This window comes from Pseudochaenichthys georgianus, chromosome 7, assembly GCF_902827115.2.
Source record: "Pseudochaenichthys georgianus chromosome 7, fPseGeo1.2, whole genome shotgun sequence".
Classification (NCBI taxonomy): domain Eukaryota; kingdom Metazoa; phylum Chordata; class Actinopteri; order Perciformes; family Channichthyidae; genus Pseudochaenichthys; species Pseudochaenichthys georgianus.
Window position 1 is genome coordinate 1,524,245 of NC_047509.1, and position 62,570 is coordinate 1,586,814.

At 41.8% G+C, this 62,570-nt stretch overlaps 1 protein-coding gene across 1 annotated transcript; it reads right to left on the reverse strand.

The window, feature by feature from the left end:
* Positions 1-4,637: 4,637 nt before the first annotated feature.
* bcap31 (B cell receptor associated protein 31) lies at positions 4,638-37,871 on the reverse strand. Its single transcript, XM_034087708.2, has 8 exons — positions 37,736-37,871; positions 33,995-34,087; positions 24,217-24,317; positions 23,767-23,911; positions 15,955-16,090; positions 7,038-7,164; positions 6,208-6,308; positions 4,638-5,374 (listed from the first exon to the last, which is right to left on the reverse strand). The coding sequence occupies exons 2-8, from the start codon at positions 34,084-34,086 to the stop codon at positions 5,348-5,350; spliced, it is 729 nt and encodes a 242-aa protein (XP_033943599.1). The 5' UTR covers position 34,087; positions 37,736-37,871; the 3' UTR covers positions 4,638-5,347.
* Between the last annotated feature and the right edge of the window lie 24,699 nt (positions 37,872-62,570).

The window sequence follows — 62,570 nt, forward strand, 5'->3', positions numbered from 1 at the left end:
AAATAGAGGGTGTTTCTCAATGTCAAGGAAGGATGCTCCAGAGCCACTATTTCAAGGATGCTACGTCATCGAGTCCCGCCGAAGGACTGTTCCAATGTCAAGGATGCTTGGAATTCTACCGAGGCCGGCGTCCTTCGTTGCGGGTAATTTCGAGGATACACATGTGTATCCTCCGTGGTCTTAAAATCCCCACAATGCTTTGCGCACGGACCAATTTCCAAAATCTTTGGCGGAAATCGCGCTCCATTTAAGGCGGGGCCTCGCATTGGACGCACACCCGTTAGCCTGTTCCACAATTCTTCGTGTTTCGAGGCTAGGAAGGATTCTTGCCTCGCTTCTGAAGGACTTGACTCGGAGGGACATGTCCTACCAAGGAAGCGTCCTCGACATTGAGAAACACCCTTAGACTCGAAATCTGATCTGGGGAGAGCGAGCTCAAACCGGTTCCTAATGCCAAACGGCCACTCCGTCGACAGCTGCCATATTAAGAGATACTAAGTTTAGACTCGAGACGGAACGCCATGTGTGTTATGTGGACCGAAAAAAGGCCTCCAGACACCAGAGGAAGTATTCATATCCTGCACTGCTGTAAAAGTACATGTAAAAACACCTCTAAAGATACACAGGAAATGAGGTCAAGGTAGTAAAAGTTGAAAAATGGCCGGTGTGGCTCGGATATACAAATTGAATTATTGCATTATTATTTAACATAATGATAAAGAAGCGGCTGTAGTTAGTTGAGGTGGAACACATTTTTAACTATAATGACTAGACTCAAACCTGTGGACGTTATTCGAATATTTACCGTCTGCTTTTATTTCTACCTCTAAATGTGTGTATATGAACTTTGGTAACACTTAAAGAGCCTGTGACAGCATCCCAACAACTGTTGTGCAATGAAATATTGGGCTACTAGTAATCTCGAACCGTCAGTTTAAAAAAGAAAAAGCGATACCGTTCCGTTAAATATCAATAATTTCGAACATCGCGGGGAAATTCCTTCGACTCATTTTGAAGTTTTGGGGGAAGTCGGAAGTGACGTCAATGCGGGAACGCTTCGAGAGCCAAACACGGACAAAGTGTGTTGTCATGCGTAGAAATGGTGAATTACTGAGATTAGGCACGTTGATAACGTTTTAATGAAGTTGACTACAGTATATTCATATTTGTCAGTGCTTTCATGTCAATCCGGCGACATAAACATAGATGATCGTGGTGAAGATGATGATTACATTAGGATTACAAATCGGGAGTGAGAGCTGCTGAATTTCCTCCCGTCGGATGTGATATCAAAACATATCGATTATTTTTGTGGTTGTAAACTCAAGTGGATGAAACTACATTTATTAGTGCTTTCATGTCAATTCGGCGAACATATGATACATTAAATGATCGTTTGTTTGAGCCGGTCTGCATTTCCTGATGAGAAAACAAACCGATGCTTTTTGTAGTTGTAGTACACCAACAACATGGATTAAACGTGTGGTTTTTTTACCACAATGTTGGGGAAATTAATGGATAAAATGCACGGATTATTATTATTATTCCCACTCCGATCGGGACACTAGGTCCACCGTTTCCCCGCAGCGAGGCTCCCCCCGTTGACAGTTTACGTGGGCTGGGTGCAGTGGCGGACTGGCCATCGGGACGAATCCCGATGGGCCGGTACCGAAGTGGGCCGGTCGGATAAGTAACTAGCACATCCCCCATAGGCGGCGCGTGAGGCTCAGGTTTGAGAAGGCTAAATAACTTCTTTTACCTGACGCTGCCCGCCTCCGGCGTCTATAGAAAAGAGATCCACTCAGTGTGCGGAGTTTAAATCTCTCAAGTCATATTACAGGATAAAGAAAATACAGTTTAAACTGCCGTATGCAGAGAAGACGCCGACGTGTCGCACTTATCATTCATATTACATCATCAATCAGATCATCGATCATATAATATCATAATATATCATATCTCCTTATCTGAGTCAGCTTCTCCAGCCTCATCTGGCCGTGCAACACTCACAGTGTCACAGACTGGATGCAGAAGTATTATTTAACACATTATGTTGACGAAACACTCGAGACACATGTAATTAAAGTCAGATCCACTCGTGTCTTAGACGTGAACGCGCTCTCAGCTGGAGAGAGAAACCCTGGCTTGATTTACCGAGTTGATAACCAGCGTCGTCGGACCGCTTAGCGAGATCTCGTTTGTTAGTTTGTTGTTGTTAGTTTGTTTGTTACTCAAACATATCCAGGGTCTGTTGAACTGGCTTCGTAGTACAGGGCACAGGTGGCTAGCAGCGCTAATGTCAAAGACACAGACATTATACATTATATTTGTATTTTACCAGGATGCAGTGACACAAATATTTACATATTTACTATCTACAGCACCCGCCACCCCTGACATCCCCACTCCCCCCGTTGACAATTTACTAGCGGTACCGAAGTGGGCCGGTCGAGAGTCCCGGGATGATTTTTAGTCCCAGTCCCACTGGCTACATGACCATATGATCGCCCATATTGACACACCTCATTCCTAAACTTCTAACAGACACAACATAAACCGATCCTTCAGCCTCATACGAGCTCTCAGACACGTTCAACATTAACCTGTCATCGCTGTCTGAGCTTGCTGCTGTGTGCGCCGTCGTGCGTTTACATCTGACTGTATATATATAAAGGTTTTCATGCAGAAGCTGGGATCCTGACGGTGCAGCTGGAGCGCTGTGCCCGCAATGACGTCACACATCATTTGGCGGGATCCAGAAAATGGTCAACATTGAAGGCAGATTAATGGTTATCAAAGTACAAATATCCAAAATCAGTTCAGTAACGGTTTTCAAGGGGACAATATTTACTCAAATTGATGGGTTTGGATGATGGGGGAAAACCGTGTCACAGGCTCTTTAAAGGTGAATTTCTCTCAGCATCATCACACTTTCTTAAAGATGTAACAAGTAAATGAAACCAAAATACAGAACACATTCAGCAGCAAATAAACGTGACAGACTATCAAAATACAAGTCCCACAAGTCTTTATATAACTAGAAAACATATATTTTGCTCATGCAAGAAAGTAGACATAGGGTGAGTTGCCCTAATGTGGGACACTCTTTTTGCTTTAAGCCTAATGTGGGACACTTGTTTGAAGGTTGCTCCATCCTCATCTGTGATTGGACATTTGAGAGGTCATGTGATTTTGATCGCAGTTTGTGTTAACCCAGAGTTTCATTAGGCGCTTTCACACCGCAGTACTTTTCCCACTAAGGTTACACACCGGAATAAAGTCCCTGGGGAGGATTAGGCAAATGAAGCCGCTGACGTCACTTCTTCTTCTTCTGCTTTGGGTTTACTGGCAGGCCGAAAACAACTTCACGGCGTATACTGCCGCCGGAAGTCCCCGGAGTTGGGTTATGGGACTCCCAGCAGCTTCTACTGAAGCCTTCCGAGTAAATCGCCAGACCGCCGACACCTCCTCATCTCCACCGCTCCCATGTTTTCTTTTGTGTTGCCATAATAACGGCCGGTCCACACTACAGCTTCAAAAAAAGCTTGGAGCTGGGCGTGTCTGAAGCTCGACCAACAAAGCTTCAGCCAATCAAATCATATGCCAGTACAGGCTCTAGCCAATCAAACCGCTGCTTGTGTGTCAGGGGCGGGAGATTCATGTGATTGGTTGTTGGTCGAGCTTCAGACACGCCCAGCTCCAAGCTTTTTTTGAAGCTGTAGTGTGGACGGGCCGTTAGTCTCTCTCCGTTGATGCGCTGGGCTAATGCTAATGCTAATAATGCTAATGCGGGATAATAAAATGGCGGCTTCACAAAACTTTTTGGGAGTTTTACGGGGCGTGGTTTGCCAAATGTCCTTTCTCTTCAGTATTTCTTATGGTAAACATTACTAAACACATAGCAGTTATTTAATTCAACACTAGCTGATTTGAACACAATGATTCAGGGCCCTTTGCATAACTGGTCATGCAGATATTCTTATCAAGAGGAAAAGTCATTTAGACGAATTGTTAATGTCAGTGTCTCTAAGTGAAGAGGAGTCAATGGAAAACTGCCCATTTATTTTGTTCTGCAGCAGTAGATGTCAATTTACACGTCATTAAGTATCTAATCCTTTTCTAATTCAGAGCGCTTTGTGGTGTTTTTTTACCCCAATTGTCATCTGCTCACAAATTCCTACCCAATGTCGCCGTAAAGCGTCGAACACAGACTGATGACCAGCGCCGCTAAACGTGATGACAACTGAGACAGTGAACATGATTTTGTGCATGCGACTGCACAGAAGAGGAATGACAGTTTTTACAGTTAATTAAAACATGTATTAATCCTTTAGAGCTGCACCATCTATCACATAAGTGCCTTTTTGCCATCAAAACAACACATCTTTAAGAGTGACTTAAGAGGCGTTCAGACGGAGATATTAAATTGAAAACAAACAATTCAAACGTTATCCTTATCCTGCAAATAATTTAGAATATAGTGTTTGATGGTTTAAAGCTGAAACGGGTCCAAAAACGTGTGATATCTTTCACCAGAGAGAAAATCTTAGTCTGAAAGCCACAACACAAGAAAAATACCTAAAAAACACAAAGAAATAACTGCAAACCGATTAACTTAATGACAAGCCTACAACATCTTCAAACCAACCAAGTTTATTACCACAAAGAAAAAAGACGCATCACTTTGTACGAGCAAAACAAACGTCTGGTCATTTATTTATCCTAAATATGTCTCTAGGCGAGCGCAGAAACTTCAGGATATTAAAGAACCAGTGTAGAAAACATAAGGATTTGGGCATTATTTTAAAGAGGAGACTCGGGTGTTTCGTTTGGCTCATACAACGTGATTCACAGACTGGAGATCCAAGTTTCAACAGTACATTCAACAGTTTAGGGTAAATCCACAACCCGAATCCAATAAACAAATAAAACATTAGGTTAAAGGTCATTTCTGAAGGATTGCGTTTGGCCACGTTCAATTTGAATTCTTAAATGTGCAATATTTTAGTTGTCAATACAGGAGATTATATTGAATTCTTTGGACCTCAATTTTTTTGGAATATTCTGTTTCTTGCAACAAAAGAAAAAGGCAGAACATTATGAAATTCAGGTTGTTTTTTTAGTTTCTCTCGAGCTGCAGGAAACAGGGAATGCTCAGATGTTCCTCAAACAAACAAAAAACAAACGGCCCACTTTTTTTTTTTGACAGTCAGATGTTTTTTAACCCAGATGAAATAGACCAATCACAGCGAGCCGTCGTCCAAATAAGGAAGTGCCATCACTGATGCAGAAGCTGCAGGCTGTTGTTTGTAGACGATGATGACGATGAAGAAGCTGGAAATCCTTCTCAGTCTGACTTCTTGTCGCTTGTTGCCTGCAGACAGAGAACAGGGCGGAAAAAACAGTCAGTTTGGCCGATTTTAAAGAAAAGTAAATATTGGGATAATTTTAATCGATTTAAACTCTTATATGTTCAAAATTCAGAATCTATATAAATGTTACGTGCCGTTTGAGTAGTCCCCCCCCACTGCTATACAAATAATGATGTTATCAGTCAACTTTTATAAAGCACTACGGTGTAACACGATGTTAAAAAAAGGTTTGGGGGTTTTCTCTTGGCTGCAACGACAACATTTGTTTTGCTTCCGTCAGCCTGAGTGTGCACCTGTTTGTGTGTGTGTGTGTGTGTGTGTGTGTGTGTGTGTGGAGTCTGGTAAGCTATAAATCAAGTTGTGTGTGTTGGGGGATTTTAAAACAGCTATGACATCATCTCTCAGTGCAACTAACTTCGAGGTATGTTACATAACTTTATGTTCGGTGTATTTGTATAAGCAGCAGCTGGTCCACCTCTAACCTGGCTGTTCGGACACACACACACACACACACACACTATCTCTGTCATTATTTTGCATATCAAGATGTAATACCTTTAAACTAGAATATAATAAACACATAGTGTAACCTGATCGAGTTGTTTGGGGGACGCGTAATGTTCAACTATAAATAAGAAACTTACAAATAGCTTTCTACAGGGATTCTGGTTACATATAAATCAAGTTTTAACACACACACGTAAGTTTTAGTGTGTGTGTGTGTGTGTGTGTGTGTGTGTGTGTGTGTGTGTGTGTGTGTGTGTGTGTGTGTGTGTGTGTGTGTTTGACTGTGTGAGAGTGACTGTGTGACCGTGTGACTGTGTGTGTGTGTTACCAGCAGTTTGCTGTGTTCGTCCAGCAGTCGGTCGTACTCCACCGTCAGATTCTTCGCCTGACTCTTCATCGCACGAACGTCACTGTCCGACTTCTGCAGAGCTGCAGAACATAAACACAGAAGGGGGATTAAATAAGTACTATTACTGCAGTACGTTATTTAAGTACAGCTTTGAGGTACTTTATCTGGATATTTTAATTGTCTGATACTTTATACTCCTACCCCGCTTTATACTCCTACCCCGCTACATCTCACGGAGGAATATTGTATTTTTTTACACCAGAACATTTATCTGGCAGATGATTTTAATACATCAAACATAATCAGTATTGTTATACAACTCCCTTTCATTAATTTTACAAATTTATCTTCCAATGTATTCCTTCTTCCATTTGCCTCCTTTTCCTTTATTATATTCCTATAGATGAGAGCAACGGCGACGTCACTTCCGGGAGAAAACACGGCCCGCCCACTTCCGGGAGAAAACACGGCCCCGCCCACTTCCGGGAGAAAACACGGCCCCGCCCACTTCCGGGAGAAAACACGGCCCCGCCCACAAAGCATCACCACGAAGCTGAGAACTAAAGTTGCTTCATGCTCAAACATCAAATCAAAAGTAACATTTTTCTGTACTTCCTGTAAGACAAAAGGACAGTAAAAGAAGCAATCTGTGGCTGGTAGGTATCGTTTTCAGGATATGACACCTCTGGACATCGATCCCTTACTGATTTCACTTTGACCGTATATCGAGACGATCTCCAATGATGTCATGTATCCATAATTCTACTCTCTTTATCCATATACACTTATTTTTCTCCCATCTTCCTCACATTTCTTGTTGTTATCCAGCTCCTCCTTCAGAGTCTTCACCTCCTCCTTCAGGTTCTTGTTCTCCTCCACCGGTCCGGCTCCCTTCTTCCCGACCTCCGGCAGATCGAGACCAGCGTCACGGAGTTTCTGTTGAAAGAGAAAAAACACCAGAAAAATGTTTTAAAATAACAAAACGTAACCCATGATAAAATGTAAGGGAATTCATTTCAGTGGATTTTTCAGAAGATTGAATGAATTATTACATCTTTTAACAGATCACAACTTTAGATATTTTAAAACTGTATTTACTGGGAGCGGATGCAGCTTTTAAATTGAGATATAAGCACCTTCCAATCCTTACTGGAAGTGACAGTTCTAAACTGGTTTAGCTCCTACTTAAAGGACAGAAAAAACATGCCTCAATAGGCAACTACACATCAACCCTGATAAATATGTCATGCGGGGTTCCTCAAGGCTCCATCTTAGGACCGTTGCTTTTTAATATCTACATGCTACCTCTGGCTCAAATGATTACAAACAACATCTAAGCTATCACATCTATGCAGACGACACCCAGATTTATTTTAAAATTACACCGGGAGACTATTCTCCGATTAGAACTCTGAGCACATCACTGACTGGATGACTCAGAACTTTCTGCAATTGAACAAACAAAAAACTGAGGTCATCGTTTTTGGAGCAAAGAAGGACCGATTAAAAGTAATCGCAGAGCTTCAGTCGGCAGACTACAAAGTAACTCACAAAGCAAGAAATCTAGGTGTAGTGATGGACTCAGACCTGGATTTCAACAGTCACATTACAATAGTTACTAAGTCTGCTTACTATCACCTGAAGAATATATCAAGGATTAAAAGACTAATGTCACGGCAGGATTTAGAAAAACTTGTCCACGCTTTTATCTTCAGTAGACTCGACTGCTGCAATAGTGTCTTCACAGGGCTCACAAAAACATCCATCAGAACGCTGCTGCTCGAGTCCTCACTGACACTAAAACAGTGGATCACATCAGTCCGGTTCTGAAGTCTTTACACTGGCTTCCAGTCGGCCAAAGAATTGATTTTAAAGTACTATTGCTAGTTTTTAAATCATTACATGGTTTAGGACCAACGTATATTAACGATCTCTTGCATAATTATGAACCATCAAGGTGCCTCAGCAGCCCCGACCCAGAAGACCCATCGGTTCCGAGAGTAAAAACAAAACATGGAGAAGCAGCGTTTATCTATTATGCCCCGACAATCTGGAACAAACTGCCCGAATCGTGCACGTCTGCAGAAACTCTTACTATTTTCAAATCGAGACTGACATATATTTTTGCTGCTGCTTTTAATTGAACTGATCATATTCGCACTGCAGTATGCCTTTTATTCATGTGTGTTATACCCGTTTCGTTTATTATCTTTAATTTTGAATGCCTGTTGTAAAATGTGTTTTTACTGTATTTATTCTTAAAATGTCTTTTAATTTATTTTGTTAAGCACTTTAAATTGTCGCGTGCTGAAAAGTGCTATATAAATAAACTTACTGCGTGTTGTGGATATGAGTTTGTTGTTATTATCCTTACACTTTTAATTAAATCTTATCTTCAGACTTTCACAACTGCTGCACGACAATTACCCTCATGATAAAATGTCCAATATGCTCTCTTGTCTTACAGACAACACATGATAAAGTAAAATCTACAGTAAAACCGACGAGGTCATAAACCTGTTGAATCAGATGTGAAGGAATTTAAACTGCTGCGGACATGTGTTTCGGTTTTGACTCCACCCACTCAGACGAACAGCTGGTCATACCAAACGCTCCTCACCTCAGCGCTGACATCAGATCAGCAGCTGCTCTCGGAGTTTACACCGCGAGAAACAAAACCCTGCTCTCTGATTGGCTGTAAATACAGTGTTCAAGTTACAATTAAATAAACAAGTGTTTGTTTGTAGTGGGGGTCAGCAGAAGTCCACAGGTATGAAACTGTCATTATCTGTGGCGGTTTATAATAATAGAACACATACTAATATACGTTTTAAAAATATAATAAGAATGGTGTTATATACAGTACACCCACATAATTGAAGTATATCAAAACTCGAATACACAAAATGTCTAAATACCCTACTCACGCTCCTATTGGCTAGCCAACCAACACATTGTACGTGATAGAGATGTCCCGCCCCTTTAGCCTAAGAGGTTGACCAATCACAACAGAGCCGGCCAGCTAACCAATCAGAGCAGACTGGGCTCTGGTTTCAGACAGAGGGTGAAAAGAGGTGCGGCAGCACAGGCAGCATGAGAACAATAAAGAGCTTTTGAACGTGTTGGTACCAGAGGTCGCGTTAACCGAATATTTTCCGTCAGACAGATTTTTTCTAACAATGACGGAAAAATCTGAAAGCAGTCCGTCATTAGAACACAACTCGGAACAGCGCCAAAATGTCCACCAGCGACCCACATTATATTACATCCTTACTGCCCAGGTCGACTGAGGGCAATCCACTCTACTGTCGTCTGTAACTATTATTTAGTCATTCACACCCCTGTCCAGTTGGTGGCGAGTGTGTGCATATCAAGTAGCTATTGTCTAGTCTTGTAATTGTGATGGTGTGGATAAACGAGGTGAAAAGAGGGATTGATGCGGTGGAGGATGAAGGACAAGCCAGTAAGACTAAAACTGACAGCGTTCAGCCAGCGGCAGAGGGGCAAGCAAGTGGCAAGGAGTTCAAGCGGGAGTGCCGGGTTCAGTGGGAGCAAGCGTTTAAGTGGCGGAGGAGCAAGATGGCAAAATGTTCTGCGACATCTGTAGAGAAGATGAGTAACGGATTTGTCCGAGGGTGCACGACGATGCAGAAATCAGCGTTCAGGCGACAGCAGGTCAATTGAGTTGTTCTTGTACATTTCTTGTTCATATTCTGATTGTAATCGTCTCATTTAAAAACGATGGCATTGTCTCTTTGCCTGTTGAGGCCCAGTGGTCGTGGTGTTGTTAGCGGCCTCTGCTGTCTGTCAGTGCAGGAACAAATAAATCATTCATGTTCGTGTTGATATGAAAAGTCACCACACGGTCGGTGTCTCTGTTCAACTTTTTGTTTCTCCATGCCCTTAAAAGTTCTGTATGAATCATTAAAACATGAATGGACATTTGCTGCTCAGTACCCAAACATACATATTAAATACGTCTCATCATTAAAACTCTAACGCAACCACTGGTTGGTCCTGTAGTTATTTTTAGGGTATTTAGTTAGGGGTTTTTAAGCTTGTAATTGTTTCTGTAAATACGTGACAACGCTCTAATTCTATAAGATATATTTTACATACTTTCTGTTTCGTGTCTGGTCCATGATTCTGAAGCTTCACAAAGCTTATAAGGGTGTCCCACTTCACATATAACTATTTCAAACTTACACACACACACATTTAGTCTGATCACGACATGTCAGGGGCATCATGGGTAAGCAAAGAGCTGTATTGTTCAGAAGTTTTGAAACACATCCTTATTTTCACGGTGTTACTTCTTCTTTTCTGCTCTTCATTCACGTCTGTTTTATTTTATTTTTACAGCAGTGACATTAAAACTTCTCCATGTCGGGACTTCCAGAGCTTTGAGGTTTTGGAATTTTCCAAAACACTTTTCTTCCTCTCTTGTTATTGGTCACCTATTATAATGAGCATGGTGTGTGTGTGTGTGTGTGTGTGTGTGTGTGTGTGTGTGTGTGGATGAAGGAGTGTTTGGTATTTACACCTGTCTATGTCAGTGTCTCCATGACTACGCATAAGCATTTGTTTTAGTGTCACTCCAGGTCTGTCATTTATTGCCATGTAATTATATATTTTAATAATACACCGATATGAACATAAGTAAAAACAATCCAATGTGTTGCCAATTCTTTTGTCTAACAACTAAACAATTAAGAGAAGTATTAATTACCTTAAACACACTTTCAAATGTGCTTACTGCCGTCCACCAGAGGCTCAAACACCACATAAATGATTATTAAATATTCAACAACAACATGAGACTGGGTAAACTCATGGTGTGAGTGACGGGGGGGGAACAGGTGCTGAGCGTCCGCCCTATGATTGACGAGGCTGGGATAATAAATCCACATTTAATGGCGCTCTCTGGCTGAATAAAGTGTCTCGGGTCGGATCAGAAAGGCCACGAGACCCCCCGAGCAAACTGCCGCACCACGAGCACCATCAACACCTTTTAGAAACATCAGATAAATATAGACGACTTTGTGAACCCGGTAAACCTTCAGGAAACCATTCCAAACCGATACCACTTAACCACTAACGGAGCCATTTAGAGAATACCTTACATATGTCTTTAGAGTTCTGGTCAGAAGCAGTGGAATACGTACATTTTAACTTAATTGTACTTTACTTACTTCTCATCCACATTTATTATATAATATTCATAGTTGCTTTGTACAAACATGATATGAAATGGTACTTTAAGACTCATTTTCTCCATTCTGTATAACGTACAATAGCCGCTTTCAAGTACTTTGCTGCACTTAGTGCCCCAGGGAACCAAGTACCGATCGCGTTCACACTGGAGTACTTTTCCCTGAGGGAAGATTACGCAAATGAGCCGCTGACGTCACTTCGTCTTCTTCTGCTTTGGGTTTACTGGCAGGCCGCAAACCACTTCACGCCGTATACTGCCGCCCGGAGTCCCCGTCCGGAAGTCCCCGGAGTTGGGGAAGGCTTCAGTAGAAGCTGCTGGGACTCCCAGCAGCTTCTACTGAAGCCTTCCGAGTAAATCGCCAGAACGCCGACACCTCCTCATCTCCACCATGTTTTCCCCATGTGTTGCCATAAGTTAGTTTCTGCGTTGGTGCGCGGGGCAAATGCTAATGCTAATAATGCTAATGCTAATGCTAATAATGCTAATGCTAATGCCAGCAAATGGCGGCTTCAAAAAACTTTTCAGAGTTTTACGGGGCGTGGTTTGCAATCCGCCCAGACAATCAGAAATTGGAACTTTTTTGGTACCACCTCTCAGCAGGCAAAAGTTCCCGGCACTAAGTTCTCTTTTTGGTGTGAACGCGACATAACGGAACTAAACGGGAAAAGTACTCCGGTGTGAACTAAAGGTGTTCACAGTTTCCAGCTATAGTGTTATATTAAAAAGTTTAATTCAGCGTACTTCTACATTCATTTAGAGAGATCACATGAGATTCCATAAATGATGTGTTCATTGCAGAGGCTATATGCTGTATGACTGTTGCTACCGTTTGGCTGCTGGGGTAGTGGGCGATGTAACTTCTCATTGTTGTACAACGAAATAATAATTGATCAACTACCCGTTATGTGCAACATAGTGACACAGCTGTTATGGAAACTGTGAGATCAAATGCATTAACATCGCTGACTGTAAGCTGTATTCTGAACGCGTCGTGTGGTGTGATTGATTAGGTCAAATCCCCGGAGTGACCTTGAATGTGTGCGAGTGATCAACGGATGTTTTTGCGAGGGGTTTGAGGACACAACAGGAAGTTAGGATACGGTGTTATCTGTTTGCAAGGGGGTCTCAGCTGACCTAATCAAATGTTGTAATGTAACCAAGCTTTGATAAGAGAGACGGTTTCACTCAGAACAGGACGTGCTCTCCTAAGAGACATCATACTTGCACACACTGTGTAAAGAGCGGGGACGGACCAGAGGAAATCAACACCAGCTGACCCACTGCTTGGGGGTCGCCCAGGAGTGAACGACGCATGAGAAGATATGAAGGGAGGAGCAACCGACACAACACATACTGTAACGTTTAAATTCTGGACACTCTGGTTCTGACTGGCTGTAGTGATGCGTATATCGCACGGCAGTAGAACTTGAGTACGAGGTACAGCTTATCTCATATCTCGGAGTCCGAGTCCTTCTTCGTATAGCAGACCACTCCTCAAGGGACGGCGCGGAGCGGAGGTGAACCTTCCACCACCGCCATTGGGTGGTGCTCCAACAATCGCGCCTTTTGTTCCTTTATTAAGCTTACAATACTATTTTGAAATTAAGCCTTTGTGCAGAATGAGTACTTTTTAGTTGCCAAGACATTGCTTCAGTACAATTTTAAATTCAGGACTTTTACTTGAATGGATTTCAAGACCAACGTATTTCTGCTTTTAACACTAGAACCCCCCAACGGGTAAAATGTACCCCGCTATTGATTTTCAAGGTACAATGTTCTTTTATTCATCATACAGAACAGTGGGTTTTGATCGCACAGGGATGAAACTTATACCAATAGAATCTGTGGACTCTCAGCTTTTCATAGGACATAGTTTGTGCAGATAGCATGAAGTATAACATATCGCTAAGAGTGCTGATTTAAACGCTTGGTGTTAGACTTGTGTTTTGTTTAGGTACAAATCTCTCTATCTATCTATCTGTAATGTTCTGTTCTATGGACATATAATTGTCTACCTAAACAGACGACGCGGACTACTTCTCTCATTCCGAGGTGTCCATCTTTATTCAACTGGAACGTAACCTGCACACATGCATTACGTCCTCAACGTGAGCTCAGTCATCCAAGATCTTGTATTCTCCAAGATGTTACACTATCTATAAATCTCTCTCTCTCTCTCTATCCACCTATCAATATATCTATCTCTCTATCTATAAGGAATCACAGTAGACAAAAGGCGTTGCTATAGCAACACATCATGTTTACGCTGCATTTTCTATGAGGTAAATATTACCCGCTGGCGGATATAGGTATAAATGGCATTTTCTTTGGCGATTTTTTCAATCTGACAATTGTTAACAACAGAGGGTGCTACATAACACACTTTCAGGAAAAGGCACGGACTGGGAGACTTTAATATGTTATTGAAAAAAGTTACAATCAAAAAACTGCTACGGGTAAAATGTACCCGTTGGCGGTTCTAGTGTTAAGGATCAATGAAATGTGTCAATATGAAATGTTAATTTATTCCATGTTGTTACGCGGTGTATTGGTTACGTGCTCTCATTTTTGTGAATGGGTTATTACATATGGAAGAGGATGAGGACCGCACGTCAATTCGGACTTTTCAGAAACAAGTCAGAATTTTTTTATTAAAGTCAGAATTCTGAGATTTACACAAAATCAATTAATAAATCTCAACAATGTATTTCATGTGAAGGATGTCAGAGGGAGGATCGAGTCAGTGTCCTCGACAGAAACATGTTGCACTGATTACATGTGAACGTGCACACACACAAGTTGTGTCACCATTCTGTCAGATATAGTGTCATCTGTGAGTGATTGAGTGTGTGTGTGTAGCACTGCACACATAACTGACCTTCGAGGCTCAGACAGATATATCTCTGTGTGTGTGTGTGTGTGATGTGTGTGTGTTGACAACACGGCGTTATTAAAAGGTTTGATCTGCGCTCGGATGCGTTCCCTGCAGGAATTCAGATCCCGAGAAAAAGCAGTAACTGAAACTAAACTGAAGATAAATCACATTACCTTCGCCAGCCAGTACCTCCGATAGGAAACTGATCTGCACGTGACCACCGTGTCCTTTTCTTTTTAAACGTACTAACATTAAATAAGCTTTAAGCTACATATATTTTCCTGACCATAACGATTCATAAAATGTGGAAATACTCGATGAAATGGGATTATACAGTCGGACCAAAGAGTATGTATCCTTTGGCATTTTTATTTACATACATTTATAATACTGAAGGTGGACTCCCCCTCTGTGTTCGTAGCTTTTGATTATATTATAATATTTCATAATCAACCACAGAGTTATGCGATGCCTTCAAGTGCATCGTTTCCTATTTCCTTTAAATCTTAATGTTGACTTGCAAAAATAAATTATCCAACACGTCCTCCGTTTTAACCCCCGACTGTCCATTTAATTTAATTAATGGGTATAACAAAAGTGCTGTTTATATCTTCCTTTAGTATATTTACATTTGTTATATTATTCTACAAATCAACCTCCTTTTATTAGAACATTCTGGTGCATTGCTACAATTAATTATTTTTAATTTCATGTAAAAAAAGGACATTTTATTGCATCTTGCATCGTTTATTTAAACCGCGGCAAATTGTGTTGCTGAGAACAGAAATGTCTTTTCATAGGGAACTTCCTTTCTGTTTCTGTGGTGGAGGATATTAAACTGTGGTCTGTCTGTCTGTCTGTCTGTCTGTCTGTCTGTCTGTCTGTCTGTCTCTGTGTGTGTGTGTGTGTGTGTGACTGTCACATGCAGATGAAGCAACTTCTCCTTTTAGCAGCAGAGTGCTGGGTGATCTCCTCACCCCGGACAAACACAGGTCACATTACCACAGTGTGTGTGTGTGTGTGTGTGTGTGTGTGTGTGTGTGTGTGTGTGTGTGTGTGTGTGTGTGTGTGTTGAGTCCACATTGTGAATGAGACAAAGATAGTGTGTGTTATGTTTTTCCCTCTGAATATCTCCAGTGTTTATTTTGGAGCAGCTGCCCCCTGCTGGTGAGTTGAAGGAACAGCAGCTTTTTCCCTGACATTAATTATTAAATTAATGTTTTATGTTGTCGTACAATGTACACGTTTAAATATGTGTACTCTTTTGTATTTAGAAATTTCGTTTGAACTAATAGAAATATTATTTGTATTTGATCTTTTATAGAACATTGTATTTTAACCTTTGTAGCAAAAAAAAATATTCGAATCGTTTTTAAATATATATTTCTTTGCCCATTTTTACTTTTTATAATAGTTTTATTCCATTTAAATGTATCTTTTATAAAATGGAGCAAGGAAACCCAGCTGCCCCCGGGATAAATTAAGCATTCAGATTCTAAGTGATGAAATCGACGCAATGGGAGATTTATCAATGAACCAGAACAGTGCAGTTGAGTCGGACAAATAAATAATTCCTTATAAAGATCGATAAATAATAAATTGTGTGTGTGTGTGTGTGAGTGTGTGTGAGAGTCACCTCTTGCAGCAGCTCGTTCTCCTCCATGTATTTCTTGGCGGCGTTGCTGGCGCCCTCCGCCTGCTTCTTGAAGGCTTCGTTGGAGGCCATGAAGGTGGCCTGCTGGGAGAGCAGTGTGGCCAGGCGACGCAGCAACCTGCACACACACACACACACACACACACACACACACACACACACACACGGTCAAAAAAGACCGAACGCGTAACCTTCAATGTCAAAGTCTGAAATCATATGGGATCCAATGTATAGGTTTGTGTAACTCTTCCAGTGCTTGAATACAACACTTGGTTAACTGTCATGACATAGTGACATCACAACACCTGAGCCCCAAAACAACCTGCTGTTTGACGTGTGTGTGTGTGTGTGTGTGTGTGTGTGTGTTAAAGTGTACTAGGCCATCCATAATGTAAAGCCTAATATAGCCATTGACAACTTCACACACGCATACATACAGTAACGACTAACACACACATTGAGTTTCCCCTGACAGTTCCCAGCTGTGTGTGTGTGTGTGTGTGTGTGTGTGTGATGGTGACACAAAACAGGGGGGAACCTATAGAAGACACCCTCCCACAAATTCCTGTACATCTCTACAGACGGTGATTGAAAGGAGCAGTCTGCTGTGGAAGCAAAATATTTAGGTTGTGGTATTATTTTTAGTTTGCACTGCACATGTATGTGGAATCATAACATCGAGCAATTGTCGCCCGGGTATCACTGTAAGACGTTGGTTTCACTTTGAGGCTTTTGAGAGGATTACTTTTGTTCTTCTGTCGAGTTTCAGCTCCGACTTCAGAGAGTATTTGCATTCATTTCTTTATTTAACATCATGAAACGTATGAAGTTCAGCATGGACTCTTTCTGAACGGGACCCGGCTAAGATTCTCATTTAGCCTCAGCAGGACGTGAACATGGATTTTAATTAGAGATGTCCGGATCCGATCACGTGATCGGGGATCGGAGCCGATCACGTGAAAAATATAAAAATAAAATAAATTTATAAAAAATAAATTAAAAAAAAATCCCGATCCCAGATTTTTTTCTTCCGATCTTTTGAAAATCACGTGATCGGCTCCGATCCCCGATCACGTGATTTTCAAAAGATCGGAAGAAAAAAATCTGGGATCGGGATTTTTTTAATTTATTTTTTATAAATTTATTTTATTATTTTATGTAAATTTACAAAACAAAAATGACCATGTTCACGTCTTAAAGTCATCCTGAGGCCTTAGTTTTGGTTTAAAATTAAGTTACCTTTTTTCTCTCTTAATGCATTGCATAAAGATCGGATCGGGAAAAGTCAGTATCGGCAGATTGTCAAAATCAAATGATCGGAATTGGATCAGTTGAAAACAAGGTGATCGGGACATCCCTAATTTTAATAATATTTAACATAATTTATTACGACGCAGACTGAACACACCTGCTGAGGGAAGTCGTTGTGAGATGGTCAGGTAGAAATCCAGACTATAATCCAACAAAGATAGCTACATGTTTTAAAAAGTTCTTATGTAACAAAGCCATTCAGTCGTTTTGATTGAAAAGGAAAAAGGTGATTTTGTTGGGGTTATTTTTAGCGGCAGGTTAATCCCCATTTGGTGCTCCAGTGAGCATCTGGGGCAGCAGGACAGCGAACGTGGGGGGTTTAGAATAACGGTGTGGATCTTAAAGGTGGGGTAGGTAATTCACTTCAGAAACACTCGTTATATTCCATGGAATGCTCTTAACGTCCCGATAGCAATGAATACATTAAATGCTTTGACAATAAATACACAACAAAAATATCATCTGTGGAAGCCGTGGCGCTGTGAAAAGCTCGACCAATCATCTGAGCCGGCTAAAGTAACTGGACGGCCTACCTGCCTGTCAGCCTTCCATCTGGGCACAGACTTATCTCGTGCCCTCATTGGTCATGTGCAAATTCGTGTGTGTTGGAGGAGGGGCTCTGTGAGGAAGTGGCAGATTTTCTCCGGCTGTGTATTTTCAAATTCTAGCCACTCGAGCGGCTTTCTCCAAAATTACCGACCCCACCTTTAATGTTCAAAATATCCAACTTTTTAAATTGTGTTCGATGTTATTTTACCCTTCGTAAGGTTTATTTGAGTCTTTTGACAATCAACTTGTATATATATTTAACTTAATAATTCTGTTTTAATTTCTTTTTTGAGATATTTATATTTCGTTTATTTTCTACTTTTTATTTTTCCAATGCCTTGTTTGAACATGCTGCTGCAACGTAATATGTTTATCAATAAGGAATATCTCGTCTTGATTAGAAAGACAGACGATAAGTCACGCTGGAAGTTCCATCAGAGGCTGAACTGGGAATTAAAACACTTGGTGCATGAACAAATCCGTTTCTTTCCGATTCGTCTGCAGAAGAAGATCCTCTCAGAGCTCTGAAAATAGTCTCATCAGCTGCCGGCGCTTCAGCCTTTCCAGAAACGTATGCTCCAGATATACGAGTTTCTTTTCTCTGAGTCACGGCAGACGGTCGGTGAGCGGCTCGGGCTAAACGCTGGAGTCTGTGTTTCAGCAGCTGCTGCATCACATGCTGCGTGACCCACCAGCAGCTGCTGGGGGGGGGGGGGGGGGGGGTACTTGAAGGTCACCTATTATGCAAAATCCTCTTCTTCATGTCTCTTCTACATCAACATGTGTCCCCTCTTCTTCATGTCTCTTCTACATCAAGATGTGTCCCCTCTTCTTCATGTCTCTTCTACATCAAGATGTGTCCCCTCTTCTTCATGTCTCTTCTACATCAACATGTGTCCCCTCTTCTTCATGTCTCTTCTACATCAAGATGTGTCCCCTCTTCTTCATGTCTCTTCTACATCAACATGTGTCCCCTCTTCTTCATGTCTCTTCTACATCAACATGTGTCCCCTCTTCTCCATGTCTCTTCTACATCAACATGTGTCCCCTCTTCTCCATGTCTCTTCTACATCAACATGTGTCCCCTCTTCTCCATGTCTCTTCTACATCAACATGTGTCCCCTCATCTTCATGTCTCCCCTCTTCTCCATGTCTCTTCTACTTCAACATGTGTCCCCTCTTCCTCATGTCTCTTCTACATCAACATGTGTCCCCTCTTCTCCATGTCTCTTCTACATCAAGATGTGTCCCCTCTTCTTCATGTCTCTTCTACATCAAGATGTGTCCCCTCTTCTTCATGTCTCTTCTACATCAAGATGTGTCCCCTCTTCTTCATGTCTCTTCTACATCAACATGTGTCCCCTCTTCTCCATGTCTCCTCTACATCAACATGTGTCCCCTCTTCTCCATGTCTCTTCTACATCAACATGTGTCCCCTCTTCTTCACGTCTCTTCTACATCAACATGTGTCCCCTCTTCTCCATGTCTCCTCTACATCAACATGTGTCCCCTCTTCTCCATGTCTCTTCTACATCAACATGTGTCCCCTCTTCTCCATGTCTCTTCTACATCAACATGTGTCCCCTCTTCTTCATGTCTCTTCTACATCAACATGTGTCCCCTCTTCTCCATGTCTCTTCTACATCAACATGTGTCCCCTCTTCTTCATGTCTCTTCTACATCAACATGTGTCCCCTCTTCTCCATGTCTCTTCTACATCAACATGTGTCCCCTCTTCTCCATGTCTCTTCTACATCAACATGTGTCCCCTCTTCTCCATGTCTCTTCTACATCAACATGTGTCCCCTCATCTTCATGTCTCCCCTCTTCTCCATGTCTCTTCTACTTCAACATGTGTCCCCTCTTCCTCATGTCTCTTCTACATCAACATGTGTCCCCTCTTCCTCATGTCTCTTCTACATCAACATGTGTCCCCTCTTCTTCATGTCTCTTCTACATCAACATGTGTCCCCTCTTCTCCATCAACATGTGTCCCCTCTTCTCCATGTCTCTTCTACATCAACATGTGTCCCCTCTTCTACATCAACATGTGTCCCCTCTTCTCCATGTCTCTTCTACATCAACATGTGTCCCCTCTTCTTCATGTCTCTTCTACATCAACATGTGTCCCCTCTTCTCCATGTCTCTTCTACATCAACATGTGTCCCCTCTTCTTCATGTCTCTTCTACATCAACATGTGTCCCCTCTTCTCCATGTCTCTTCTACATCAACATGTGTCCCCTCTTCTCCATGTCTCTTCTACATCAACATGTGTCCCCTCTTCTCCATGTCTCTTCTACATCAACATGTGTCCCCCTCATCTTCATGTCTCCCCTCTTCTCCATGTCTCTTCTACTTCAACATGTGTCCCCTCTTCCTCATGTCTCTTCTACATCAACATGTGTCCCCTCTTCCTCATGTCTCTTCTACATCAACATGTGTCCCCTCTTCTTCATGTCTCTTCTACATCAACATGTGTCCCCTCTTCTCCATCAACATGTGTCCCCTCTTCTCCATGTCTCTTCTACATCAACATGTGTCCCCTCTTCTACATCAACATGTGTCCCCTCTTCTCCATGTCTCTTCTACATCAACATGTGTCCCCTCTTCTACATCAACATGTGTCCCCTCTTCTTCATGTCTCTTCTACATCAACATGTGTCCCCTCTTCTTCATGTCTCTTCTACATCAACATGTGTCCCCTCTTCTTCATGTCTCTTCTACATCAACATGTGTCCCCTCTACATCAACATGTGTCCCCTCTTCTTCATGTCTCTTCTACATCAACATGTGTCCCCTCTTCTTCATGTCTCTTCTACATCAACATGTGTCCCCTCTTCTTCATGTCTCTTCTACATCAACATGTGTCCCCTCTTCTCCATCAACATGTGTCCCCTCTTCTCCTTGTCTCTTCTACATCAACATGTGTCCCCTCTTCTTCATGTCTCTTCTACATCAACATGTGTCCCCTCTGTGGAAAGAGACTCTGAAAGTTTCAGGAACAAAGATTCTCTCTCTTTTTGATCCATTTCTATAAAAACCTGTCTGAAAATGAGCTGATCAGATTTTGGCCACTTTATGATGTCATGACGATGTGTTGTCTTGAGTAACCATTAGCCAATCAGCAACCAAGGTAACCCCCCCCCCTTATCACCTGAATCTCCTCCTAGAGCACCATTGAGTTCTTTGTAACCAAATGTCTCAGAGGGGCGTGGAGAGGGGCTCCTTATTTTCATCTGAATCAGTGCTTCTCAAAGTGTGGTCTGTGGACCACTGGTGGTCCGTGAGCGCCCCCTAGTGGTCGGTGAGTATATTGGTAACATTTCACATTTGAAATAAATAAATAAAAGTTTTCCGCACTCTCGAGGGAATATCTCTGCAATGGAGCGAGCTGAAGTTTCACTTTCGATTGCATGATATAGCCCAGCGCAACACCTTCATCACACATCTTGCCACGTGTTTGTCCCATTTTCAGGCGATTTCTAATCTGTTCTAGAAAAACGATGTGTTTTGGGATATTTGTGGAGTTAAGTGGTCCACGAGTGTTTTTTTATTGGTTACGTGTCCTTGGTATGAAAAAGTTTGAGAAACACTGATCTAAAGTAACAGACGCAGAATCAGCACTTTGGCAACAGGGCTGAAACAGAGGGGATTATGGGTAATGCTGCAATGATCTGTTTGGTGTTTCAGCCAATCAGAGACAGGCTCTGTATATATCTGAGACCTGTGATACATTGATGAAAAACAGTAAAATAGGGCAGCCTTTCCCAAACTCAGGGTCGTGACCCCTTTTGATTGGGTCGCCAGTTAAATACATTGCTACACACACACACACACACACACAGCGTCAGAGCTGATGGCTGCGTTGCAAATACAATTTTTTTATTAAATGAAATTATGCAATATAGCATTGTATATTGAATGAATTAGTTTTCTAAATACAAATAAACAAATAAAAGATTGAATTTGTATCAGCTCTGACGCGTCCCCCGCTAAAGTTTTCGCGCTGTCTGTTTATTGTCTGATTAATCCCGATCGTACACGATGGCAAAAAGACGATACAAGGAGTTTTTAAACGTTGGCTTCACAAAAGCTGTTAGAAATGGAGAGGAGCGGCCTCAGTGTGTGTTATGTGGAGAGGTGCTCAGTAACGAAAGCTTGAAAATTAATAAATTGGACCGACATGTCCAAACAAAACATCCTCTGCATCGGGACAAATCGACGGATTTCTTCATCTGCAAAGAAGAGTCGTTCAAGAAGCAGTGTTTTGACGGCGGAAAAGTAAGTCACTCATTTTAATCATTTGTTTTGTGAGCTTGTGAGCTTGTGAGCAGGGTCTGTTGTGAAATTGTTTCGTTGGATGAAATGCAGACTGAGCCCCGGAGCGGACCGCCAGCTGCGCGCTCCCGCGAGTCCACTCCATTCTGCAGCGGCACAGAGCGGTGTTTCAACTTTTACTTGCCCGAAATGTTTTTAAAACGGCCGGGAGAAAAACAGAGAAACAATAACCACACGGACGTGACTGCTGCAGTGTGATGCACACAGGAATACATATGGGGGTTATTCCCCAACTTTATTCAAGAGCGTGGTCTTTAAATTTGAGAGCATACTTTATTGATTTCACATTCAGAATATGTATTTCTTTCCCTCAAACCCCGTCCTCTTACTCAAATAGTGCCTGCTTGCGCTTAGATCTGCTTCGACTCAAACTGTAGCTTGCACTCAGATATATTGCTGCTTACAGATGTCCTGTGTTCCAGCTTCAAACCTTCTCTCACTCAGGCTGTCTGTGCGCTCGTGAAATGTCTGCCCTCAGATTTCTTCTGTGCGCGCTTGGATCTTTTGTGCAACAACCCTGTCAAAATCCCTCTGTGGGGATTCCCCACAGTACTGAGTATGTAAGTCGCTTTGGATAAAAGCGTCTAACAAGTAACTAATGTAATGCGCTATAAATGCGGTTGCCAGGTCCACATTGGGTATGCAGCGTACGCCGGCTGGTGGAAAAAAATCACCCAATAACCCAGCAATGTTAATGATAATAACTTCTGTTATTTTCAGGCAAAGGGAACAGAGGGGCACAGAGGGGCACAGAGGGGCACACAGGGGCACTGAGGGCATCCTATCAAGTCAGCCTCCACACAAAAAAAGTTAATCAGTTGCCAAGTGTTGGAGTTTCTTTGTCTCTCAGTGTTTGACAACAGCTCTGTTCATTTAAGTGTTTAAAAAATGTGTACATAGTTTTTTGATCTAGTGACAAACTTACATGTTGCACTTCTGATAATTTAAATGTGGTTTTACCTTTATCGTGTGATTTTGGAAATAGAAGTTTCATATTCTGAAAGCCAAGACTTAGTTTATTTAAAATCAAACAAAAAACCCCGAAAAACTATTTTTTTACGTAAATCCACGTTTATTTTTAAATGAGCCGTTGCGACTTCCGACTGATTTCGACAGAGCGGGTCACACACACACGCTAGAATTCTCCTTGTCGTTTAAAGCAGCAACCTAAGAGTCCTATAAGCACTCATGGCATTTTATTAACCACCATTTATTCCCACTGAAGAACACACTCGACGACGTGGTCGATATTTAATTATCCTTCACTTATTATATAACCTGCAGTTAAAGAGTGTTCTAATTTGATCACCACTAAACGTCCCTCAGCCAGACAACCAGCTGCCCTCCAATCACACAACTCTGAGAAGGGTTAGCCAATCAGGGACCATGACAGATTTACACCTCAGAGGCTCGTCCAATCAGAGTCAGGCAGCAGGATTTACACTGTACAGTGAGCGTTTCTCAATGGAAACACACACACACACACACACACAGCTGCACATTCTTTCCATCCTACTGTTACCCTCCTCAGCATTTAGACCTGTGTGTGTGTGTGTCTGTGTTTATGTGTGTGTGTGCGTGTGTGTGTGTCTCACAGGCAGAGCAGCAGGGCGAAGCCGGCGATGTACTCGTTCCTCTGCGCTCTGAACAGTTTCATGTGGATGTGTTCGATGGCCGTGGGGTTGTTGGTCAGATCCACCTTCTCCGGCACGCTGTACTTCCTCACCTCGCGGAAAGCATCTGCACACACGCACACACACACACACACACATTAAAACACACAAAGAAGAACATCGTCAGTGTGTATCCCACTAGTTGAGTAGTGTGCAGTTGCATGATGATGAACTTCAATGTTACACAAAACCAAATGTGCTTCACCGTCTGAGACGTTGATTGAAACTGAATAACTACAAAGAGCCTAATTAAACTTAAAGGATATTTTATCTGCTTTATTGATCACCAGAGGAGTCACTTGGGTGCTGCACAGCACAGACAGAAATAAGGAAGGAGGAGAAGACGAAGGAGGAGGAGGAGAAACAACCTACCGATGAGCAGGAAGACGAGGATGGCGATGGCCACCATGAAGGAGGTGTTTCCATAGAGAGCGATGGTCTGGATGAGCCGAGACTTAAAGATCTTGCTCCACCTGCAGGAGCAGACACTCACGTTACAACACCAGCGTCTACGCAGCGACCCTGAAGTCACAGGTAAGACCTTTTTTAAGACCCTTTCCATACATTTTAAGACCTCATCGCCACTTGGAGTTCTAAACGGTTGCCTTGGCGACACACTTCACCTCACATTGACTATACACAGTATTGATTGTCCTTCCTCCTTATCTTCCAACCATTTGGACGCAGACTTGCATTTCTACTTCTTCATTCTTCTATTATACTTATTGAAAACAAGCTACAAAATGTAAAACCTTGGAAAATGTTTAATACTTTTTAATAGCCTTAATTTTTGCTAAATTGATTTATCAACTTTTAATACTTTTTAAGACCCCGCGGACCCCCTGAACACAGAGTACAGTAAAAGATGGAATACAGTCGGACAGCTGAGGCTAGGGCTCCATCTAGTGGAAACAACACATCCGAGGGAAATGTCCTGATAACCTGATATTAAAAAAGTGGTAGAAATGTTATCTTGAAGGGAAAAATATTACGGTGTTAAAAAGTGACCGACAAAAGGGAGGATTTAAATCTCTCAGGGTTCATACACTTCGTCACCAATGACTTTCAATGACTTCTCCACGACCTTTACCTCATTTTCCATGACCAACAACATTACTCTCTCAGCGTTCCACTGAAAATTGTTTATTTTAACTTGGAACGGGAAAATCAGGTCTGCATCTGAAACATGTCGTGCCTCTAAAACAAATCCAACAGGCTCACTAGATTCCACACGCTAAAGCCACTCAAATCTCTCACCAGCAAAACACCTCGTCAGTTAAATGCCATTTTACATTTCATTACTATACAGTATTTGTTATCGTTATAGCATTACTATTTCGGCGATTATATCAAATATAAATTATATTTGATGCAACTTTAGTTACATTTCCAAAACTTGGTCCAGGGCCTGGAATTAGCATTTTGAATTTCCGTAATAACCCTGACCTCTTTGAATATGCAATACAAAAATATGATATGTTGTATTTGTACATCTTTACTACAATTACAGTATCAAAAAATCATTATTGATAATTAAAAAAAAGACAGAAATGTGATCTTGAATGGGAAACGGCACTTGTGATTATTCAGGAAAGGCTGTTAAAAAGTGAAAGAAAAAGTGGGGAATTATTTGATTAAACTCTTTACATTTGGAATAACCCAATTTGATGTATTTGTACATCTTCACCATACTTACTGCAAGTTCAGTATCAAAAAACAATAAAAATAGGACATCAAACCAAAGAAATGTAGAAATCCCAAACCTATCGAGTCCCTATTTTAGTATTTAAAAAAGGACAAACCTTCAATGTGTTTTTGGGAGATGTAAAATACTAACATTCACCTTCTTATTTCAGGTTGGTCGTTTTTTATATTTTCACAATTCTATAAAACAAACCTTTTCTCTACTTAGTTTTTGAGCTTTATCTGGGAGTTGCAGTCGAGATGAGATTTGAAATAGTGGCTCCTCATTTATTCTAGGAATCCCTTTCATCAAATCAAAAAGTCCTTATATTGCGTTTGAATGGAACCGCTCATTCTCCAGCAGCTTCTAATGAATCCTCAGACTTCGTACAATCGCCGAAAGGCTGAGTCATGGGGTGTTTCTCAATGTCGAGGACGCTTGCTTGGTAGGACATGTCTTCCGAGTCACTTGCTTCAGAAGCGAGGCAAGAATCCTTCCTAGCCTCGGAAAACGAAGAATTGTGGAACAGGCTAACAGGTGTGCGTCCTATGCGAGGCCCCGCCTTAAATGGAGCGCGATTTCCGCCAAAGATTTGGAAATTGGTCTGTGCGCAAAGCATTGTGGGGATTTTAAGACCGGAGGATACACATGTGCAGCCTCGAAATTTCTGGCTACGAAGTACGCCGGCCTTGGTAGAATTCCAAGTATGCTGGACATTGGAACAGTCCTTCGGCGGCACTCGATGACGTAGTATGCTTGAAATAGTGGCTCTGGAAACACCCATGGATGTCTCTTATATATTTACTTTCAATCCGGAACATCCCTCAAGAGTTTCTGGGGATTTTCTGGTGATAAAAACCTGCTGACATCAGATCTGGGATCAGAGAAGCGTCTGTTCTGAGAGTTAATCAGAGGTCGGTTTTAATCTACTTGCGGCTCCGTTTCAGATAACCGTTTGAAATCAATCCAACTGGAACCGTTTGACTCAGCGAACGCTCAAACACCACATTCACAAACTGTCTAGCAGAGCGTCGTAGTTTAGGAACGATTTAGGAAGCTTATGATGACAAGAAAAGGAGACATAAGTCTGAGTGGAGGTGTGGTTGAGGCGGTTGCTAGGTGACAGGGCGATAAAACAACAAGAAATAATTAAATGCACTCGTAATGATAGTGGAATAAAATAAATAGTGACCGAAGAGGAGATTTCTCTTGGACTTCAAACCAAACCGCAGCCGAGGCCCCGGGTAGAACATCCGACACAGAATCAAATCTATTGTCCAGGAAACTATTTCATTTGGGCATTTATTTTCCTTACGTTTAAATGTTGAAGCCGACAAAGAATAAGGGCAGACTTTAACAATGGTCATCCCTTTCCCTCATAAATAAACATATGCCTTTCCGGTGCCAATATCTCCCCCACCCGTCTCTAATGCCAAATCACCCAGAGCCTGAAGATGCCTTCAAAATAAAAAGCATTACCAACTCAAATGTACTCAAAACTGTGCCGCTAGGGTACTCGCACATACAAAGCCGTGGCAGCACATCCCCCCCCCCCCACCCTCATCCACCTCCACTGGCTGCCGGTCAAGCCCCGCATCACCTACAAAGTCCTCCTCCTCACCTATAAGTCCCTCCATGCCCTTTCCCCCCCAGTACCTATTGGACATCCTTCAACCCGCATGCCCCACCCCGGAACCTGCGGTCTTCAGACTCTGGCCTGCTTACCACCCCCTGGAACGCTATCCCTGCAGAGATCGGCAACATCTCCACGCTTGACGCCTTCCAAAGGGCCCTCAAGTCCCATCTGTTTGCCAAGGCCTTTGGCCCCGAATGGATTTGTTGTTGGTGAATTAGACTGTGGGTGATTCTCAATGTCGAGGAAGGCTGCTTCAGAGCCACTAGTATGCTACGTCATCGAGTGCCGCCGAAGGACTGTTCCAATGTCCAGGATCCTCGGAATTCTACCGAGGCCGGCGTCCTTCGTTGCGGGAATTTTTTTTGGCTGCACATGTGTATCCTCCGCGGTCTTAAAATCCCCACAATGCTTTGCACACGGACCAATTTCCAAAATCTTTGGCGGAAATCGCGCTCCATTTAAGGCGGGGCCTCGCATATGACACACACCTGTTAGCCTGTTCCACCATTCTTTGTTTTCCGAGGCTAGGAAGGATTCTTGCATCACTTCTGAAGGACCTGACTCGGAGGGACGTCCTACCAAGGAAGCGTCCTCGACATTGAGAAACACCTCCTTTGTCTGACTGCCTTTTGTTGTGTTTGCTCCTGTTCTTCTCTGTAAAGCGCCCTTGGGTCTCATGAAAGGCGCTTTATAAATCCAAGCTATTATTATTATTATTATGATCAAATGACTACAAAACAGAAAGAAACTAAATGTTTACTTATTAAATATTACCCAACAATGACCAGCTCCAGCAATATGCTTAACCATAGCATTTAGTATCTATATAATAAAAGGAATCGGGTGATAATATTATTTGAGAGACGATCTGTTGAGTCAGAAGCCAAACCTGCTTCCACTCTATTTGCGCTGTAGCCTAATCACATGCCTTTACCGTCAGGGTTTATAGATGTTCTATCTTCACGGTCTACTGTATATTTTTAATGCCGTTTTAATTCTATTTTGAGATGTTTAAAATCCTAGTATTGTTTATTTCTACTCTTTAATCTCTACATATGTGCAATGCCTTGTTTTTTATGCTGCTGCAACGCAAACATTTGGGATCAATAAAGTACCTTTTATCTTATGCCAACAGTTGTTATATTCATGTGCATGTTGATTTCCCAATGCTGGCACTTTTAGTACTTTGAGTTATTGTGGGTGTGATGAGATCAACTGGAACAATCTCCCTGCAAGATCTAATCTGTAGTGTTTCATTAACTCGGCGTAACAAAGCTTTTGGAGATTATCTCTTGAACCCCGTTGTCTTTTGACATTTTCTCCTCTGCTTTGTCAACTCATAAGGCTGTCCAAAGTCTTCACTACTCCTAACATTTATTCACCTTAGGAGCTCACTTCAAGTCTGAAATGTCGGTTATAAAACATTTGTATTGTAACTATTGTAACTATGCAAGGAACAACACTTGAAGTTGTTGCCCGTTACAAATAACTTGGTATCTGGCTTGATGATTGTCTTAGTTTTAAACTTCAGGTAATTAATCTGCTTAAAAAGCTGAGGGTTAGGCTAGGGTTCTTCTACAACAGGGGTGCCCGACCAGTCGATCGCGATCGACCGGTCGATCGCGGGGAGATTCCCAGTCGATCGGGAGATGTGTCTAAAAATAGAACAACAATATTCAGTTGTATCTTTAATGTCCTATAACATAATCTTCCTCTGCCAGAATAATGCACTTGAACGCACCAAAGCTTTGTGATTGGCCGGCGTGACCCCATGTGTGGGGGCGTGGCTTGTGGGCAGTGGGCACTAGTTCGCTGACGTTGTCCGTGTCAACAGGAGATGACAGTCCGCACACACACAAGACCGCAATGGCAGAAGCAAAAAAGCCCCAAATATATAATTTTCACTCCGAGTGGGAGGATGATTATTTTTGTATCTATTCCAATTCAAAGTCCATCTGTCTCATCTGCAATGCGAGCGTGGCTTTATCGAAGAAGGGTCTTTTAGGAGCGGCATTTCAAAACAGTGCACAAACGCTACGAGACGGAAATCCCTCCTAATTCTGCGCTCCCAAAGGGGAGGGGCCTGAGAGGACAGCTAAAGGGGAGGGGCCTGAAAGGACAGCTAAAGGGGAGGGGCCTGAGAGGACAGCTAAAGGGGAGGGGCCTGAAAGGACAGCTAAATGCACAGCAGTCCATTTTCACCAGGCCCAACAACAAGAGCAAGGCTGCTACCAGAGCATCTTGTCGTGTCAGTCACGTTCTTGCGAAACACATGACGTCTTTCAAAGATGGCGAAGTTGTGAAAGAAGCATTCCTGGAGGCTGCCGACGCGCTTTTTGGGGGACAGTAAAAATAACAGAAGCATTTCAACAGGTTTTTGATATGATAAAAACTCAAGTTAGATACCGTTATTAATCAGCTGTAAGTTTTAGTTTGTTTGAACTTATTCATTATAATTATTGTACAAAATGGTATAAGAATGCAAACTTAAATTGATTATAGTCTATTATCAATTCAGGTTAAGAAGCTAGTGTTGCTTGCATCCTATTTTAAAAAAGGCATTTATTTTTATACTCTACTAAAATGCAACAAAAAAAGGGTTTGATTCTATTAATTTTGTCTTTTTTTATTGCACTTTGGCAGCAGATTCCTGAGTAGCTTCAGATCTGAGTTGTCTTATTAGTAAGCCTAATTTATACTTTTGTAGCAACACTATTTTATATAATGGCAAAGAAAGGGTTCAGAGTCTTTTCTTTTGTCCTGTGTCATATGTGGCAGCACTGTTCAATGCTTCTTAAACATTACCCACTGTAGTGACGTGTGAATAAACTCCAACTCTGTATCAACAACACTTGTGTAACTTCAGTTAAATACTTGTATGTGTGTAGATTAGAAAGAGGTAAGATAAAGGATCTGCAGTATTTTATGAAGTATTAATCGTACGAAGGTCAGTTTTATACAAGTATAAGTGTGTGTTTACCTGGTAGTAGGCTGTCAGTAATGGCTACGCCTCTCTATTTGGACTGGTAGATCTCGGCAGACTGGCAACTTCAAAAGTAGCTCTCGGTTCAAAAAAGGTTGGGCACCCCTGCTCTACAGGAACAAGTCCTGTTTCTCGCTTGACGCCAGGAAAAGGCTCTGTGACCTTTTTACCTGTGCTGGACTATGGGGATCTGCTGTATATGAATGCACCTGCACACAGTGTGTCACAGCGCACTGAGATTTGTTACTAACTGTAAAGCACTTACTCATCACTGTCCCCTGTATGCCAGGGCAGGTCTGCCTTCACTAACTGTACGGAGGCTCAGTCACTGGTACATGTTCATTTACAAAGCCATGTTGGGTAACCTACCTTTTTATATCTGCTCCCTGATCTCTCGACGAATTGAAAGTATGTAGTGCCTGAGATCGCATGATGTTGTTTTATTAAATGCGCCAAGTGCTCGGACTGTCTTAGGGAAGACAGCTTTTAGATGTGCAGCTCCACTAACTTGGAACAGTCTGCAAACCTGTTTGAAACTGAGCACTTTGGTTCCCCTGCATCACTTTGAAACTCGGCTGGGTGACTTGCTGTTTGACTCATGGTACCCGTCACTGTGAATAGAGTTTTGTAAACGGTACATTATGTTGTATGTCATCCTTATTGTTGTTCTGTTGCTTTTATGTTACATGTGTAACTAATGTCCTGCAGGTCAAGCTTGAAAAAGAGATCTTTTGATCTCAAGGGGCTTCACCTGGTTACATAAAGGCTACAAACAAAAACATTTTTCTTAATCAGGATCTAGTCCTAAATGTAAAGGGAAATTCTTAAACTTCATAATTCTAAGATGTTTTTATTGTCATTTTGTCCCTAGGAGCCATTCTTTGTGCTGAAAGCGTTATGATTAAAGCGCTGTTATTACGACTGAATTGTCAATAAACGATACTGAACTCAACCTGATAGACGTCGCACTCAAAAGACGTAAACCAGTTCAGCCCCCGGTTGCAACATCTTGCAAGAAACAGCGTCTGAGGGTTTCTTAACATTCAACAAACTATGAATGCGTCGTACCCACTGTTACGTGCCGTAGTGTGTGTGTGGTCGTGTGTGTGTTTTCCTCTCTCCCTCTGATTGTCCCCAGGTGCAGCCTCCCCCCAGGTGATCCGAATCGACAATCAGGACTTCCATATAGGACCGGAGGAGGACGGCAGTGAGGCGCTTCTTCCTCTCCTTCTCGTCTGGCTGCACGTGTGCAGCGTGTCTCTGTGTGAGACCCAGCCTAGTTGTGTGCTGGTTATTGTAAGCTTGTGTTGTAATTTGGCTGGTGAGCCGCCTCACTTATGTTCTTATTAAAACCTCACTTAAACTTTCAGCATCGGGTTTCCTCTCCCTCTCGTCCAGCTATCTTTTGTGTCGCTACTTCCCTTGGTACCCCTAGATCTACCAGGGAACGTAACATGGGGGCTCGTCCAATCTTTGAGACAGAGTGAGTATGTGGTTGTTGGTTAGTGTTGATATTGTGTGTGGTGGTGAGCAGTCGTGTATATAGGTGTAGGATTGGCTGTGAAGTGTCTTCCTGTTGAACAGCTTCCTCAGTTTAGACAGGGGAGTGTCTAGCTGGACTGAATCAGTCCTTCCTTCAGGCACTCATTTTTTATTTTGCCTTTTTTATTTTCGGGGTAATCCTGGGTGGGGATTCATTCCCTGTTGGGGGCAGGCGATTCAGGGTTTCGGCCGCTGATGTTTGCCTTTAATGGGGTTGCTATGGGGTCTAAATTAGATGCCAGGGTAATAGTGCGTATGGTTCGTCTCCAGTGTGAGAGGGAGGAGCGTGAGCGTGAGTTTCAGCTCAGGAGGGAGCTGGAGATCAGGAAGCAGGAGCTGGAGAGCAGGAAGTTGGAGGCAGACACTGCTGTCCGGATGCGTCAGCTAGAGCTCCAAGCAGCTGTGGCGGGTGATTCTGCCGTTACACCTTCAGGTTCTGCTGCTGCTTTTGATGCTGGTAGCAACATTCAGCTGGTCCCTGTCTTTCTTGAGTCGGAAGTGGAGATGTTCTTTAGTGCATTTGAGCGCATTGCTGCGGCCCTGCACTGGCCAGACGACGTGTGGGCCATACTTGTACAGTGCAAGCTAGTCGGCAAGGCTCAAGCGGCTTGCTCTTCTCTTTCTGTCGAGGATAGTTTGGAGTATGACAAGGTGAAAGGTGCTGTTCTCAGGGCATACGAGCTGGTGCCTGAGGCCTACAGGCAGCGTTTTCGCGGCATGAAGAAAGCTTCTGGCCAAACATACGTGGACTTCACGAGGGAGAAGAAAGTCCTCTTTGACAGGTGGTGTAGAGCATGTAAAGCGGATGACATCGCTTCAGTATGTGAGCTGATGCTGTTGGAGGAGTTCAAGAACTGTGTACCGGAGCGTACGGTAGTCTACCTGAATGAGCAGAGAGTGACTACCCTTCAGCAGGCTGCCACTGGCAGATGAGAGTGCGCTGATACACAGGAGCGTTTTGTTTCAGCCGGACCCTCCTCAGCGGGACACTTATCGGAGAGCTCCTGATAATGATGTTCCCTGTGCCAGTGTTCCATTGTTAGGTCCCAGGCTAGACAGAGCGTGTTATTTTTGTCTTGACCCAGGTCACATGATGGCAGACTGTGCAGCTTGGAAGCGAAAGCAGGCCACCACTATGGCGGATGAGGAAGGGCTTGAGCTTTTGGCTCAGAGCGATTCTCCTCATCGTGTTGGTTTCCGGAAAGCTCGTAACAGGCGTGCCACACATGCTCATTCTGCTTCTCTTCCAGGCCCCAAGAAAAAGAGAGTGTGTTTCTTTTGTCTTGATCCTGGTCATCTAGAGGCAGAGTGTGTAGCTCGGAAGGAGCAGGTGGCAGCGGCTCTGGAAAAGCCAAAAGACCGGCACCCGGTTGCGATGCGACAGAGTGGTGAGTTGCAGTTGAGTTCTGAATCCGTCTGTGACGGTGCTGTGGGTGTTTCCGTCTCTGAAGCGGTGGGGGTGGACCTGGCTCAGAGCGATGTGGATCTGTGTTCAGTGAGTGGTGTGTGTTGTGCGTGTTCCATGTGTTGCTCCGGTGTTGGCTGCTGGTGAGCAGTATAAGGTGTGTTTTATGGGGGGGGAAGTGTTACGTGCCGTAGTGTGTGTGTGGTCGTGTGTGTGTTTTCCTCTCTCCCTCTGATTGTCCCCAGGTGCAGCCTCCCCCCAGGTGATCCGAATCGACAATCAGGACTTCCATATAGGACCGGAGGAGGACGGCAGTGAGGCGCTTCTTCCTCTCCTTCTCGTCTGGCTGCACGTGTGCAGCGTGTCTCTGTGTGAGACACAGCCTAGTTGTGTGCTGGTTATTGTAAGCTTGTGTTGTAATTTGGCTGGTGAGCCGCCTCACTTATGTTCTTATTAAAACCTCACTTAAACTTTCAGCATCGGGTTTCCTCTCCCTCTCGTCCAGCTATCTTTTGTGTCGCTACTTCCCTTGGTACCCCTAGATCTACCAGGGAACGTAACACCCACTTAAGAGAAAAGAGATTATTCATTCGCCCCTTTTAGACGTGAAGTTATGGTCATTCGTTCTGGGATGTCATTTTCGAGTCTGCGACCAGAAAAATGGGCTCGGGGCTTAAGTAAAGCGTGAGCAAACAAACATGTAGATGGACAGGTGTGTAGATGGACAGGTGTGTAGATGGACAGGTGTGTAGATGGACAGGTGTGTAGATGGACAGGTGTGTAGATGGACAGGTGTGTAGATGGACAGGTGTGTAGATGGACAGGTGTGTAGATGGACAGGTGTGTAGATGGACAGGTGTGTAGATGGACAGGTGTGTAGATGGACAGGTGAGCACCAACCTCTTGGGTGAGATGAAGGGGATGCAGAGCAGCAGAACGAAGAAGACTTCACCGTAGAGGAAGGTGGCGACGGCCGTCCACTGCAGACTCATCCTGACAACAAAACAAACCTGGAATTAATGTTTACACTTTACAAAATAAAACCATATGTGCAAATAGTACAAGGCCCGCAGCCGTCAGTCCACAGTGACGAAGTTACCTATGAAGTTACCTTCGTCACATCTTAAAATAGCAGCAGAATTAAACACCGAATTTAATTCAGCTCCAATCAACATGTCCCGTTTGACTTTTCATTCATCTTATTCTCATTTGTTTTGGGTGCAACATGGCTACCGTTTTATTGAGCACGAGATGTCTTTATAAAAGTGTGAAAATAAATTAGATTCAAGCATTAAAACATTTTAAAAAGGTGGAATAAAGTATAAAAATAATAAAATTAAAAAACAATAAATAGCAAATAGAAACATATCTAAAGTAGCAAATACATATATGACAAATAACACACAAAATTAAATATTCTGGATGTATTGAAATGTTATATAAAAGACCAGCAACAGAAATATTGACTGACACTACAGGAGATGATTACGCCCGCCTTATCATTTTATCTTGTAGTTTGAATGTTCACAAATATCTGCAGCTTCAGAAATGTGTCTGTAAGGTTTGAAAACAAACGCTGAGCTGTAACACGCAGGATATACTTTAACTTAAAGGTCACCTATCATGCTACTTTTAGGCATATATTATGGGTCTCAGATAAATATATAAAACATGTCTATGAAGTGTTTTGCTCAAAATACAAACAGATCATGCATTTTAGACATCGCTCTATTTCAGCCCTGTTAGAGAAACATTGATTTTGGGTCCTTGGGTTGAAAAAAAAGAAGGAGGCGGAGCTAATGCCTGCTCACAATTCTACCGGAGATAAAGTTAAATTCTGCTGTGATAAAACGCCATCCTGTTCTAAACCACTTTTTTAATTTCCTGCTTTTTAAAAACACATGTGCTCTCCAGTACAGGTTAGCTCTGAGTGTTAGCGAGGCTTGCTAATGTAAACAAAGACGAGATTACGTCCAAAACACGACAGGCATTGTTTCTGATAGCAACTTTCTGTGGGTCCGCCGCCGATTTGACTTCATATCGGCAGCAAATCTGTATCCGCTCGTTGTACCCCCGTTTTTAGAGATTTGGGTACGGAGGAAAAGAGAGGGTTTTATTTTGTGACGCTGCACGAGTTCCCTGACACACATATTTATGTATAAAAGACATCACAAAGTGCATTTTGCATGATGGTCCCCTTTAACATCGAGACGAAGCTGAGAGGATAATTAGAGGCCGAGTGTGATGAGTTTATTTTTGGACGTGTCAGAGAGCAACAGTTTGTAAACTTTTGTAAATGGGTAATAGTATTAGAACAAATTAGGGCTGCTCGATTATGGCAAACAATCTGATTATTTTGGTCAATAATTGACATCACGATTATAAAAAACGATTATCCATTTACTTTGAAAACAATCATTTAAAAAGAAAAATTGATTACCGTGAACTTTTAGTATAATTCAACTGAAAAAAAAAAAACATTTAAAAAATAAATAAATAATCGTTTTATTTTGATTACGTTGTTTTCGTAATCGTTGCAAGCCAAAATCGTAATCGAGATTAAAATACGATTCATTGCACAGCCCTCGAACAAAGATGCACCAACTTAAGCTGAAACTAAAGTTAACCTCTGGTTCAGTTTCATCATCCAGGTCAAGAGCTCATCAAATCAAGGTAAGATCAACTTTATTGATTCCAAATTGGGATTTTTGTTTTTCTACAGCAGCATAAAAAAAACTAAACGAGGCATTGAACATAATTAGAAATTAAAAAGATTATAAATAATTAACAAAAATATAAATAAAACGGAACTAAAGAGTAGAAAATATACAAGTTTACCGTGATGGCATATTCCATTATATTGAGATTTACTTCAAATGCATTTTTAGAGAATTCACTTGATCCTTTTTACATAACAGCCCATGCATTCATGCAACCGTACACCACAAATAATTAATATTTTTATTTTGTATACCCCATAAATTACAGCATTGATTTACCCATTAGATTCTCATTTTTAAAAATACATCTTTAATGAACATATTTGGAATCACCCTGAGATCTAAGACCAGGGTCTATGCAGGAACCCTGAAGTCAAATGTAAGTCCTTTAAAGACCCTTTCCATACATTTTAAGACCTCATCTCCACTTGTAGTTTTAACCGGTTACCTTGGCGACACACTTCACCTCACATTGACTATGTATTGATTGTCCTTCCTCCTTATCTTCCAACCATTTGGACGCAGACTTTCATTTCCCCATAACGATGCTGCTTAGCAACCGGCGTAAACGGACCTCCGCGCGCTATCAAGCAGTGAGCGCGCGATGTCCTGTTCAGATGACGTCCAATCCAACGGGATGCCATCAATAAACTACACAGAATCACACCACACACCTACGCCATGATTACATTCAGGTAGACTGTGGAATACAACCTCTTTGGACAATTTATATACTTATTGAAAACAAGCTACAAAATGTAATACCTTGGAAAATGCCGTTTAATAGCCTTCATTTTCGCTAAATTGATTTATAAACTTTTAATAAGACCCTGCGGACACCCTGGATATTGTATTAGCAAACGACTGCCTCTGTACATCTGTTTACTTGTATCAGTATATTATACAAGATGCCAAAGTAAATCAAACATAACGTATGCGTAGTCCCTCGGCACTGCTAGGTAACCAAAACAGAAACATTACAAGTCAAAATATTTAAGTTGGTAAATACATTCAAAATGTATTCTGGAGCCACTGTAGGAGAATCCAAATAGCAAAATACGTAGAGCACTCATATTGCTAAAAGCCTATAAAACAACATATAATTGAATTAAACTAACTAAAGCCAGTGTGGAGGATCAGCTGACCGGTGGGGTGGGTGTGGCAGCAGCTGTGTCATGCAACACTGCAACACACTGCCAACATCTCAGTGAAGAAACCGTGAACTTTGGCTTATTTTGGACATTAAAACACACATTAAGACACACGCAGCATAATCAATGTCTATACACTAGTTTTCTTTCTCTGTGGAACATAAACACGTATATTTTTCTATTTTAGAGGGACAGATTGAGTCCTTAAAAGGTGATTTAAATAAGGATACACGACACACCTGGCAGGCTACATGTAAAACCTGTGTATTCTCTATTAGCAGCTAAGATAGTGTTTAGATCTCGTCTATTGCTAAAACATATTGAACTACATCAACGCACACCACGTGAATATCGTTTAGGGTACATATATTAGCTTGAGTGAAACAGATTTAAGTATATCAAGTTAAAACAGACAGATTTTAATAACGTGTGGATTTTGACAGGAAACCCAAGTTGCTTTTAAAAACGTGAATTAGTTGAGCTAATAGCTGAATGTCTTCGTGTATTTCCTGGAAATTAGCCACTTAGCTTGTAGGCCCCGTCTAATTCCTGCTTTGTATTCAGTCAGATATGCATGTGTAATGTAAAAAATCGTGTCTCCATGTCTGGGGTTTTCTCTGGAATGTGTGATGTTGAAATATCTGCCAACAACTGGATTTACTAAGTTAACAAACTTGGCGTTAAGTTAGCAAGCTAAACTAGTCCGCAGATGTTAGCTATCACAGGCTTTGCTAAGATAGCACCAGTTGTTAGTCAGCAGGTGAACTTACCTGAGACTATTCCCGCAGACACAGAGAAACTCGGGAAACACGGAGCTCTTCTGACGAGCTTCAAACTCTCTACTAACTGGAGTTAACTTGTTAGCTTAGCTTCCTGTTGTAAACACGTCCTGCTTCCGGGTTTTAATGCCAGCTCATCCAGATCCCGGCATTTGATTGGATAAATCGATGCAAGTGGGAGGAGTCAAAATGTCACTTCCGAGTTTTGACATTTCTATTATTATTTTGTTGTACTTTTTGTACTTTTTCGAAAACAACATAGCAATTTTGAATTACACACCGGCAAAATACAGTTGTGTGAATGTTGTCAATGTATTACACTAATCCCCCCGCGTAAAAAAACATTAAAAAATAATAAACAAACAAAGAATTGAAATATCACATTAAAAAACAATAAAAAACAAATAAATAATAGTCATAATAGAAATAAGTAATAACAGTTCAGATATCATTATCGACAATCGATCAACCATATAAGATATGTTCAGTATATATTAAGACTATTAAACTTAAATGTATTACATTTTAGTTTTGTTTATCATTTAACTGTATTAAGTTGATTTGAAAAAAATTATCATTATTATTTCTATTCATTTGTTTGAATTTATTGTATCCTTTTATTCTCGGTGTCTGTTTTACAAACTGATCAAGGACACCATCAAGAGGTAAAAACAAGAGTGTAAAACTTGAGAGTTTCTGTTTAAAATTGATTTTGAGTTTGTTTTTTGAAAATATATAATAATGTGTAACATGTATATAGCATTAGATCAATACAAACATACTTACATATAAAGTGAAAATAGGTGTTTTTAATTTGATTACATCTCATATATTTCTGACAGATTAATATGATTGTTTTCGAATCTTAGTTTTTATATTTATTTTGATTGTAAATACCCTTTATTTAGTTATTTTCCCTTTTAACCCGCCAAGGTTTATATTGTATTATATCATGTATTATGTCACCTCCTTCTGACCGACAGGGGGAGACATTGTCTGCAGGAAAGAAACGATCTCCGTGGTTCAGATAAAAGGGAGGAAAACAACGACATCTTCACTCTGATTGTTTTTCCCACTAACAGCTCTCTATTTCTGCAGACACTGCTCTCCAATTACTGGTCAGACTGTTTCCACAGTAAATTATTAAGTATGTAGATACAGGCTATAGTTATTTATAGATCCTGAGGGGAGATTTGTTCCTTTTATAATATCAGTAGCTGTTTTGCATACAGAGAACAACACATTGCTTTAAAGAGTCCTCTCCTGCTGATGTGCAGGTGTTATATCAGTATGTAGTGGTTCTCTACTTTAAGAGTCCTCTCCTGCTGATGTTCAGGTGTATATCAGTATGTAGTGTCTCTACTTTAAAGAGTCATCTCCTGCTGATGTTCAGGTGTACATCACTATGTAGTGTCTCTACTTTAAAGGTCCTCTCCTGCTGATGTCAGGTGTATATCAGTATGTAGGTGTCTCTACTTTAAAGAGTCCTTCCCTGCTGATGTTCAGGTGATGTCAGTATGTAGTGTCTCTACTTAAAGAGTCCTTCTCCCTGCCTGATGTGCCAGGTTGTATATCCCAGTATGTAGTCGTTCTCTACTTTAAGAGTCCTTCCCTCTGCTGATGTTCAGGTGTATGTAGTATGTAGTGTCTCATACTTTAAAGAGTCCTCTCCTGCGATGTTGCCAGGGTGGTATATCAGTATGTATTGTCTCTACTTTAAAGAGTCCTCTCTGCCTGATGTGCAGGTGGTATATCAGTATGTAGTAGCGGCTCTACTTTTAAAGAGTCCTCTCCCTGCTGCATGTTCAGGTGTATATCACGTATGATGTCCTCATCTTTAAAGAGTCCCTCTCCCTGCTGATGTTCAGGTGTATATCAGTATGTAGTGTTCTCACTTTAAAGAGTCCTCTCCTGCTGATGTTCAGGTGTATATCAGTATGTAGTGTCTCTACTTTAAAGAGTCCTCTCTGCTGATGTTCAGGTGTATATCAGTATGTAGTGTCTCTACTTTAAAGAGTCCTCTCCTGCTGATGTTCAGGTGTATATCAGTATGTAGGTCTCTACTTTAAAGAGTCCTCTCCTGCTGATGTTCAGGTGTATATCAGTATGTAGTGTCTCTACTTTAAAGAGTCCTCTCCTGCTGATGTTCAGGTGTATATCAGTATGTAGTGTCTCTACTTTAAAGAGTCCTCTCCTGCTGATGTTCAGGTGTATTCAGTATGTAGTGTCTCTACTTTAAAGAGTCCTCTCCTGCTGATGTCAGGTGTATATCAGTATGTAGTGTCTCTACTTTAAAGAGTTCTCTCCTGCTGATGTTCAGGTGTATATCAGTATGTAGTGTCTCTACTTTAAAGAGTCTCCTGCTGATGTTCAGGTGTATCAGTATGTAGTGTCTCTACTTAAAGAGTCCTCTCCTGCTGATGTTCAGGTGTATATCAGATGTAGTGTCTCTACTTTAAAGAGTCCTCTCCTGCTGATGTTCAGGTGTATATCAGATGTAGTGTCTCTACTTTAAAGAGTCCTCCTGCTGATGTTCAGGTGCATCAGTATGTAGTGTCTCTACTTTAAAGAGTCCTCTCCTGCTGATGTTCAGGTGATTCTAGGAATCCCTTTCATCAAATCAAAAAGTCCTTATATTGCGTTTGAATGGAACCGCTCATTCTCCAGCAGCTTCTAATGAATCCTCAGACTTCGTACAATCGCCGAAAGGCTGAGTCATGGGGTGTTTCTCAATGTCGAGGACGCTTGCTTGGTAGGACATGTCTTCCGAGTCAGGTCCTTCAGAAGCGAGGCAAAAATCCTTCCGAGCCTCGGAAAACGAAGAATGGAGGAACAGGCTAACAGGTGTGCGTCCTATGCGAGGCCCCGCCTTACATGGAGCGTGATTTCCGCCAAAGATTTGGGAAATTGGTCCGTGCGCAAAGCATTGTGGGGATTTTAAGACCGGAGGATACACATGTGCAGTGTCGAAATTTCTGGCTACGAAGTACGCCGGCCTTGGTAGAATTCCAAGTATGCTGGACATTGGAACAGTCCTTCGGCGGCACTCGATGACGTAGTATGCTTGAAATAGTGGCTCTGGAAACACCCATGGATGTCTCTTATATATTTACTTTCAATCCGGAACATCCCTCAAGAGTTTCTGGGGATTTTCTGGTGATAAAAACCTGCTGACATCAGATCTGGGATCAGAGAAGCGTCTGTTCTGAGAGTTAATCAGAGGTCGGTTTTAATCTACTTGCGGCTCCGTTTCAGATAACCGTTTGAAATCAATCCAACTGGAACCGTTTGACTCAGCGAACGCTCAAACACCACATTCACAAACTGTCTAGCAGAGCGTCGTAGTTTAGGAACGATTTAGGAAGCTTATGATGACAAGAAAAGGAGACATAAGTCTGAGTGGAGGTGTGGTTGAGGCGGTTGCTAGGTGACAGGGCGATAAAACAACAAGAAATAATTAAATGCACTCGTAATGATAGTGGAATAAAATAAATAGTGACCGAAGAGGAGATTTCTCTTGGACTTCAAACCAAACCGCAGCGAGGCCCCGGGTAGAACATCCGACACAGAATCAAATCTATTGTCCAGGAAACTATTTCATTTGGGCATTTATTTTCCTTACGTTTAAATGTTGAAGCCGACAAAGAATAAGGGCAGACTTTAACAATGGTCATCCCTTTCCCTCATAAATAAACATATGCCTTTCCGGTGCCAATATCTCCCCCACCCGTCTCTAATGCCAAATCACCCAGAGCCTGAAGATGCCTTCAAAATAAAAAGCATTACCAACTCAAATGTACTCAAAACTGTGCCGCTAGGGTACTCGCACATACAAAGCCGTGGCAGCACATCCCCCCCCCCCACCCTCATCCACCTCCACTGGCTGCCGGTCAAGCCCCGCATCACCTACAAAGTCCTCCTCCTCACCTATAAGTCCCTCCATGCCCTTTCCCCCCCAGTACCTATTGGACATCCTTCAACCCGCATGCCCCACCCCGGAACCTGCGGTCTTCAGACTCTGGCCTGCTTACCACCCCCTGGAACGCTATCCCTGCAGAGATCGGCAACATCTCCACGCTTGACGCCTTCCAAAGGGCCCTCAAGTCCCACCTGTTTGCCAAGGCCTTTGGCCCCGAATGGATTTGTTGTTGGTGAATTAGACTGTGGGTGATTCTCAATGTCGAGGAAGGCTGCTTCAGAGCCACTAGTATGCTACGTCATCGAGTGCCGCCGAAGGACTGTTCCAATGTCCAGGATCCTCGGAATTCTACCGAGGCCGGCGTCCTTCGTTGCGGGAATTTTTTTTTGGCTGCACATGTGTATCCTCCGCGGTCTTAAAATCCCCACAATGCTTTGCACACGGACCAATTTCCAAAATCTTTGGCGGAAATCGCGCTCCATTTAAGGCGGGGCCTCGCATATGACACACACCTGTTAGCCTGTTCCACCATTCTTTGTTTTCCGAGGCTAGGAAGGATTCTTGCATCACTTCTGAAGGACCTGACTCGGAGGGACGTCCTACCAAGGAAGCGTCCTCGACATTGAGAAACACCTCCTTTTCTGACTGCCTTTTGTTGTGTTTGCTCCTGTTCTTCTCTGTAAAGCGCCCTTGGGTCTCATGAAAGGCGCTTTATAAATCCAAGCTATTATTATTATTATCATCAAATGACTACAAAACAGAAAGAAACTAAATGTTTACTTATTAAATATTACCCAACAATGACCAGCTCCAGCAATATGCTTAACCATAGCATTTAGTATCTATATAATAAAAGGAATCGGGTGATAATATTATTTGAGAGACGATCTGTTGAGTCAGAAGCCAAACCTGCTTCCACTCTATTTGCGCTGTAGCCTAATCACATGCCTTTACCGTCAGGGTTTATAGATGTTCTATCTTCACGGTCTACTGTATATTTTTAATGCCGTTTTAATTCTATTTTGAGATGTTTACAATCCTAGTATTGTTTATTTCTACTCTTTAATCTCTACATATGTGCAATGCCTTGTTTTTATGCTGCTGCAACGCAAACATTTGGGATCAATAAAGTACCTTTTATCTTATGCCAACAGTTGTTATATTCATGTGCATGTTGATTTCCCAATGCTGGCACTTTTAGTACTTTGAGTTATTGTGGGTGTGATGAGATCAACTGGAACAATCTCCCTGCAAGATCTAATCTGTAGTGTTTCATTAACTCGGCGTAACAAAGCTTTTGGAGATTATCTCTTGAACCCCGTTGTCTTTTGACATTTTCTCCTCTGCTTTGTCAACTCATAAGGCTGTCCAAAGTCTTCACTACTCCTAACATTTATTCACCTTAGGAGCTCACTTCAAGTCTGAAATGTCGGTTATAAAACATTTGTATTGTAACTATTGTAACTATGCAAGGAACAACACTTGAAGTTGTTGCCCGTTACAAATAACTTGGTATCTGGCTTGATGATTGTCTTAGTTTTAAACTTCAGGTAATTAATCTGCTTAAAAAGCTGAGGGTTAGGCTAGGGTTCTTCTACAACAGGGGTGCCCAACCAGTCGATCGCGATCGACCGGTCGATCGCGGGGAGATTCCCAGTCGATCGGGAGATGTGTCTAAAAATAGAACAACAATATTCAGTTGTATCTTTAATGTCCTATAACATAATCTTCCTCTGCCAGAATAATGCACTTGAACGCACCAAAGCTTTGTGATTGGCCGGCGTGACCCCATGTGTGGGGGCGTGGCTTGTGGGCAGTGGGCACTAGTTCGCTGACGTTGTCCGTGTCAACAGGAGTGACAGTCCGCACACACACAAGACCGCAATGGCAGAAGCAAAAAAGCCCCAAATATATAATTTTCACTCCGAGTGGGAGGATGATTATTTTTGTATCTATTCCAATTCAAAGTCCATCTGTCTCATCTGCAATGCGAGCGTGGCTTTATCGAAGAAGGGTCTTTTAGGAGCGGCATTTCAAAACAGTGCACAAACGCTACGAGACGGAATTCCCTCCTAATTCTGCGCTCCCAAAGGGGAGGGGCCTGAGAGGACAGCTAAAGGGGAGGGGCCTGAAAGGACAGCTAAAGGGGAGGGGCCTGAGAGGACAGCTAAAGGGGAGGGGCCTGAAAGGACAGCTAAATGCACAGCAGTCCATTTTCACCAGGCCCAACAACAAGAGCAAGGCTGCTACCAGAGCATCTTGTCGTGTCAGTCACGTTCTTGCGAAACACATGACGTCTTTCAAAGATGGCGAAGTTGTGAAAGAAGCATTCCTGGAGGCTGCGACGCGCTTTTTGGGGGACAGTAAAAATAACAGAAGCATTTCAACAGGTTTTTGATATGATAAAAACTCAAGTTAGATACCGTTATTAATCAGCTGTAAGTTTTAGTTTGTTTGAACTTATTCATTATAATTATTGTACAAAATGGTATAAGAATGCAAACTTAAATTGATTATAGTCTATTATCAATTCAGGTTAAGAAGCTAGTGTTGCTTGCATCCTATTTTAAAAAAGGCATTTATTTATACTCTACTAAAATGCAACAAAAAAAGGGTTTGATTCTATTAATTTGTCTTTTTTTATTGCACTTTGGCAGCAGATTCCTGAGTAGCTTCAGATCTGAGTTGTCTTATTAGTAAGCCTAATTTATACTTTTGTAGCAACACTATTTTATATAATGGCAAAGAAAGGGTTCAGAGTCTTTTCTTTTGTCCTGTGTCATATGTGGCAGCACTGTTCAATGCTTCTTAAACATTACCCACTGTAGTGACGTGTGAATAAACTCCAACTCTGTATCAACAACACTTGTGTAACTTCAGTTAAATACTTGTATGTGTGTAGATTAGAAAGAGGTAAGATAAAGGATCTGCAGTATTTTATGAAGTATTAATCGTACGAAGGTCAGTTTTATACAAGTATAAGTGTGTGTTTACCTGGTAGTAGGCTGTCAGTAATGGCTACGCCTCTCTATTTGGACTGGTAGATCTCGGCAGACTGGCAACTTCAAAAGTAGCTCTCGGTTCAAAAAAGGTTGGGCACCCCTGCTCTACAGGAACAAGTCCTGTTTCTCGCTTGACGCCAGGAAAAGGCTCTGTGACCTTTTTACCTGTGCTGGACTATGGGGATCTGCTGTATATGAATGCACCTGCACACAGTGTGTCACAGCGCACTGAGATTTGTTACTAACTGTAAAGCACTTACTCATCACTGTCCCCTGTATGCCAGGGCAGGTCTGCCTTCACTAACTGTACGGAGGCTCAGTCACTGGTACATGTTCATTTACAAAGCCATGTTGGGTAACCTACCTTTTTATATCTGCTCCCTGATCTCTCGACGAATTGAAAGTATGTAGTGCCTGAGATCGCATGATGTTGTTTTATTAAATGCGCCAAGTGCTCGGACTGTCTTAGGGAAGACAGCTTTTAGATGTGCAGCTCCACTAACTTGGAACAGTCTGCAAACCTGTTTGAAACTGAGCACTTTGGTTCCCCTGCATCACTTTGAAACTCGGCTGGGTGACTTGCTGTTTGACTCATGGTACCCGTCACTGTGAATAGAGTTTTGTAAACGGTACATTATGTTGTATGTCATCCTTATTGTTGTTCTGTTGCTTTTATGTTACATGTGTAACTAATGTCCTGCAGGTCAAGCTTGAAAAAGAGATCTTTTGATCTCAAGGGGCTTCACCTGGTTACATAAAGGCTACAAACAAAAACATTTTTCTTAATCAGGATCTAGTCCTAAATGTAAAGGGAAATTCTTAAACTTCATAATTCTAAGATGTTTTTATTGTCATTTTGTCCCTAGGAGCCATTCTTTGTGCTGAAAGCGTTATGATTAAAGCGCTGTTATTACGACTGAATTGTCAATAAACGATACTGAACTCAACCTGATAGACGTCGCACTCAAAAGACGTAAACCAGTTCAGCCCCCGGTTGCAACATCTTGCAAGAAACAGCGTCTGAGGGTTTCTTAACATTCAACAAACTATGAATGCGTCGTACCCACTGTTACGTGCCGTAGTGTGTGTGTGGTCGTGTGTGTTTTCCTCTCTCCCTCTGATTGTCCACAGGTGCAGCCTCCCCCCAGGTGATCCGAATCGACAATCAGGACTTCCATATAGGACCGGAGGAGGACGGCAGTGAGGCGCTTCTTCCTCTCCTTCTCGTCTGGCTGCACGTGTGCAGCGTGTCTCTGTGTGAGACCAGCCTAGTTGTGTGCTGGTTATTGTAAGCTTGTGTTGTAATTTGGCTGGTGAGCCGCCTCACTTATGTTCTTATTAAAACCTCACTTAAACTTTCAGCATCGGGTTTCCTCTCCCTCTCGTCCAGCTATCTTTTGTGTCGCTACTTCCCTTGGTACCCCTAGATCTACCAGGGAACGTAACATGGGGGCTCGTCCAATCTTTGAGACAGAGTGAGTATGTGGTTGTTGGTTAGTGTTGATATTGTGTGTGGTGGTGAGCAGTCGTGTATATAGGTGTAGGATTGGCTGTGAAGTGTCTTCCTGTTGAACAGCTTCCTCAGTTTAGACAGGGGAGTGTCTAGCTGGACTGAATCAGTCCTTCCTTCAGGCACTCATTTTTTATTTTGCCTTTTTTATTTTCGGGGTAATCCTGGGTGGGGATTCATTCCCTGTTGGGGGCAGGCGATTCAGGGTTTCGGCCGCTGATGTTTGCCTTTAATGGGGTTGCTATGGGGTCTAAATTAGATGCCAGGGTAAAAGTGCGTATGGTTCGTCTCCAGTGTGAGAGGGAGGAGCGTGAGCGTGAGTTTCAGCTCAGGAGGGAGCTGGAGATCAGGAAGCAGGAGCTGGAGATCAGGAAGTTGGAGGCAGACACTGCTGTCCGGATGCGTCAGCTAGAGCTCCAAGCAGCTGTGGTGGGTGATTCTGCCGTTACACCTTCAGGTTCTGCTGCTGCTTTTGATGCTGGTAGCAACATTCAGCTGGTCCCTGTCTTTCTTGAGTCGGAAGTGGAGATGTTCTTTAGTGCATTTGAGCGCATTGCTGCTGCCTGCCTGGCCAGAAGACGTGTGGGCCATACTTGTACAGTGCAAGCTAGTCGGCAAGGCTCAAGCGGCTTGCTCTTCTCTTTCTGTCGAGGATAGTTTGGAGTATGACAAGGTGAAAGGTGCTATTCTCAGGGCATATGAGCTGGTGCCTGAGGCCTACAGGCAGCGTTTCCGCGGCATGAAGAAAGCTCTGGCCAAACATACGTGGACTTCGCGAGGGAGAAGAAAGTCCTCTTTGACAGGTGGTGTAGAGCATGTAAAGCGGATGACATCGCTTCAGTATGTGAGCTGATGCTGTTGGAGGAGTTCAAAAACTGTGTACCGGAGCGTACGGTAGTCTACCTGAATGAGCAGAGAGTGACTACCCTTCAGCAGGCTGCCACTCTGGCAGATGAGAGTGCGCTGATACACAGGAGCGTTTTGTTTCAGCAGGACCCTCCTCAGCGGGACACTTATCGGAGAGCTCCTGATAATGATGTTCCCTGTGCCAGTGTTCCATTGTTAGGTCCCAGGATAGACAGAGCGTGTTATTTTTGTCTTGACCCAGGTCACATGATAGCAGACTGTGCAGCTTGGAAGCGAAAGCAGGCCACCACTATGGCGGATGAGGAAGGGCTTGAGCTTTTGGCTCAGAGCGATTCTCCTCATCGTGTTGGTTTCCGGAAAGCTCGTAACAGGCGTGCCACACAGGCTCATTCTGCTTCTCTTCCAGGACCCAAGAAAAAGAGAGTGTGTTTCTTTTGTCTTGATCCTGGTCATCTAGAGGCAGAGTGTGTAGCTCGGAAGGAGCAGGTGGCAGCGGCTCTGGAAAAGCCAAAAGACCGGCACCCGGTTGCGATGCGACAGAGTGGTGAGTTGCAGTTGAGTTCTGCATCCGTCTGTGACGGTGCTGTGGGTGTTTCCGTCTCTGAAGCGGTGGGGTGGACCTAGCTCAGAGCGATGTGGATCTGTGTCAGTGAGTGTGTGTGTTGTGGTGTTTGTGTTGCTCCGGTGTTGGCTGCTGGTGAGCAGTATAAGGTGTGTTTTATGGGGGGAAGTGTTACGTGCCGTAGTGTGTGTGTGTTTTCTTGTGTTTTCCTCTCTCCCTCTGATTGTCCCCAGGTGCAGCCTCCCCCCAGGTGATCCCGAATCGACAATCAGGACTTCCATATAGGACCGGAGGAGGACGGCAGTGAGGCGCTTCTTCCTCTCCTTCTCGTCTGGCTGCACGTGTGCAGCGTGTCTCTGTGTGAGACACAGCCTAGTTGTGTGCTGGTTATTGTAAGCTTGTGTTGTAATTTGGCTGTGAGCCCCTCACTTATGTTCTTATTAAAACCTCACTTAAACTTTCAGCATCGGGTTTCCTCTCCCTCTCGTCCAGCTTATCTTTTGTGTCGCTACTTCCCCTTGGTACCCCTAGATCTACCAGGGAACGTAACACCCACTTAAGAGAAAAGAGATTATTCATTCGCCCTTTTAGACGTGAAGTTATGGTCATTTCGTTCTGGGATGTCATTTTCGAGTCTGCGACCAGAAAAATGGGCTCGGGGCTTAAGTAAAGCGTGAGCAAACAAACATGTAGATGGACAGGTGTGTAGATGGACAGGTGTGTAGATGGACAGGTGTGTAGATGGACAGGTGTGTAGATGGACAGGTGTGTAGATGGACAGGTGTGTAGATGGAGCAGGTGTGTAGATGGACAGGTGTGTAGATGGACAGTGTGTAGATAGGGACAGGTGTGTAGATGGACAGGTGTGTAGATGGACAGGTGAGCACCAACCTCTTGGTGAGATGAAGGGGATGCAGAGCAGCAGAACGAAGAAGACTTCACCGTAGAGGAAGGTGGCGACGGCCGTCCACTGCAGACTCATCCTGACAACAAAACAAACCTGGAATTAATGTTTACACTTTACAAAATAAAACCATATGTGCAAATAGTACAAGGCCCGCAGCCGTCAGTCCACAGTGACGAAGTTACCTATGAAGTTACCTTCGTCACATCTTAAAATAGCAGCAGAATTAAACACCGAATTTAATTCAGCTCCATCAACATGTCCCGTTTGACTTTCATTCATCTTATTCTCATTTGTTTTGGGTGCAACATGGCTACCGTTTTATTGAGGCACGAGATGTCTTTATAAAAGTGTGAAAATAAATTAGATTCAAGCATTAAAACATTTTAAAAAGGTGGAATAAAGTATAAAAATAATAAAATTAAAAAACAATAAATAGCAAATAGAAACATATCTAAAGTAGCAAATACATATATGACAAATAACACACAAAATTAAATATTCTGGATGTATTGAAAATGTTATATAAAAGACCAGCACAGAAATATTGACTGACACTACAGGAGATGATTACGCCCGCCTTATCATTTTATCTGTAGTTTGAATGTTCACAAATATCTGCAGCTTCAGAAATGTGTCTGTAAGGTTTGAAAAACAAACGCTGAGCTGTAACACGCAGGATATACTTTAACTTAAAGGTCACCTATCATGCTAACTTTTAGGCATATATTATGGGTCTCAGATAAATATATAAAACATGTCTATGAAGTGTTTTGCTCAAAATACAAACAGATCATGCATTTTAGACATCGCTCTATTTCAGCCCTGTTAGAGAACATTGATTTTGGGTCCTTGGGTTGAAAAAAAAGAAGGAGGCGGAGCTAATGCCTGCTCACAATTCTACCGGAGATAAAGTTAAATTCTGCTGTGATAAAACGCCATCCTGTTCTAAACCACTTTTTAATTTCCTGCTTTTTAAAAACACATGTGCTCTCCAGTACAGGTTAGCTCTGAGTGTTAGCGAGGCTTGCTAATGTAAACAAAGACGAGATTACGTCCAAAACACGACAGGCATTGTTTCTGATAGCAACTTTCTGTGGGTCCCGCCGCCGATTTGACTTCAATATCGGCAGCAAATCTGTATCCGCTCGTTGTACCCCCCGTTTTTAGAGATTTGGGTACGGAGGAAAAGAGGGTTTTATTTTGTGACGCTGCACGAGTTCCCTGACAAACATATTATGTATAAAAGACATCACAAAGTGCATTTTGCATGATGGTCCCCTTTAACATCGAGACGAAGCTGAGAGGATAATTAGAGGCCGAGGTGTGAGGATTTATTTTGGACGTGTCAGAGAGCAACAGTTTGTAAACTTTTGTAAATGGGTAATAGTATTAGAACAAATTAGGGCTGCTCGATTATGGCAAACATCTGATTATTTTGGTCAATAATTGACATCACGATTTATAAAAAAACGATATCCATTACTTTGAAAACAATCATTTAAAAAGAAAAATTGATTACCGTGAACTTTTAGTATAATTCAACTGAAAAAAAAAAACATTTAAAAAATAAATAAATAATCGTTTTATTTTGATTACGTTGTTTTCGTAATCGTTGCAAGCCCAAAATCGTAATCGATATTAAAATACGATTCATTGCACAGCCCTCGAACAAAGATGCACCAACTTAAGCTGAAACTAAAGTTAACCTCTGGTTCAGTTTCATCATCCAGGTCAAGAGCTCATCAAATCAAGGTAAGATCAACTTTATTGATTCCAAATTGGGATTTTTGTTTTTCTACAGCAGCATAAAAAAAAACTAAACGAGGCATTGAACATAATTAGAAATTAAAAAGATTATAAATAATTAACAAAAATATAAATAAAACGGAACTAAAGAGTAGAAAAATATACAAGTTTACCGTGATGGCATATTCCATTATATTGAGATTTACTTCAAATGCATTTTTAGAGAATTCACTTGATCCTTTTTACATAACAGCCCATGCATTCATGCAACCGTACCCACAAATAATTAAATATTTTTATTTTGTATACCCCATAAATTACAGCATTGATTTACCCATTAGATTCTCATTTTTAAAAATACATCTTTAATGAACATATTTGGAATCACCCTGAGATCTAAGACCAGGGTCTATGCAGGAACCCTGAAGTCAAATGTAAGTCCTTTAAAGACCCTTTCCATACATTTTAAGAGACCTCATCTCCACTTGTAGTTTTAAACCGGTTACCTTGGCGACACACTTCACCTCACATTGACTATGTATTGATTGTCCTTCCTCCTTATCTTCCAACCATTTGGACGCAGACTTTCATTTCCTTCCCCATAACGATGCTGCTTAGCAACCGGCGTAAACGGACCTCCGCGCGCTATCAAGCAGTGAGCGCGCGATGTCCTGTTCAGATGACGTCCAATCCAACGGGATGCCATCAATAAACTACACGAATCAACACCACACACCTACGCCATGATTACATTCAGGTAGACTGTGGAATACAACCTCTTTGGACAATTTATATACTTATTGAAAACAAGCTACAAAATGTAATACCTTGGAAAATGCCGTTTAATAGCCTTCATTTCGCTAAATTGATTTATAAACTTTTAATAAGACCCTGCGGACACCCTGGATATTGTATTAGCAAACGACTGCCTCTGTACATCTGTTTACTTGTATCAGTATATTATACAAGATGCCAAAGTAAATCAAACATAACGTATGCGTAGTCCCTCGGCACTGCTAGGTAACCAAACAGAAACATTACAAGTCAAAATATTAATAGTTGGTAAATACATTCAAAATTGTATTCTGGAGCCACTGTAGGAGAATCCAAATAGCAAAATAACGTAGAGCACTCATATTGCTAAAAGCCTATTAAAAACAACATATAATTGAATTAAACTAACTAAAGCCAGTGTGGAGGATCAGCTGACCGGTGGGGTGGGTGTGGCAGCAGCTGGTCATGCAACACGCAACACATGCCAAATATCCTCAGTGAAGAAACCGTGAACTTTGGCTTATTTTGGACATTAAAACACACTTAAGACACACGCAGCATAATCAATGTCTATACACTAGTTTTTCTTTTCTCTGTGGAACATAAACACGTATATTTTTCTATTTTTAGAGGGACAGATTGAGTCCTTAAAAGGTGATTTAAATAAGGATACACGACACACCTGGCGGCCTACATGTAAAACCTGTGTATTCTCTATTAGCAGCTAAGATAGTGTTTAGATCTCGTCTATTGCTAAAACATATTGAACTACATCAACGCACACCACGTGAATATCGTTTAGGGTACATATATTAGCTTGAGTGAAACAGATTTAAGTATATCAAGTTAAAACAGACAGATTTTAATAACGTGTGGATTTTGACAGGAAACCCAAGTTGCTTTAAAAACGTGAATTAGTTGAGCTAATAGCTGAATGTTCTTCGTGTATTTCCTGGAAATTAGTCCACTTAGCTTGTAGGCCCCCGTCTAATTCCTGCTTTGTATTTCAGTCAGTATTGCATGTGTAATGTAAAAAATCGTGTCTCTCCATGTCTTGGAGGTTTTCTCGGAATGTGTGATGTTGAAATATCTGCCAACACCTGGATTTACTAAGTTAACAAACTTGGCGTTAAGTTAGCAAGCTAAACTAGTCCGCAGATGTTAGCTATCACAGGCTTTGCTAAGATAGCACCATTTGTTAGTCAGCAGGTGAACTTACCTGAGACTATTCCGCAGACACATAGAACTCGGGAAACACGGAGCTCTTCTGACGAGCTTCAAACTCTCTACTAACTGGAGTTTAACTTGTTAGCTTAGCTTCTGTTGTTAAACACGTCCTGCTTCCGGGTTTTAATGCCAGCTCCATCCAGATCCCGGCATTTGATTGGATAAATCGATGCAAGTGGGAGGAGTCAAAATGTCACTTCCGAGTTTTGACATTTCTATTATTATTTGTTGTACTTTTTTGTACTTTTCGAAACAACATAGCAATTTGAATTACACACACGGCAAAATACAGTTGTGTGAATGTTGTCAATGTATTACACTAATCCCCCCGCGTAAAAAAACATTAAAAAATAATAAACAAACAAAGAATTGAAATATCACATTAAAAAACAATAAAAAACAAATAAATAATAGTCATAATAGAAATAAGTAATAACAGTTCAGATATCATTATCGACAATCGATCAACCATATAAGATATGTTCAGTATATATTAAGACTATTAAACTTAAATGTATTACATTTTAGTTTTGTTTATCATTTAACTGTATTAAGTTGATTTGAAAAAATTATCATTATTATTTCTATTCATTTGTTTGAATTTATTGTATCCTTTTATTCTCGGTGTCTGTTTTACAAACTGATCAAGGACACCATCAAGAGGTAAAAACAAGAGTGTAAAACTTGAGAGTTTCTGTTTAAAATTGATTTTGAGTTTGTTTTTTGAAAATATATAATAATGTGTAACATGTATATAGCATTAGATCAATACAAACATACTTACATATAAAGTGAAAATAGGTGTTTTTAATTTGATTACATCTCATATATTTCTGACAGATTAATATGATTGTTTTCGAATCTTAGTTTTTATATTTATTTTGATGTAAATACCCTTTATTTAGTTATTTTCCCTTTTAACCCGCAAGGTTTATATTGTATTATATCATGTATTATGTCACCTCTTCTGACCGACAGGGGGAGACATTGTCTGCAGGAAAGAAACGATCTCCGTGGTTCAGATAAAAGGGAGGAAAACAACGACATCTCACTCTGATTGTTTTCCCACTAACAGCTCTCTATTTCTGCAGACACTGCTCTCCAATTACTGGTCAGACTGTTTCCACAGTAAATTATTAAGTATGTAGATACAGGCTATAGTTATTTATAGATCCCTGAGGGGAGATTTGTTCCTTTTATAATATCAGTAGCTGTTTTGCATACAGAGAACAACACATTGCTTTAAAGAGTCCTCTCCTGCTGATGTGCAGGTGTATATCAGTATGTAGTGTCTCTACTTTAAAGAGTCCTCTCCTGCTGATGTTCAGGTGTATATCAGTATGTAGTGTCTCTACTTTAAAGAGTCATCTCCTGCTGATGTTCAGGTGTACATCACTATGTAGTGTCTCTACTTTAAAGAGTCCTCTCCTGCTGATGTTCAGGTGTATATCAGTATGTAGTGTCTCTACTTTAAAGAGTCCTCTCCTGCTGATGTTCAGGTGTATGTCAGTATGTAGTGTCTCTACTTTAAAGAGTCCTCTCCCGCTGATGTTCAGGTGTATGTCAGTATGTAGTGTCTCTACTTTAAAGAGTCCTCTCCCGCTGATGTTCAGGTGTATGTCAGTATGTAGTGTCTCTACTTTAAAGAGTCCTCTCCTGCTGATGTCCAGGTGTATATCAGTATGTAGTGTCTATACTTTAAAGAGTCCTCTCCTGCTGATGTCCAGGTGTATATCAGTATGTAGTGTCTCTACTTTAAAGAGTCATCTCCTGCTGATGTTCAGGTGTATATCACTATGTAGTGTCTCTACTTTAAAGAGTCCTCTCCCGCTGATGTTCAGGTGTATATCAGTATGTAGTGTCTCCACTTTAAAGAGTCCTCTCCTGCTGATGTTCAGGTGTATATCAGTATGTAGTGTCTCTACTTTAAAGAGTCCTCTCTGCTGATGTTCAGGTGTATATCAGTATGTAGTGTCTCTACTTTAAAGAGTCCTCTCCTGCTGATGTTCAGGTGTATATCAGTATGTAGTGTCTCTACTTTAAAGAGTCCTCTCCTGCTGATGTTCAGGTGTATATCAGTATGTAGTGTCTCTACTTTAAAGAGTCCTCTCCTGCTGATGTTCAGGTGTATATCAGTATGTAGTGTCTCTACTTTAAAGAGTCCTCTCCTGCTGATGTTCAGGTGTATGTCAGTATGTAGTGTCTCTACTTTAAAGAGTCCTCTCCTGCTGATGTCCAGGTGTATATCAGTATGTAGTGTCTCTACTTTAAAGAGTCCTCTCCTGCTGATGTTCAGGTGTATATCAGTATGTAGTGTCTCTACTTTAAAGAGTTCTCTCCTGCTGATGTTCAGGTGTATATCAGTATGTAGTGTCTCTACTTTAAAGAGTCCTCTCCTGCTGATGTTCAGGTGTATATCAGTATGCAGTGTCTCTACTTTAAAGAGTCCTCTCCTGCTGATGTTCAGGTGTATATCAGGATGTAGTGTCTCTACTTTAAAGAGTCCTCTCCTGCTGATGTTCAGGTGTATATCAGCATGTAGTGTCTCTACTTTAAAGAGTCCTCTCCTGCTGATGTTCAGGTGCATATCAGTATGTAGTGTCTCTACTTTAAAGAGTCCTCTCCTGCTGATGTTCAGGTGTATATCAGTATGTAGTGTCTCTACTTTAAAGAGTCCTCTCCTGCTGATGTTCAGGTGTATATCAGTATGTAGTGTCTCTACTTTAAAGAGTCCTCTCCTGCTGATGTTCAGGTGTATATCAGTATGTAGTGTCTCTACTTTAACGAGTCCTCTCCTGCTGATGTTCAGGTGTATATCAGGATGTAGTGTCTCTACTTTAAAGAGTCCTCTCCTGCTGATGTTCAGGTGTATATCAGTATGCAGTGTCTCTACTTTAAAGAGTCCTCTCCTGCTGATGTTCAGGTGTATATCAGGATGTAGTGTCTCTACTTTAAAGAGTCCTCTCCTGCTGATGTTCAGGTGTATATCAGTATGTAGTGTCTCTACTTTAAAGAGTCCTCTCCTGCTGATGTTCAGGTGTATATCAGTATGTAGTGTCTCTACATGTCTCCATGCTTTAATGTTAAAAAAGCTCTTTATTTTTCTCACACTGTCTGTGCTGCAGCACCTCTTTTCAACCTCTGTCTGAAACCAGAGCCCAGTCTGCTCTGATTGGTTAGCTGGCTGGCTCTGTTGTGATTGGTCAACCGCTAACAGATGTCCCGCCCCTTGGCACGTACAATGTGTTGGAGCGCTAGCCAATAGCCGTGTGAGTGTTACACAGTGATGTCACTTGCAGATTAATACACATTTGGCGCTATAGTGAGAATGTACACTTTTACGGAATATACACACGTTATACCAGAGCAGAGCTGCAGGGGGCGCCAGACAGACAAATCAATACACACTTAATTCTCTTTCCAGACACCACAAGACCCCATAAAGAGAGAAAAAGACCACACAGAGTCTGTCTGCTTCATAAAAACGTCAACGCTCATAAAGGCGTTTTATCTCTCTCTCTGTCTCTGTTTTATGTTTTTTCTTAAACCCTCGTCTTCTTCTTCTTCTCCCACTTTATTTTTCACCCAACCTCCTTTATCCCTTTCCCCCGCCCTCTGCTTTCTTCTCCTCCCCCCTCTAGTCAACCCTAAATCACACATTAAACCTTGTTAAAAGGTTTCTTTTGGTCGCCGGGCGAAGAGCAGTCAGACGGAAGCAGCCAGACACCTGATTGGCCAATGGTATTTTCTAAACGCCCAATGAAAAACTGGGTAAAAGCGCAATTTCTAAAAAGCAGTGGAGGCGAGCGGCTGAGCGATGAAGAGATGAATTAGTCATCATGGTGAACACACGCACACGCACACACACACACACACACACACACACACACACACACACACACACACACACACACACACACACACACACACACACACACACACACACACACACACACACACACACACACACACACACACACACACACACTGCATGGTGTTAAGAGTGAGGTCATGCTCATGTGTGAATGTACTGCACTACTGTAAGTGAATGTGTGTGTGTGTGTGTGTGTGTGTGTGTGTGTGTGTGTGTGTGTGTGTGTGTGTGTGTGTGTGTGTGTGTGTGTGTGTGTGTGTGTGTGTGTGTGTGTGTGTGTGTGTGTGTGTGAGCTACTGAGTCACTATATAATTCCTCCTTTTCATCTGTAATTACACAGATTAGCGAGGTGCTAACGCGTTTTTTAAAGTGTAAAGTATGCCCACATGCTCCTCTTCAATCCTACTACTGGCTCCACACAATTTAAATGTACAGACACATCAGCTTAAAAAGATGAACTGACTCAACGTCAATAATCTGCTAGACTTAAAACATTGAGAGCCTGTCAAAATAACCCAGCTTTCTTATAATCTTATACTTTTCACATGTGGTGTCTGTCTGTACGTCAGCCTTCTTCATCTCTACTGCTCCTTATCCAGGAGGAGATCTGTGAGTGTAGGAACATCACAGGTGTATTAAAACATGTTGTTGATTGCGGCAATGTCCCGAGGAAAGGCTCCTGGTATTGGACGGCTGGGAAAAACGTTTCTTTTCAACTTTGAAATGAAAAAAAAAGAAGCCACACATGCAGCACTTGCCACTCTGCTGGTCTGTAGCCAACTCACCGCATTTCGTGTAATAGTCACGAAATCAATTTAATCTATTGATTCGTGTTCACCAACATGATTTTCCCATTTTTTTCATGTCACACAGAACGATTTTAAAAGCAATGTGTTTCTATTGGTATATGTTTCGTGCCTGCACCACGTCTTTTTGTCCGGTCGGCTCTTGGAAGACCGGAAAACATGTTCTTACTCAATATACTCAATTGTTTCTCCTAGCAGTGCTGGATTTCAACAGTTGCTAAATGTTTGTTCTGATTACGGAGTCAAATTTGACGTTAAATACAATGCTAAGACGAGCGCTGTAATGATCTGCAGAGCAACAGGGGATAAGAACCTTTGTTTTCCAACATATACCTGTCAGGACAGGTGCCGTCTGTTTGCTGTAACACGAAGTATCTGGGACACATCATCACAGATGAAATGGCTGAGGATGACGACATGTATAGACAGCGCCGTGTCTTATATACACAAGCCAACATGTTGGCTAGAAAAGTCTCTTGGTGTTCAGATGAGGTTAAGGTGAACCTCTTTAGAGCGTATTGCACTCCTCTCTCTACTGCCCCCTTGTGGTCAAGTATAAGAAGGCGAGCCTCCGGAAGCTCCAGGTTGCACATAATGACTGTTTGTATACTGCTTAGAAAACCCAGGTGGTGCAGTGCAAGTGAAATGTTCTGTAATGCTGAGTCAACACGTTCCATGCTCTCTTGAGAAATCTGATGTTCAAATTCATCTGTCGATTGAATGTTTCTCATAACTCTGTCATTATGCTGCTCTCAAATCCGTGTCTCAGTGCTGTACGATACCAGTCACCTCTGTGCAAACATTGGTATAACTGCCTTTTTTAATTTATATTTGAGTGTTGTATGTTTTGTAATAATGGACCAAGAGTCTCTTTAAATAAAGATGATGATGATGAATATCAAGCCACGATTATTTATGAATTGTATAATGTCTGACTTTTTTTGCCGTCCGCGAGGTAAATCAGTGGCTCAGAGCCTCAGAATACTGAAATCTGTATTTTTTGTCATCTTCTTTTCCTTCTAATTTGTTATTATTTGGTGCAGGCACGAAACATACTACCAATAGAAATACATTGCTTCTAAAATCGTTCTGTCAGACTCAGAATACTGACATCAGTATTTAAAAAAAAAAAAGTTCCTTCTAATTTGTTATTATTTACATTGCTTTCAAAATCGTTCATTGTGACACGAAAAAAACAAAACGGGGAAATTGCATAGGGCCAGAGATGGGGTCGTTACTAAAAAAAAGTAATATATTACATATTACATATTACTTTTTAAAAAAAGTAATATATTACACTACTTCGTTACTCTCTACATAAAGTAATTCGTTACTTTACTCGTTACTTTACTCGCAGGGCCGGCCCGCCCCTCCCTGCAGGCAGATCACGCAGACTGCTAAAGTTTCAAATGTTCTCTTTAGTTCAGTTTCCATTGTCGCATAAGACTGATCCAGATAGCTCCTGAATGTTTTCCTATCTGACCGTGGCTGTCCTCTGTCTCCTGCTATCTGACCGTGGCTGTCCTCTGTCTCCTGCTATCTGACCGTGGCTGTCCTCTGTCTCCTGCTATCTGTATATTTTGCGCAGTCTATCTCTGCTCACGCTGTTGCGTCGGCGTGTTCTCCTGCGTGTTGGCCATGTGTTGCACTGGAGCCAGACTTCAGCCGAGCACGTACGAACTGCGCATGCGTGAGTGGCAATAACTCTCCTTACCAGCAGGCGGCGGTAGTGTGTATTCGTCATTCAAAACAGGCAACAACCGGAAAACAGAGAAGAAGAACAGACTACGTGTGTGATATAAATAAACAACAGCTATGTGCGTTAGCTTCACCTTAGCATGTGTTCTTTGCAGGTGTTTGTTGAGGTTTGATTATGACTGATTTTAGAAAGTAACGAAGTAACGCGTGTCGGGGCAATGTTAGTAACTGTAGTGTGATGACTGAATCATAAAAGTAACGCATTACACTACTCCGTTACCGACAAAGTAATATTATTACACCCAACTCTGCATAGGGCCACACACCAATCTGCTGTATTTGACGAGGTAGGACTGAGAACAACCTGACCAACAATCAGACAAAGATTTGGAGGCTAAATAATGAGTTTTGAAGGGTAAATGCAATATCCCCATTTGTAAAAAGCTAATGTTGGGCTATAAAGGAACTACAGCACGGTCACATGACTTCACGTTACCACCGCTAAGCTAAAGGTGGCTAATGTTGGGCTATAAAGGAACTACAGCACGGTCACATGACTTCACGTCACCACCGCTAAGCTAAAGGCGGCTAATGTTGGGCTATAAAGGAACTACAGCACGGTCACATGACTTCACGTCACCACCGCTAAGCTAAAGGCGGCTAATGTTGGGCTATAAAGGAACTACAGCACGGTCACATGACTTCACGTCACCACCGCTAAGCTAAAGGCGGCTAATGTTGGGCTATAAAGGAACTACAGCACGGTCACATGACTTCACGTCACCACCGCTAAGCTAAAGGCAGCTAATGTTGGGCTATAAAGGAACTACAGCACGGTCACATGACTTCACGTCACCACCGCTAAGCTAAAGGCGGCTAATGTTGGGCTATAAAGGAACTACAGCACGGTCACATGACTTCACGTCACCACCGCTAAGCTAAAGGTGGCTAATGTTGGGCGTGATGATGTTTAGTCGTCTCATTTAGACACTTAAATTCACCAGTGGGGTATTTACTGGCATATTTTATGTCGTAGAACGAAACGTTTAAATCTCTTCAGCTTGTGTTAACCACAGACTTTATTTCAGGCTAAAAACCAAAAACATATTCAGAAAACTATTGACTTCCAGACAAGGTAACCGGAAGTGGTCAAATGCTGACTCATTTCCAGATTTCGGGACTCACTTCCTCACCACTTTACGTTTATGTTTCAAAAATTGTTTTTGATCTGGCCTTTATTTGTAGAAGATTGATCAAAAACAGTAATATATTATCTGTAATGAACACTTCCTCCTGTACGGGGCGCTGGCATCACTTTACACCTTCAGTGTTGTTGAAGAGTGTTTGATTTACTGACACCATCGTGCATAAAGCCAACCCTGATCCTCTGAAGTCTCTCAGACTTCACACACTTTGTTGTCACACTTCGTTTTTTCGGGGACAATTGGATCTTAAACTCAGACAGGCGGCCATTTATTTTCTTTACTGTCTGCACCTCCTTACTGTTAGAGTCTGTCTGTTAACTGTCATCTGTTCTAACAGAATTATATTTCAGACACATCGATCAGCAACATTAGACCAGAGACTAAAGGGTGTGTGTGTGAGTGTGTGTGTGTGTGTGTGTGTGTGTGTGTGTGTGTGAGTCTGTGTGTGTGTGTGTGTGTGTGTGTGTGTGTGTGTGTGAGTCTGTGTGTGTGTGTGTGTGTGTGTGTGTGTGTGTGTGTTGTTATCAGTGCTGTGCAGCCCCCCTGATCCTGGCAGAGCTGAGTCGGTTCAAGCAGGGGGTAATGTGTCCTTCTGGAGTGTGTGTGTGTGTGTGTGTGTGTGTGTGTGTGTGTGTGTGTGTGTGTGTGTGTGTGTGTGTGTGTGTGTGTGTGTGTATGTGTGTGTGTGTGTGCGCGCGTGTGTGCGTGCATGTGTGTGTGTGTGTGTGTGTGTGTGTGTGTGTGTGTGTGTGTGTGTGTGTGTGTGTGTGTTTCAGACATGGTGCATGGATAAAACGATTAGGGAAATATAGCCATGAGAAAGAAAGAGAGAATGGACTTTCGAGAGGAAAGAAGGATAAAGAAGAAGAGAGGAGGAAAGGGGAGGAAACAAGGTAAGGAAACAAGGAAAGGAGAGTATACAAGGAAATGAAATAGGGAAAAGAAATGAATGAAGGAAAGGAAAATTATCAGGTAGTAAATGAAAAGAAACAAGAAAGAGAAACATTGAAAGAAAAGGTAGCAAGGAAATGAAAGTTAACAATGAAAGGAAACACGATAAGTAAAGGTTTCAAAGAAAGTAAAAAAAACAAGGAAAGGAACCAAGGTAAGGAAACCTGGAAAGGAAATACAACAAGGAAAGGAAAATAAAGGAAATGGTAAGGAAAGACATCCCGAAAAGTTAACAAGAAAAGAAAAAAAACATGGTTAGGAAATGTTCCAGGAAAGGAAAGGCACCAAGGATTAAAAACAAGGAAAGGTAACAAGGTACGGAAACTTGTAAAGGAAAGGTAACAATGTAATGAAACAAAGGCCCAAAAGGAAGGGAAACAAGAAAACAAAAGGTAACAATAAAAGGAAACTGGAAAGGTAACAAGGAAGTACAAAAGACAGGGACCAGAGCCCTAGAGAGATGGGGCTCTGACAGGGACCATTGTGAGAAAAGTTTACAAAGAACAAGGTAGGGAAAGGTGACAAAGATAGGAAAGGAATGAAATTAAGGAAAGTACAGGTCAAGAAAGGAAATATGATAAGGAAACAAGAAAACTAAAGGTAACAAGGAAAAGGAAAGAAATGACCCATGCTAAGGAAAGTTAAGAAATAAAACATAAGAAATGAAACGTGATAAAGGTTACATATGGAAAGGAAAGGAAACCAGGAAAGGAGGCAAGGTAAGGAACGATAACAAGAAAGTACTTTTTCAGAGGCAAGAGAAATGAGGAAGAAAGAAAATGTTGAGAGAGAAACTGAGCGACGGATCATGTGAAATATAAAACGAGACTCAGTTTCAAAGAAAAATAAAATATTTGTGTGAAGAATTAAAAGAGGAAAAATGCAAATGAGACAAAACAGCGGGATTAACAGTTGTGAGGATTACGAGATGAAGAGACGTCTTTGAAGGTCTCAGCCATGAATGAGAGGCTCCGTGTGTGTGTGTGTGTGTGTGTGTGTGTGTGTGTGTGTGTGTGTGTGTGTGTGTGTGTGTGTGTGTCGCAGATTAACTCTTTATGTTCCAGATTAACAGGTGAATAAGGAGGATTATGCAGATTTGATTTGACAGGTGTACACACGTTTCTTACTGGTTGACAACATTTCTAATTTTTTATTTGAATGCTACAACTTTATTGATATTTCTCTGTGAACAATAATTGTTGTTTGTTAATGTGATCTGCAGATTATCTGAAGAACAACACATATTGATCAAAACAACAAACCAAACAATAAGAAATACAATTAACTATTACTATGTTTACATCCAGTGCATCATTTTCTATGTTCTCACTTGAGACATACCAACATGTGAGATCAATGGTTTTGATCGTAACATCTGAAGACTTGGATTCATTATTTAAGTGCTGTTGATTTTGTGAAACCTGTGTGCATTGTGTTTTTGAATAACAGAGGAATTTACTGCTGTGTCGGGAGCCATTTGTAATTAATGGTGCATTCAAATTGTACTGGGAAGTCGGGATTTCTGATAACAACATTGCTTTAGTGTTTGGATTTGCATAATTTGTATGATGCATTGTTATCAACTGTCAAGATTGGCTGATACACTTTTATTTCTTCTTTATTTTTGGTCTTGTTATCTCTAGTACTTTATTGCTTTTAAATTACTTTTAATAGATATTTCTCAATATATTTACGCCTGTTTTCAAGTCTATTCCTTCATTTTCTTATGGTATCGTATATTTTGTCACTTTATATTTAATTTTCTTTCCCCCAAAAAA

What these genes read in the sequence shown, in the direction of transcription:
- bcap31 (XM_034087708.2), bottom strand. Translation starts at nt 34,086, where the DNA reads ATGAGTCTGCAGTGGACGGCCGTCGCCACCTTCCTCTACGGTGAAGTC. An exon ending in CCCTTCATCTCACCCAAGAG is followed by an intron (nt 24,318 to 33,994) that starts GTTGGTGCTCAC and finishes CTGCTCCTGCAG; the next exon opens with GTGGAGCAAGATCTTTAAGT. An exon ending in CCTCGTCTTCCTGCTCATCG is followed by an intron (nt 23,912 to 24,216) that starts GTAGGTTGTTTC and finishes GCGTGTGTGCAG; the next exon opens with ATGCTTTCCGCGAGGTGAGG.